This window comes from Pholcus phalangioides, unplaced genomic scaffold (assembly GCF_987345545.1).
Source record: "Pholcus phalangioides strain wild (caught in Gottingen) unplaced genomic scaffold, Ppha-v1.0 ptg000012l_1, whole genome shotgun sequence".
NCBI classification, from domain to species: Eukaryota; Metazoa; Arthropoda; class Arachnida; order Araneae; family Pholcidae; genus Pholcus; species Pholcus phalangioides.
In genome coordinates this window covers 20189557-20261645 of record NW_028301605.1, presented here as the reverse complement: position 1 = coordinate 20261645, position 72089 = coordinate 20189557, and the positions used below count along the sequence as shown (strand labels likewise).

Genomic DNA, 72089 nt, shown 5'->3' with positions numbered 1-72089 from the left:
ACTTTTTTCGAAAACCGCATTCGAATATAACAATTCCTTCAATTTTTATGAATTTTTAAACTATTTACGAATTTACGGGACACCCTGTATATAATATTATCATATATTTACCCCAGAGGTTTATTTACGTTTCATAACACCACTTTATCAAAGGAGCCAGATGACGTCCACACCAGTCTTCTATCATGGTGACGGGGAAAAACTTAATATAAAAATGTCATTATCTCACTTTTTTTTTTTTCTTACCCTTTATACCTCTCTTAATAGACGTGCGGTTCTAAAAGCTTATGAGATTTTAAGAAAAGCGTTATCACTGGTTGATCTGTGGACCACTAAGATTTTTTTTTTTTAGAGAAAGCTGTAGGATTCGGGGGGGGGGGGAATCGCTTTATAAAATATCTTATCATGGTTTTGATATTATAACGTTTTTTTTTCATTTTGTATACAAACATTATTTTCTACACGAAATTCGCATTGAATCTAAGGATGTAGCGGTAATCTTTGAAGCGCTTTCAATGCAGACTTCGAATTCGACTATAATGGGAAATTCATTATATTGATCTGAAATATATATGCTCAACCCATAGCCCGCATTCGAAATGCGGCCCTCGAAGTCATCAGAGTTGGCCCGCAACCCCACACCACATTTTTTCAAAACGGTGTTCAACAACCAGATCATTTAAGTGACTTGCGTTTCTGTTTTACATCACTTGAGTGGCTCGTGACGCATTCCCAGATCACTTGAATGGCCCGGGGTATATTTACTGGTCACCACGACACAGTTCCAGATCACACACAAGCAGCCGCGGTACATTAATAGATCACTCAATCAACCGGCGGCGCTGTTAATTAAGTGACCCAAGGCATGTTTTCAAATCACTGAAGTGGCCCAAGCTATTCTAACGCCGGGATTTATTCTATAAACGTTTAATAAAAGATTTTTTACAAAACTTGAAAAAAAAAACCCCCCAACCAATTGGTTATCATTCGCTTGAATGTGACCAACACGCTAATTGGTTGCATTTTTCAAGTTTTACAAAAGAACTTTCATAAAACTTTTACAGTACAATCCCGGTCTAAATGTTGAACACCCTTGATCTAAAACATTGTTCTTCAACCACTGGGTCTGCAGATCGGTGCCGCAGTAATAACGTTGTCTTGAAAATTGATGAACGAGTTCGAATTCGTTTTCCTGTTCCCGACATTTTTTGTGTAGAACAGAAATGTGCATAAATATTGCTTGAAATACAGAATACAAGTAATATTTATGAGCCATTTCTCTTCTACACAAAAATATGAGAGCCCCTGCTGCCACCTATCAAATAAAAACAAAACTATCTTATAGTTTTTTGAAGCAAAGTTGGTTTCGGTTTCAAACTAATATGCAGTATGAAAACGAATAAAATGTACTATGATGAAAATTGTTTGTTCGGGTTCGAAGACCATCGCCCGTTGAGTTCTCAGTTTTATCAATTCCCCTGATGATGCCAACCACTAGTGTTGGGGAAACGTTTTTTTTTATTTATTTATTTTTTTTTTTTCATTATTGAAAATTAACTCAAAATGGGCGACGGTCTTCGAACCCGAGCAAACAATTTTCATCAAATGATGACCACGAAAACCTTATCAAAATGCATTGATATCATTTTTATGCTGCACACCGGTGTAAATTTTATGCACCAAGAAAAACTTTCAACCCATTGTTTGGCTGTTGAAAACTTTTTTTGGTGCATAAAAGCCATTTCTCTGGAAGATTTACCCTGGCAACAAAACTTCCAATACACCAGTGTGTGCTCCGCCCTGTCTCTTCAAGGCTACAACCAATCATGTAAAACCTTAGTTACCCCGATCTTGCTGTAACTCATGCCTGTAAAACTTAACATCGCGCGCATTTCTACCTGATTCAAAGCACCAGAAGGATAGGGTCTTCCAATTTTCCACTTTCAGAAATCATATACAGTTAATTTCATTTTCCTACCCTACTGCAGGGTCCTTCAACCTTTCAGACGTTGTGGGCCAAATTAAACTGCCCGCGGGGCCACCAAATCATACCGTGGTATTTTCGGTTATTAAACAGGGTTCCCAAATTTTATATTGAACACACTTTTATATTTACTCTGAATTTATATTTCTTTCATTAAATTTAAATTCATTTTCAAATAACTGCCTTTAATTAATTGCAATTATTATTTTTTCATTAAACCTGAAACTTTTGTTCTCATTTATTTTAAATTTTCATTAGTTATAAAATTTCTTAAAAAATTCTCAATTCTTTTCATGAAAATTATCACTTTTAAGAATTCTGAAATTATTTCTACCAGTAGTTCTGCAATTATTTCTTGCAGTAATTCTGTAACTATTTTTTTCATTAATTATAAATTTTCATTAATTATGAAATTGTTTTTCAATAATTCTAAAATTGTTTTTCAATAATTCTAAAATTGTTTTTCAATAATTCTAAAATTGTTTTTCAATAATTCTAAAATTGTTTTTCAATAATTCTAAAATTGTTTTTCAATAATTCTAAAATTGTTTTTCAATAATTCTAAAATTGTTTTTCAATAATTCTAAAATTGTTTTTCAATAATTCTAAAATTGTTTTTCAATAATTCTAAAATTATTTCTTTCAGTAAAGTGTTTTTGTTAGCGTTTCTGCAAATTCTGTAGTTATGTATACCATTTGGATGACGGATTTAATCTCTCGAAATACGTGGCCTATATCAAATCATAGTCCTCAAAAACTGTTTAGGCTCAGGCAGTGCCGATTTAACGCATGGGCCCACTCGAGCACGGCCAGGTGGCCTCAAGAGAAGATGGGCCTCACAAAAATGAGATCTGGTTAAAATTTTAGGAAGTAATCATGCAAACTTTGCCTGGTAGAGCCCCAGGAAAATCACTTCGCCCGGGAGCCCCACGATGCTCTTAAGACGGCCCGGGGCTCAGGGTCCCCCCCGACGGCCCTTTTAATGTATCAAATGCATTACTATTGAATCTGAAAAGCATCTCACAGTTCCAAATACGGCAGTATAGATTTCAGAGAGAGGCCAGAGCTCTTCAACGAATTTTTTTTTTTTAATCATTTTTCTTTTTTCTTTAATGTAAAGTAGCTATTTCCAGAAAATGCTCGGCGGGGGCCACAGCAAAAAGCTCGAAGGGCCCCCATTTGGTCCGCAGGCTACAGATTGAAAATCTCTGCCCTACTGCGTACGTAATCATCATTTGAACCCACCGCCTTGTCATCAGAAGTTAGCAAATGCAAAACCTCAAAAATTGAAACGAAAAGCACAATGCTTTTATTTCTCTTTGAGGTGTTAAAGTTTTTAGTTTTTTACTTTTTTATGCTTTGGCAAGTGATTCATTTTATTCCTTCCAGAAAGGCGCGATGTTTATCAACAAATTTTCATCGAAATGGTGGCCATATGGTATATGTTGAGTTGGGGGAGGGAGAGTCTTCTCTCTCTCGGCTGTTGGACAAAAGATTTCTTCTATGGGGTAAAAAACGAAAAATAAAACATTACACATCGGGGGTGTGTGTGTGTGTGTGTGTGTATGTATATATATATATATATATAAAATATAGTAAAAAAAAGTTTTCTCCTTCACGAAGTGGGGGGATTGAAATGATAATTTTGAAGATACAGTTACTCGTCGACTTAACAAAGGTCTATAAATCGGATGTTTTTAATCAGCTATACATTTTATCGACACGAAAATCGGAATATATAATTGTCACACAAAAAGAAACTAGCACGGCAATAATTCTCATGGTGTGCGAAGGCTTTTTTTAGGGTACCACGAGATGTAACAGGTATATTTGCGAGGCATTTTGGGGATGAAAATATATGGGAAATAGCGATTTTGGTATCGACCACCCAATAACCATACATGCGATTCCTTGTGGAAAACTAATATGGAAAAGTGTTTTCAGTTTTTTTTGATTTGACCCATAATTAATGAGTTATAACGCTTTAAAAATTGATGACGTCTCTTAAAAATCTTGCCAAATTCACCGAACGTACATCAAACGTATAAATTGGCGTTGCTTTAAACTGAACAATGATAACCCTAAAAAGCAAGAAAGCATAACCTTACGAGAAAGCAAACCAGTTCCGCGGTAGTTAGTTATTACGATTTTCTAAAATTTCAGTTTTTGAGTTCATCCGTAAGATTTAAAAAAAAAAACTACTGCCACCTCCGAAATTCTGCAGAAATATTCACTCGCCATGTTAACCTCAGATGGACCTCAGATTTAGAAGTTAACCCAAGTATTTTTTAGAACAAATATTGAATTCAGATTTTTAAAATTCATAAAATTCTAATGGATGATCAGATATTGAAGTTCGAGGTCCATCTTACTAAAACACATGCCATATAAATATTTCTACAAAGTTTCAATATTTTTGGTGTGTAGTAGGTTCTATATCTTTTAAGGGGTTTTATATCTTTTTATATCATTTAAGGGGTCATGAAACCCCTTAAATGAATAAAGTATCGCCAACAATTTTGAGATGAGATTTTTTACCAGTTCCAGTTCAGAAGTTTTGGAAGATTTACATGTTGCATCACAGCTTTTGATTGTAATTGTGCAACACAATTAACTGAGCAACAACAAGCATAATGAATGAAATCGATCACAGTTACAAATTGTCACGATGAAGTCTAAAAATTTTTACGGCATCTCATTCATGTTATGAATGTGCGTATGAAACAGTAGGCTCTACTCAAACCATATTTAGAATAACGGACAGTAAAAACATGGCTTTCATTTTGAAAATTGAGTGCTTGGGGGGGGGGGGGATATTAAGCATGATTTTTCGGGAAAAAATTTATAAACGAAATACATACAGGATGGGCAAAATGTCTGTAGAAACTTCATAAAAACCGGAAAAATAACAGAAAGAAAACCCGGTTTGCAGGGTTAACATCGCTAGGTCGATGGTGGCGCTGGTACCAGTGCCGTCTTAACGCATGGGCCCACCCGGGGGCCCCAAGAGAAGAGGGGGCCTCACAAAAATGAGATTCGGTTGAAATTTTCTAGAATTCACCTGGTAGGGCCTCAGAAAAACCACTTGGCCAGGGGTTCATGATGCTCTTAAGACGGCCCTGGCTGGTACGAGCGACTTCGGTGGAAATATGCAAATAAGACGGTTATAAGAACTTGCGCTCCTAATCAACAATCAGTTCACCGTTGTAAACCGTGTATGTGAACAAGGATGCTGATTGCGAATGATAAAGCTTTGTTGGTGAAGTGGTTTTATGTGAACCAGAAATCAGCGACCATTGCTTTGCGTAAATTCCGAGTTCAGAAGAATGTGAGGACTGGAAAAGGAGTTTTAACAGCGACAGGCCTCATAAAGCTTGTTCAGCGGTTTGAGGAAACTGGAACACTGGAGGATCGTGTAAGAGTCGGACGACCATGTTTAAGGAAGGCACGTTCGCCGCGTGTTGCAGCCGAAATGGAAGTGTTAGCGTCCGAATCAGCTGCAGGGACCAGCAATGCTCGTGAAGCTGCCAGACGCTTGGGGTTACCACCATCCTCGATACGCAATATTCTTCATGGAATCCTTGATCTGTACCCATACAGATTGCAATCGTGCCAGGAACGTTTACCAGCGAATACCGTACAGAGGGAAGCATTTGCGTGGTGGGCTTTCTCCATGAAAGAGATGCGCTTTCTACCGTCATATTTATGCAAGATGGAGCAACTAGTCACACTGCTACTCCGGTCAAGGCATTCCTGATACAGACGTTCGGGGACGACAAAATTATTAGCAAGCGTTGCTGGTTCCCATGGCCTCCTCGGTCTCCAGATTTGACATCGGCAATATTTGAAATCCCGGGTGTATCGATCCGGTCCATCCAATCTGTTGGAACTGAAATATGCGATCCGCCGAGAGATGTCATGCGGACCTGCTGCACTCTGCCGTTGCTGGATTTGTGACTCGCCTGCAATGTGTTATTCCCTGTGGTGGTGGTCATGTGGGAACACATACTGCTGTAATAAACAATTTGGAGGCATTCTGTTCGTTTTTTTGCGTATCTTTTCTCCGACTTGTGTACGTCAGCGCCACCCATTGTCTGTTTTTTTTGTCTTAAAAAAATTCCCGTGAACTCACGATGCTAACCCTTCAAATCGTTTTTTATTTCGGTTATTTTTCCGGTTTTTATGAATTTTTAAAGTTTCTACGGACTTTTTGCCCACCCTGTATTTATATCTGTCCATACAATTTTCTTTTACCAAATTATTCCATTTTTTGTTGATTTTTCTGGGCGGCAAAATTAGTAGTGCCTACGGCGGCGACATCCTGAAGTCCGTGTCTGTCAACGGGGGGCCGGGGCAACTGCCGCCTTATAAATACGACGCCTTTCCTGACATGACAAGAACAATTATTTTAATTGGTCATTTGTTTTGGCACTGTTTGACCTAATTGGGAGGGGGCATTCTTCCAGCTCCAAAGGCGGAGTCAACTGATTTTTGAAGGAGGCGAGATATCTCGTCAATACAGCTTGAAGAAGTGGTTCTCAAAGATTGCGTCACAGCATGCTGGCGATAATAATGTGTTCCTGTTCTCAGTGCTTTTTTTTATGGATGCAAATATCTACTAGGCTATTCTGGGAAGCCGCCGATGGACTATGACAAGGGTAAGAGATCCATGGGTCACAAAAGTTTGAGAAGCACTGGCTTAAAGCAGGGGTCCTCAAACTTTAATCACCCGCGATTCCCTTGCCTAATCAATGGCTCATTTGTGGCTCCCCGGAATTAGTTTGGATATTTTTTCATATGAAAGAAACACTTCAAAGCAAGGGCGTAGCGAGGGGGGGGGGGGGGACTTGGGGGTCTGGTCCCGCCCCCCCCCGAAATGTAAGAAAATGACCGAAAAAAGGGAAAAAGATGGCCAAATCCATTGTTCTGTCACTTTGCCCCCCCCCCGAACGAAATTTCTGGCTACGCCCCTGCTTCAAAGCATACATAGGCACACAAATCAATGTCTTCGGCTCGCCGCGACGCACACTTTGAGAAACACTGGCTTATAGGATTAACATGAAGGCCCGACAGACACAAACGCATTATAAAAAATATCATCTTTAGTCTGTTCATCTGAAGCTCTCCTAGAATCGGTGAGGGACCGTGAGTTAAGCACGCTTCTCACACGTGATCTGTGAACAATTAGTTCACAAATTTGAAATACGCTTTAACATGATATGATCTAGCTATATGACTAACCATTTTTATAGCCTTCCCCCTCCCGATGGCTATCTTAATAAAACGCGAGTAAATTTTAAATTTAGTTCACATCACGACATCTTATGGTGTTAATTTTAATCATTTTTGTCAAATATCGCCAAGAAAAATATATTTCCTTTCATAAGGTCATAATTTAGAAATTTCACGAGTCTAAAGTAAGTTCGTAAGTCGAGGAAAGCTACCGTATCATATTGAATAATGCTGTAGAATTCACTTGAACAAATATCAAATCAAATTATTTCTTTAGGTGCCTGGAAGGAGCCATGCGGCGTTTTTTCCACCGCCAGAAAAGCCGGACGCAACAAGGTCCCGTGACGAACGGCGGTAGCGGATCGACGGCACCTATAGGTCCCACGTCAAGAGTCGTACCCGCGACCACAGCAGGAGTTTGTGGTGGTATCGGGCCACCGGTCCTTCCGGGAACTGGTTCACCTTCTCTCAGGCGAAGAGCTCCTACGCTTCGTTCGAGGTCGATGTCGGTCCTTTACGGAAGTCACCAGCAAGACTCGGATGACCGTCGACTGAAACGTACGAACTTCTCGAGGTCCTTATCGTTCTGTAGCGACTCGCCGCTGTCGGTTCAACGGCCGTCGGAACGCTCGATCCTCACCAGGATGGAGGAGGACGAAATTTTCCAGATGTACACCATAAAGATGTACGTGATGATCATCTCGTTGCTCGCCGTGATCGCCGGCGTGGCTGTGTATGCGTACATGTTCAATACGGGACGCAAACACATCCAACAGTGAGCTGAGTCTGCAAACAAACACAGACTTCACAAGAAGTTTTTGTACATTAACTGCAAACAGACGGGTGCTATATTGGTGTGCAGTTGTTGAAAATATCAATTAAATATCGTTTTAAGACCCGAACCTCTACATACCATGGTCCTCATATCATTGTATGGGGCTTCCAGACCATGATTTTTGGCAAGAGATTTTCAGCTAGCCCCTTCTATTTATTTTCTAGTAAATTTATAGCGTAAAAATTTTAAAACATACAAGGCAGATCCTGGACTCTCAGGCTAGGGTCCTGTCAGCTTCATTCTTGTACATGGCTTCATACATGGTATACAGTACTTATATTTTTTTTGCAATTATTCTTATTCATAATTCTTTATTTGTCAGAAGTGTATCCTGGCTTGAACAAGGAGCGTAACTATGCTTCAGTATTGAGAAAATTGAAAAACCATTGAAGCAGGCTCAAATAAAAATGTGTTCAAAAGATTTATAGGTTACTTATAAGAATGAGGGAAAAAACAAAAATTATCAGAGTTTTGCTTGTCAGATACATGGCTTGGATATCTATGATGATTCTTTTAATTTGGTGAGTAGTCTTTAAATGCATTTCTAGTCAATCATAGACATTTTGCTAACCGACTTGATAGATGTATATAAAAATGTAATTCTTTTCAAGTTTTAAATAGTAAAATACTGTATGTATATTGATGCACTTTTTTTACGAAGATTGATTCAAAATGACTCCTATTAATTAAACTGACTGAAAGTAAACATATTTTGTAATCCTATTCATTTTGGAATTCCCACTAAATAATTGTTCATCTTATGTGTATGGAAATGATGCTTTTCATGGTTTTTATTTGGTAATATTCATACATATCTTGATAACAAAAAAAAACATTTTTTGAGTGAATTCTTAAAAACAATTTATATGTTATAAAAACATTAGTATTTGGAGTTGTTTAACCAGTCAACTGTCCAATTAATTTCTTCGAGCGTTACCCGCAGTGCCCTTTTTTTGAAAATGTGCGCGCTTTTCCCTTTTTTTTTCCTTTTCTTGGAAGTTTGAAATATTAAAATATTTTTTTTATAGCTCGAATGTGTCGAGACATAATATGACACCCTAAAAGTGGGGAGGGGCGGTCATAATGTCCTGTGACTAAAAGAAATGCTGTTGATGGATTTATGGGGAACCATAGTAGTTGAACCTTTGCTAAAACATATATGAGTAATAAAACAGATGCATCTTCACAAGGCAGTTGGAAATTGAAACAAAAACGATGGGGATGCAGCTTTGCAAAGCATGACAAAGATAATAGTAATAATAATGTCAGACCTTGAAATATAATTGTCAACTCCATCTAGTGATGAGACAATAAAGTAGAAGGATGGCTGTACAGAGATGGCAGCACATGTACGACAAATTATTTCGTCATATCTATGTGGAAAAGACAAAAAAGTCTGTGTGTCTGCAAATGCCATCGTAGGCAACACCATTACGTATATCAGCAACGGCAAATGCCGTCGTAACCACTTGACTGGTTAAATATTTTTTATGTTCGACACATAATTATTGTGAAGCAAAATTTAAATATACAACACTTCATGTTTCATAGACTCAACTGGAGATGATACTTTTTTCAGTGTCTTTCGTTGATATACCTGATCAGTAAAATATCATAAAATGAGCCGAGTTAAGCCAAAATAAGTAAAGATAAGAAGAATCTGCCACAAACTTTCGCATGTAGCCTACTAAAATCACACTTTGGGCCTTGAAGTCTGTTATCACCATGTAGGCGTAATCAGTGTTTGTGAAATTGTGTTTTGTTAGTCATGTGTAGGTGCTACAAAGTGGACTCATTTTCTTCGGGTATTTTCCTGTATTTATAATTAGTTTTTGAAAATTGAGAATGTAAAATAGAAAATTCACTTGAAAATTTAAAGAAAAAAGTTTGAAAAGTCAAAATAGAACAATTTGCATTAAATAAACACTACACCATTGATATTTATTCACATCATTACATTGGTATCTAATAAAAAATAATATTTATGTTTAGTTTCACAATAATGCAATGATTATTAACTGTGACTATGCATATTTGGTACCTTCAATATAATGTATTTTTTAAAGATAAATGTTTGGACAGATTCGGCAGGGTTTTGGACAAGCACTGTTCTATATATAGTACCTGCTTCATAATCTTACATGAAAAATAAGATGTGAAGTAGAAATAACATTTACAACAAACTAAAAAATTGGAAACAGAGTTTATTTAAACAGTTATATGCGTGATATTAATTTACTATCAGATTTCCAGCTTAAAACCATAAATTTGGTGAAACAATTAACTTGAAAAAAACAAATGACACCTTTTTGAAATATTTTTGATTTAATTAGTTTTATTTTCTGCAAGTATTTTTTTTTAAATGTTAGTACGATGGAAAAAAAACCAAAGGTTTCCACATAAAATTTTGAAACGTGGAGGTTTTGGACAGTTTCAGACAGTTTTTCCCACGTGTCCTGTCCAAAATCCCACCCCTGTTTACAACATGATAATTTTGGGTATACACATAAATATTCATCTAATATTGTTAAGTTAAATTATTTTTCAACAATTTTTACTACAATTGGGGATTTTGCTGACTTATGACAAAGTTTTTAAAGGCAATTGGAGACGTCCCGTATTTTACAGTAATTAGGTCATTTGATCATCAAATTTTTGTTTACTTTGACCTGTAGCTACCTTTTATTTCTCCGCCATTCATCCCTTTTCGCAGTAATTAGCGAATTTGTCGTAAATAGCATTTTTGGGCTGCAAATTAGACATATAACATATTTAAGATTGCAATTTCCCGGATTTTCTCGATGAGGTATAATGAAGCTAAGTATGAAGGTACAATTTTTATTTGCGAATCCATATGGATATTACTATAATATCAATTACAACAATCGAATAATTTCCTATCAAGTTAAAATTGAAATGATTTCATATAGAAAATCCATCAAAGTGAAATTTGTCATGTATACGGTGTATACCACTCTAAATCATATTCATGACAAAGAAATAAAGATCATGAATCAAGATAGAGATTTCTCATGGAAAAAAAATTAAATGAATACCAGCACAGAGTTTGATAAGCCAGTAGTGCAAGCAGCTATATTTTTCCCAGAATATTACACAACAATGCAGATTGTCATGCCACAAAATTAGTAAAATGAATATTGAGCAGATAGAAGTTAAATATCTTGGGACATCATCTTATCTGAAGATGGTGTCACTCTCCGCTACTCATACAAAGGTTTTAACAGCTGGCTGATGTGAAGATGAATTCAGGAAAGAAAATTCAACAGGGGAATTGAACCACTGTCCCCCACAATATGGGCAAGTTCCCCTTTTTTAAGAGCTTAAGCTCTAAAGAAAGAGGGTTGTTGCTTCAGTAGCATAACTCACTTTGCCGGATTGCAGGGGAAACTGTGGTTTGATGCCATGTGGAGACAGTTGAATTTTCTTTCCTGAACTCATCTTTGAATCAGCCAACCTATGGCATCATCTTAATTCCCTTCACCTGAGTTCATGGCATTATGACTAATATTATGACACTGGAAGAAACTTTCAGTTGAGAGAGAGAATCAGTGTTTCCCCATATATATGCAATAAGTACACTGAGCTTTAGATGCTCCATCACTGCTCTCAACAGAAAACCTGCTGCTGAAAGAATACTGCAATTTTCATAAATCATGACTGCAGTATAGGACATTAATGAAATAAAAAAATAAAAAAGCTGACTAAAAAGTACAACCTTTCACTTACAATTTTGTTCCCAGTCACCTTGTTCAGCAAAAAATCTGTTGGTGGCAGCTTTAGATTTTGTGTGTGTGTGTATATATATATATCCCCCAAAGCAGAATGTTTAGAACTGTTCTGCAATGAGCCCTCCTGACTGGAAATGTTCTGCGGTAAAAATTCCCATACATGTAATAGTGTTTTTTTGCACTTTTTCTTAAATTCTTCCAAATTGTTCTGCGACGTACGTCGCAGATTTTCGCACATTCTGCTTTGGGGTACATATATACTTGTATGTATAACATCTGTTGCTATAATTTACATATTGCCATTATCTCTATCTACATAAAATAATTCTGTGGTCTCTTAACTTAGTTCCTAGTGAGTTTGGCTGCATTGCATTTAGAAACGTTAAAATGCAGTTGAGCATGTGCAGCATAAAACTGCTACTTACTTTCTTTGATGAATATACAAACAAAATTATTATTGAAAATATTAATAAATTCTATGACACATATTTTGAATAGAAAATTTACGTTTTATGGCAAACATTTCAAATCTGTAAAGATAAACTTTTTTAAAACGAGAGCCAACATCAAATGCAAGACCAAAAAATCCTGCTCTATGAAGGGCCCCTACTCAAGCGATTAGAAAAAGTAGGATTAAAAAAGTAGAATCGGGAGGGTAAACCCTTCCCCCATAGACAACATAAACATAGCATAATTAAAAAAACATCCCTCAAAAATTTATTTTTTAATTTAAATAAGAAATCATAGCACTATTTCAGTATCCTATAAGATTGACTCGAGCCAAAGCAAAACGCCAGAAATGATGGTTACAAAAACAATTTTTGGCCAAAATAGTGTACTAGCAACCACAGATAATTCTTTTCTCTCTTCCCTCACAATATATATTAACTTCTTTTTTTGAGTTTTCCACAGTCCAGTCTGTCAACTCTCTTCAACTTTGTACAGCAAATTATAAAGCCATGTAAGTTTTTTAAGAATATGATGCTCTTTTGAGATCACTTTCAAAAGCACAGTGCAAAATGTGTAAATTACAAGATCCAACATAAATAAATCAAGGTGAACAGGATGGTTTTAGCGCATTGCCCATCCTTTTTTTAAATGGATTTGTTTACATTTTACTGTTCAAAACCAGTGTAATTGCTTTTGAAAAATGAAGCACTTTCATTTCTAGTTCTTTACTTAGCATTGTAAATATTGTTTATGTCTCAGCATGCCCTAAAAATACAGAAGACAATGGATTCATGCTATTGGGTAGCATGAGAATAGGCCTATGTATCCAACTGCTTTGTCATGCAAACTGTTGTTTCACCGATACACAAAATGTGCATCGTAATTTTGAATGATAAATGCTAGTTACTGTCCAAGACCATGAAGTAGTAAATACAAAATTTTCTTTTCCATCCAGACAGAAGTTTTTAATGACTACTCATTGAACCCTCAAACTAAGCAAATAAAAAATTAATAAACCAACCGATTTGCAACAAAACCGATTTTGCATGTACACAATTTTCACAGTGTGTGGCTTAGAGAGAGAGAAATGCTTTCTGCTTTGAATAATTTCTATGCAGTAAACCTTTATACAGCGCCAATGGCATGGTATGTAATGACATGCTCAGACACACAATCCTTGCTTTAACCAATATTTATAATTTTATCATCCAAGATGGAGAAGAAACAGAGCATAACACAAGATCATGGAAAATTTTCAGGAAAATAGACTGTTTTTAATAGAAAAATTTGTCACCACCACAACATACAATGGAATAACAGAAGGCGGAAAATAAAATCCATACGTTTTTATCGCCTCTTCTTTTTCTCTGGGACTGCATTAACAACCGGCACTGCACCTCCATAGACCTTGTTCGATATTCTGTTCATATAATACAATGTGATCGCAGAGAATATAAAGCTGTAAGTAAATGGTAATTTGAATGTTAGAAATACATATTTAAGGAAATTCAAGTTTAATATTAACAAAACTGGAAAACTTTCAAGGGATTAATTTGGGGCGGAAATTTTTTTTAGTGCAGTGGTTCCCAACCTTTTTTTACTCACAGAGCACTTTTTTCAGAATTAACTCCCGTGTCAGAGCCATTCAGAGAATTTTTTAACTTATTTACTAATTTATTTACCGATTCATTTTATTTGCCTGGAGTAGCAGCAAAGCTCTTCGAGAGCATGGAGTACTAAGGGCTCTGCAGAGAACTAGTTGGGAACCAATGTTCTATAATGACTCCTAATTATCTCCTAAAACCTTCACAATAAAATCAAAAGTAAGGTGAATCAAAATTAAATTTTTAATAATATAGATGTTAATAGGGACTTGTCAAATCGACAGTTTTATTCTTGTAAATTTGTTCACAACTCTGAAAAAGAAACCTGAAATTTACATACATAAAAAAACAATGCAGTCTATGCTCATTATAACAGCCTTGATCACTCCACAGAAAAAGGATGTTATATTGGAAGGAAAACATATAGCACAGTTGTTATATGAAAACATTTGGGACTTTTATTACCGGTCATTGTAATGGAATAGTCGCAATAAATATAGTTTACATACATATTTGACATCCATATTTTCTATGGGGGGATCTTTTTTCAGCCACCTCGTTGGGTATTTTGTCTATTGTGGCATTTGTATTTGCATGATGTAGGGTCTTATATAATGAGCGTAAACTGTATTATACTTTAAGTACTGTAATTTCCTGCCTATTACATGTTGAAAAACATCTGAATTTCACAGTGTGAATTATAGACTGTTGCACATTAATAGAATTTCTTTATATATATAATGGTTTTTTTGAATAAATATTTTTAAATGTAACTGGTCGCAATAGAGAAAATAAAGAGATAGATATTTTCTCCACAAAAGGTAACCAAAACTCTTCCTATCAATTGAGACTTAGTGATTGTACCGATTGACTACCTGAAATTTAAGGTTTATATGGTGCTGCTATGGCATTTTTTTCGCAAAATGGAAGAATTTGCAGGCACAGATTATGGGCAGGGAATACTAATACATCTGACTGAAATTAACTAAATAGTTCATGAAATATATAATCAGTCTGAATATTACTATATCTGAAATATTATTTTATACAGAATCCAACCAACAAATAAATCATCATTGTCATGTTTCAAAAAACACATATCGTATATATCAGGGGTTGCCAACTTGATGACTACCATGCTTTTCCTTCACAACTGAGAACTAATAAGAATCTTAGTCACAAGGTAGCCATTTTTGATAGTAAATTTTGCCATTCATAATTTAAATTGGCATCCACAGGAAAAATTTCAAAATGCATTCTTCTACATTGGAATGTTGGCATCTACTTATACGGATTACACTATAAAATTCTAATGAAAGATGTTTTACGAAAGGTAATAAAAAATAACCAATAAACCTATTGATTACATTTTCTTGAATGTAACCGAAATGCTTATTGGTGGTTGTTTTTTTTTTTTTTCAAGTTTTTTAAAAGATTTTCTATCAAACTTTCACAGTGGCCTAATACACACTTCATAAACTTTTAAAAAAAAATGCACATAAAAAAATTATAGTCTTTTACCAAGTGGTTATGCAAACACGATGGACCAATCCAGATGCAAAGCATGCAACAATCAGACTCAGCACCACTGCAAAAAAACATAATAAAATTCATTATTACAAATAAAAAATGTAGACAAACATCATTATACAGTCAGTCTCTCTCTATTGCATGAATTTCACAAAGTCCCTCCAAAAGCAATGGCGGCTATTATAACTTAATCTAATTAAGTTCCCCAGGCAGGGGCGTAGCCAGAAATTTCATTCGGGGGGGGGGGGGACCATAGTGATAAAAGAATAGATTTGGCCATCTTTTTCCCTTTTTCGGTCATTTTCTCATATTTCGGGGAGACCAGACCCTCAAGTCCCCCCCCCCCTCGCTACGCCCTTGTCCCCAGGGTAATCTGATAATAAGGTTTGTCTCATCATAAACTTATCCCCATAAAACTCAATAATATGCAGCTTGTCTAACAAAAGTTAAGATTCATAGCTAACACATGGAATAACTTTTCTTTAAGTTCAAAATAAGACAATACAGCAGGGTTTCAGCTAGATAAAACATTCCTTTATCAAAAAATCAAAAATGGGGGAAAAACTTTAGCAAAATGCTACAATGCTAATGATTTATGGTTGGATGTCTTCTCATTTTGTACTTCCTGTATGCATTTTTTCAAAACTGGCTAATACTTCTTTTGCATTCTAAGATTTTCTTTCACATTTTACGAAAAATGCGACCGTAGCGTGAACCCTGCAATACAGTGGGAAACCTCTTTATAACATCAGATCACCTTTTGGGACCCCCCACTGAAAAAAATGTGACGGTATAAGCCAGTGGTTCTCAAACTTTTTTCAACCACAGTTTCCTTGGCATTTATCATCATTCATCCGTGGCTCCTCATATTAGTCAGGAAAAGAATCACTTCAAACGCACTGAATGGGCACAAATAACTTTAAACGCACTGAATGGGCACAAATCACTTCAAATGCACTGAATGGGCACAAATCACTTCACCAACTCCTCATGATGCCCCTGACAGAGGTTAACGATACAGACTTTGAGAACCACTTGTATAAGTACAGTAACTATTGACAGAAGCAAAAAAATGTGTGTGTATATATATATATATAGATAGAGAGAGAGATTTTGAGGGAAAAAAAAGAATTTAGCAATGATTTCTGAATGCCTTGTCTCTCAAAATAGTACCAGAAATTAGTATACATATCAAGTAGATCTTTATCCCTTAGATGCATAGACTGGATCATTTTTGTCCGAGGAGCTACCTTTTAACATAGGATGGAAAAAAGACCATGCATTTAAGGGTTAAAATAATTGAACAAACTGATAAACACAAACAATGAAATACAGTGAACCCTCAATATAATGATATTCTGCAGACCAGGAAAAAAATATCGTTGTAGACGGGTTATCATTACAGCAAGAGGTAGCATTTTCACCAGTCGCCACCAAATCTATGCGGTTGTTGGCATCTCTTCTAAATTGGTGTTGTTAATTCCACAACAAAATGCATTTACAAGAATTTATTCACAACAAAAATTTATTTTGTTTCAAGCTGTAACGTAGTTCACGGCGCAAAACTTTTGTGTACTACACAGAAAGTAGCTTCCCAGCAACTTCAACACTTTCAGAGAGTAGATATATAATACAAAATATTAATGTCATTAAACATCCTCAAAAGAACAGAAACCGGTGAGGATTTTGAAAGTGATTTTGAGCGAAATATAAAAAATACTATTGTAGCACACTTTCAAAAGCTCATACAAAATATTGCGAGGAATTTATCATAGTAATAAATATCGTTGTATCATGTAACTTCTCAGAAATAAAGTCAAGAAAAACATCAGTTAACGACCCTCACCTTCAGGAATTAGTTTCACTTGTGCTCCTTTGCCAAACATGGCTGTTTCCATATTTCCAATAGCCTGATACATGATTTAAGCATAAATAACTTCAAAAATTATATATACTTACGATTTACACTTTTATTGATTTATTTTCATGCATACATATGGATACATTAACATTCTCTTGTATATAAGTAGTGAATAATATTTCTCTAACAACCTTTATTATTCAGAAGTTAATGCATGCAAAAATATTTGTTTTCGATGCAGCTGCATTTCCAACGTTATAGATTAACACAAATCGGAATGAAAACAACATTTTTTTTTTAAATAATCTGCTAAAACAGTTTCTTTAAAAAAAATAACAGCTGACTTAAAATGAGCAAATAGAAGGATAGACTTTTTTCCTCTAAAAAAACATGGCCAACAACCTCTTCCATTTCTTTATAAATTGTTGCGAAATTTGCTGCTACAATGTTATCAACCTTTTAACGACCAATTTTCCCAATTGTAAACATCGGTTTTATTAATCAGAAAAAATATATTTTTTGTTCATGAAAGCACTTGATTTTTTTTTTTACTGAAGATTATTTATAAAAACTAGATTTATATTCCATATTCAAATAATTTTGTTTTTAGAGAACTATATTATGTACCAATGTGATTAAATTTCTAGACTATGTTGCTGTCGCTAGTTGGTGCAAAGTATCGAGCACTGAGCTCTCGACTTCTTCTTATCTTGGTTTCTCTACTTAGGTAGAGATACTGATCAGTTAATGGCAAAATGATTGTTTAACCCTAGAATACTAACTAAAATAAAAACTGATTGCGCATCATTAGATGCATCATCAGATATGGGGCATCATTTTCTCAGCTACCTAGTTGGGCATTTCGCCTGTTTCAGCTTTGAAATATAATGTTGTTTTTATGGACATGGGCAACATCCAGAAAACATACAGGGAATTTTTTTTCAAGATTTTTTTTGATCGATATGAAACTGAGGGATCAGAAGGGTGAATAAATGGAAAAGAAATTATAAACATCAATCTAAATCTGAATTTGGCCAGTAAAAGGTTAATTGCCATACAGATAGAGGAATGCTAACCCCAAGATTTAACAAAAATCTTAACCCTCTTTTTATGCACATACAAATTAAGGAGATGGCAGTATTTTTATTTCACAGATTTTGTTAACAAACAAGTAAGAGTATTCACATCACAATGCTACATCCCATGGATTAAGCGCCACTCCAGATTGTTGGAGGAATTTTATCCCTAAAATTAGCAAAATTTGCAGGTACGGATTATACACTGCTGCACTTTTTTTTTCATAGCGAATCCAAATATGCATGTGTGGATCAAGCAACTTGCGGGCCAATTATAAGAGATTAGAGCTATGTGAGATTGTGTAAATAGCAAAACAAATTAATTTCTATGTTTCGCCCTTTATTCACTTTGATGCCCCTTATTTAAGCCTGTGCAGAACCTCGATTATTCGGACTGAAGGGTGTTCGGAAAAAAATTGATTTTGAAACTAATTTACAAAGGAATAAATTAAAATACAGCAATAAATGTCCCCCCCCCCGGCAAAACCATGGTAAGGGCATTTTGTCAAGAAGAGCACTCCTCCCTCTCATTAACGCACACTTATATTCATCCGGCGAAAAAAAAAAACAGATGGCATCTCTAAATTTGCTCCTATTCATGCGTTTATTTGCTCAAGAGGAATTAAGTTCCAAGAAAATATCAACTGTTGAGCATCACTGATTACAGAAAACTGAAAATGAGTTAGGTTGAAAAGGTGTTCAGTTCAGGGGCATAGCCAGAAATTTTGTTTGGGGGGGGGGGGGCGGCAGCACCAAAGTGATAGAATAGATTTGGCTATCGTTTTCCCTTTTTTCGGTCATTTTCTCACATTTCAGGAGGGGGGGGGGAGACCCCCCTCGCTACACCCTTGGGTTCAGTTGACAGAGTAGTTTGGAAAAACGAGGTTCTACTGTATATGGCTCTAAAGAATATACATTCATACAGTAAATTCTTCTTTCTTTGATATGGGTTTGGCCACCTTGATTTGGAAAGAGAGAGGTTCTATTAATGCTGCGGACCAAATATGGAGGCAGACACTTATTCGGTGTATGGTGGAACAAGAAGTGACATTACTTTATGTGCATCCAGTCTGAGAGCGCATGTGTATTGGTGACAAGTGAATGCCCAAGAATTGATGAATTAAACTAGGATTATGCCTAGCAGACACTGTTACCCCAGTTGATAGAGGGTGCAACTGGCAGTACAAAGGTTGGTGGTTTGAATGCTGCTTGTAACACTAGTTCCTTTTTGCTTTGATTTTTTTTTTTTTTATGATTACAGATTCATTTTTCTTCGTTTTTCACTTGTACTAAAAGTTGATATTAGGCATCCAGTAATCCTTGTAGGCTCACATGGCCTTGCCCCTGCAAGCGTCAGGATAACAGGGCTCCAGCCAGGGTCTTCATAACAATTCATATAATTTTCATTTTTTAATGCTATAAATTCACTAAAGAGTCTCAGCCTAGGGCCCCCGCTGCAGGTTGTAGGGGAGCATAGTGTGAGACTTCATAATGAGCTTGATGTGTGGGGTGGCCGATCAGTGAGCAAAGCACAACCCCCCTACCCAATGCGAGCCGCCATGACAAAATAAATTGCATATGGCCATTATAATATGCATGCAATAATTTTTTGTTCTATTTATTTTCTATGACAAGTCTGCATACATAAATGAAGCTCAGGACTTTATCAAATCTGCCCTACATTGAACAAACATCCGTATCATTTGTCTCTAAAAGTTCCAGCAAAGAGAAATAATAAGCATATTAAAACTTTTTGTGCTTTAGATAGAGATGTAAAATTCTTGAGAATAATCTTTCGGAGAATATTCTCATCAAGGAGAATATTCTCTGCAATATGATATTAATTGCACAACAACAACAGCAGCAGCACTTTACAGCAAAGGATACAGTTAGAATAAGCATAAACAGAAGAGAGCCCAAGTATCCGCCAAAGATTGTCATGGGTTGTGACGAGCTGAGTTGAGACCTGAAAACTTGCATTGCGGCAAAGAGCAGCAGAAACAGGCACGAAGACATCACAAATGATGTTCCACTTGTTGAGGCTAGAGAAAATTATACATATTGTAAATATATTATAAATTACATAATTTCGTAGAAAAAACATTCATTTTCTCACAAACATGATTTAGAGGAGAGAAAGCATTTTCTCATGCCATAAAAAATATTTCATAAGAGATGTTACCAAGTGTTATGCTGGCATTCCATAAAACTCAAGGGATACCACTTCTTTTAATGTTGGGGTTTGGTCCCTTCCCTGCATACCCGGAAAAGCAAGGTTTAATAAATATCAGAGTATATGAATTTAGCTAATTCAATGAATTTTTTAGAATATATTTAGAAATTTTTCTGTGACTCAAATTTCCTGGCATGTCAGAAAATACGAGTATTCCCTGCATTCCAACTAATGCTGGGGAATATGGTAATAAGTTAAGCCAAATCCCATTATTGCGAGAAACTATGTCACTCTCCGCTGTACATACGAAGTACGAAAGCCTGGATAGCCAAGTGGAGATTGAGATGTAGCTGACCACTGTGGGGAATTGAACCACCAATCTCTCACAGTCCAGAGCACTCGCCCGGACAGTGAGAGATTGGTGGTTGAATTCCCCACAGAGGAATGTAAATTTTCTTTCCAAACTACACCTCAATCTCCACTTGGTTATCCAGGTTTTCGTACTTCCCATTATAGCGCCCCCGTTGTTATGGCAACACCTCTTAGCAGTCATAAATTTTTAGTGAACAAATCTTTCATTTCTAGGCTCTTACACATGCAAAACATGATTCGATATAATGCCAAACTTGTTATAGCACCAGAATTTTACAAAATAAATGATGCCATTAAATTGGGGCGAGACGTTAGAACGATTCATTTTATATTTTGCATACTCATGCTTTCGCCCCCCCCCCACCACCTCCTGGAATCTTTAGTGGGTCCCACATGCCAGACGTTACACACTGAGCCCCTTCTATAATGAATTTATAGCGTGAATGAAAAACAAGAAATGATAATTACCCCAGGAACAGGGCCTGCTCCTCGCATGGACAAACAGGGCACGTGACCTGGGCCCGCAAATTTTTGGGGCCAATTCAGATGTCCAAATTGGCATCTCCTCTTTCAATGTTTTAATTTTTTACCAAAAAAACAACAAATATTTTTAATTTTTGGTCGTCTTGGGGGACAGGCTTTATATTCCCCCTCTGCCACACAGAAGGCTATACATAAAATGCCCCAAAAAAGTTGTGTTTGCCCACGGCCCGGAACTTATGAGGAACAGGCCCTGCTCATGAACCAGAGCTAGAGCACTGTCAGCTCAACCTTGCCTGGGCCCATAAACAAGGGCAACTGCAAATTAAGAAATTTTAAGCCATGACTTTATGAAGGCAAATATGCAATTGATGCACTTCAAACCCATTTCTGTTGCTGCACCAGAGCAGTCTTAATTCATGGGCCTATCTGGGGCCTCACAAAAATAATATTTGGTTAAATTTTCTTGAGTAAGCAAGTAAATTTGCCTGGCAGGGCTCAGAAAAATCACTTGTCCTGGGGGGGGCCCCCACAATGCTCTTAAGATGGCCCAGCGCTGCACTCTTGGTAACTATTTGAGTCAGACCCTAGGACCGGATTTCTCAGCGGGACTTGCAAGGGTGCCCTTTGATACCGTGATCCAAAAAAATGCGAAAAATTTACATTTGTTTATAATGTTTGCCTCAGAAAACTGATCGATCCCCGAGCTTCTAATATAGAGAGGGCCCTGTCAGATTTTTGTGGGGGCGTCATGAATACAGATATTGCGGTGAAGGCCACAAACATGTTTTCCGCATCGGGCCGTAAAATATCAAACGAGCCCTACCCTGTTTGATGGCTCTCACAATCTGCATCAGGGGTCTTCAACCTTTTTCTGATCGCTAGCACTGCCTGTACCCATCATCAAAAGACAAGCACTCTTACCGCAAGTTTGACATAACCCATGCCTGAAATCAGAAATTTCAATCCTTCGATGCGGTTTGTACTAGATGTTTACTTGAGATTGTTTGGTGTTTACTTGATAAAGTGCTCGCGAACACGAAATCGGACACGAGCATCGAGCATTCTGGGTGCTTCAGAGAGCACCGTGGTGCTCGCGAGCAATAGGTTGAAGATGCCTGATCTACATGAACGACCATCTCTGATCAGAACACGGATAAAATATGTAAACATAACACGTAATATCAGAATCAAATACACAAATATTTTGTTCGACTGGCGCAAAGAAACAACAAATAATAATTAAGATGGTAATAATAATTATTATTATAACAACAATCTCTCACCCATCACGGAATAATAATAGTTTCTATATAAATTTAAATAAAAATATCTCTAAATGCCGACCCTTTCTGTTGTAGGAGGGGTGACGTCAAACAATAACAAAACTTGATTTATTATACTGTGTACTTGGTTTTTTGGACTCTGTGTCCGCGGAATGATTCATGAGTGATTCAAACAAAAATTGAAAAAACACATTTGGACAGAAATATCACTTTATTTTTACTGTTTGATATGATTAAAATGCAATATTAAATTCAAAAATTTGTTAAACCACTCGAAACCGAAAAGTTATTTATTCGATTATTCAAAGTTTGCTATCACGAAAACTAGTCAAGTCGAGTACTAGGTCAATAAAATGGCCGACAGTAATCATGATAAGTTGATTTAATTTGAAAAAAAAGCTGGAGATAAAATAAATGTTTGTATTGTGTGTTTGTTTAAATTATTCATGAAATATGAATATATATATTTATGCGTAAATCTCTTGGGGGTGTTTGTTGTTTCCCCACTTCCTCGCACTGAATAGCTTTTTTTTTTTTGAATACTGGAGTTGAGAATTGATCCCTTTAAAACATTCAAACAAACAAACAAAAAAAAAGAATGGAAACCGAAATAACGAAGAAAATACGGACGGCTATCGAAAACAAATTGATCGAGTACGATGCCTTTGTCGACAAGGAACTTCCCGAATACATAATGGTGATGGTTGCTAACAAAAAGACTAAAGATCAAATGGATGATGATCTCTCGCTTTTCCTTGGGAAGAAAGTTGGTAAATTCACCACTTGGTTGTTGAAGATGCTTCATGTTGAAAAGCAAAGTGGTGCTGGTGGTGGCACAGTGAAGTCTACGAAGACTGTCGAGGGTGCCATCAATCACCCGTCGGATGAAGATGACATCCTAGCTCTGGATGCCCAAGAGCAAGAAACGGATGAATTCTTGAAAAAAGAGCTTGGAGAGGATGGTGGAGGTGGCAGTGTCCCAAGTAAACGGGAAATCCTAGTCACTGAAGAAGAACCTGCAAGTGAGGTCAAGACGAGCACCCCAATCCATGGAGATGGTGATAAAGACACTGGTAGAATAACTGCGAAAGAGGTGTTTCAAAAACAAAACGAGTCGTTGGTGAAATCGCCATCTGTCTCAAAACGGGCTCCATCAAAGAGCCCAGTTATATCGTCGGTGAAGGTCCCAGCAGTGAACGAGTCAGAAGAACCCGAATATGATCCGCTGAACCCTTCCATAAGTGTCAAATCTGTAGCAAGCAAGATCCTGACTCCTGACAAGAAGTTCAACGTTTCCCAGTCGCCTCAAGCCAACGGGCTGATACTGCTGAAAGCGGTAAATGAAGCGAATAAGTCGGTTTTGGGCGAGAAGAAGTTGGAAGAAGTTTACAATCCCACTCCCATAAAAGTCCTGGTGTCACACGCTAATCACCGTGGGCAACAGTCAAAGTCTTGGGAGTATAAGCCTTCCCCTATCATGAAAACTGTTTACGGGCATGACTATGAGGAGGAGGAGGAGGAAGAAGAAAGAAAAGAGTACGTGCCTCAGCCATTTGTGTCGTGGCATCATCGACTCAATTTAAGTCAGATATCATTTGACAGTGCTAAAGAGCCGATGTGTGGTGATTATATTCCGGAGACAGTGGGTCGAAAAGTAATTTACAAGACAAGGGACATCCCGGATGCATTGTATGGCCCTAATAGAGTGTCCTGTAATGGTGTGGTAAAAATCAAACCTGACCCAAGACCGATATCTCCTCACTTTGTTGTTACATTGGACGGGTATGATACCAAGGGCCGAAAACGCAGCCTATCCAGTTTGTCTCAGAATGACGAATCTGACAAAGAAGATATCGAGAACATGGACATCCCCCTTAGTCCAGAATTCTTCAATGAACCGGCAGCTAAAAAGTCAAAGCCTCTGGAGAAGTGTCGTTTTTGGCCTGCTTGCAAAAATGGTGACTCTTGTGATTTCCATCATCCGACAACTCCTTGTAAAACATTTCCAAGCTGCAAGTTCGGAGACAAATGTTTTTATGTCCATCCAAAGTGCAAATTTGACGTGTTATGTACCCGCAAAGACTGTCCGTACACTCACACTTGTAAAAAAGAATTCCCAATCAGTAAAAAGGTGCCAATACCTATTCGAAACGCTTATCCAGTGAAGTTCATTCCCGCACCACAGCCTTACAGCTCTGGTTCACCTCAGTGCAAGTTTTTCCCAAATTGTACAGCATTCAAGTGTCCGTATTTTCATCCTAAGCCTTGTAGATATGGCACTGATTGTCAGTCGCCTACATGCACTTTTATCCACCCTATGTTTCCATCTCCAAACCAACTGAAATGGAAAGCTGAATCCATATAAATCGCTCTTTTTTCATCGAGGTACAAAATGATTTTCAATATCGAATAGTTATTGCATTTGACAATTTAATGCATGTTGTGTACCAGTTTCTCATCAAAGGTATCGGAAAATCTAAAATTGTACCTACTTATTCAATAATTTCACATTAATATGAAATGCAAAATTTTTGATGGCGTGCACACACGCACACAATCTTGTATACTGTGTACGTAAATTTTTCTGATGTGAGTTATTAAGTATTTGCTTATCAATAAATCTATACTTTATGTTAGAATAAGGTTATCTGTAATACTTTTAATAATTAGTCGATCTGTAGTTTTCACTGTGTTGCATAGCTGCCAAGTCACTTTCTCTCCCCAGATTTATAACTGCCGAGAAAGTTTTTTGGGATAGCTTTAGAACAAGAAACTTATCTTTTTGTGATGCCTACAGAGCATTAAAAAACAATAGTATTTCCTTAGCTAGTTCCGGGGGCCAAAGGAAAGTGCTGTTCTGCTGAATTTCTTTTTTTTAAAAAGTAAGCATTGGGGGGGGGGGAACTAGAGTTCTCATCTGTGAAGTACCGTTACACACAAATAAAGCAGTTTCACCAATTATCTGCTAAAAAGCAATTGCAGTTGTAATATATATATGTTGAAAGGTATTTATGTTTTGAATATGCTAATTCTATATATATATAAGGATTATTTTAGCAAAAGGTGCACAATTTTGAATGTGTTAATTTTGATTCATAATAAAGTGAGATCCTGTTACTATGATACTCTATGTAACGATAAATCCATCTACAACTATATTTTTTCAAGTCTTGTTTCGAAATGTCTATACTCTAATGTTAAACTGCTACCTCTCAATATAATGATCCCTCTTTTTTTCTTGGTCCGCAGACTACGGGGGGGGGGGGGGACGATCCTACAATGTATGATGGATTTAGAAATTGTCTTTGGGCCTCTGGGAAGCAACCATTTTTATTTATTTATTCAATATTGTTTGGCCGAGGCTTATACAAGAGGATGCGGAAATTATGTATGATGAAAATGACTGTTGATGATACATGAAAATTCAGAAATCGTAGTACAATATTTGATGGTAGGTTGTTCCAGTCGATAATTAGTTCTTTGGAAGAAACTAAATTTGTGACAATCTGAAGGGGCAAAGATGGGCTGTAATTTTTGGGAGTGATTGAGTCTCACAGAGAAATGTGAGGGTTTGATGAGAATATTGGAAGTGTCGATATTAAAAAAGCCCTGGAGGATTTCGAAAAGAAAATTTAAGCGAGAAATAAGTCTAAGGGTTGGATACTGAGTTGGCACTTGAGTTCCGATATGGGGACATCCAACAGTTGAAAATTAAGTGAGTGGACTTATTTTGGATAGATTCTAATTTGTCTATGTTGGTTTGAGTGTGGGGATCCCAGAGCTTGCAGGCATAAGAGAGAATATATGTCTGGTAGCACGAGAGACAGACATAACGGGTGGAGTTTTTCAGATTACAACGAAGGAAAAAGTTTTTGGAGACATTTACTAAACATTAAACGTGTAATCACCATGAAGATTCCAGCGGAGATCAGAAGAAATTATTATGCCCAGGTATTTATAATGGGAAACCTCAGAGATCAAAGAATTGTTTATCGAGTAAGGGAAATCATGGGAAATTCATTTACGTGTAACTTTCATGAAAACTGTTTTTGAGAAGTTGAGGGGCAGATTCCAAGTTGAGCGTCATTCGGAAATAATGTTAAGGTTGTGTTGGAGACATTCTTGGTCAGAAAGATTGGACACTGTTTTGTAGATGACACAATCATCAGCGAAGAGTCTGATATGGCAGTTTAAGAAGTCAGGTAGGTAATTTATTTCTTTCAATACAAAGGCCATGGAATGATGATGGGAACAGGAGGATACATCTAGCCAACACTGGAGAACGTTCAGGTATTTCGAAATGGGTAGCAAGGAAAGAATAAAAAAAAGATTCTCCTGGAGCTAAACATATTAATCTATTGGACAATACAATTTGTTTCTCCCCACACACCAAGCATGTTCCTTCAAAAAGTCTGAAGGAGTCCAGTATTTTTATTTTTCTCATGCCAGCTAAGTATAGTTGCCGAAGCATTTTGTGGTTCGCATGAAGACTGAGATTAAACTATAAAAGTGCTACAAACTTGTAATTCCGGTCGTAATCCAAGTCATTTTATAACCTTTCTCTACCCTGCATGATGATGATGCAGGTATCTTTAAAATCAGGGGCTCTCTCTCCCACAGATCCCACCATGAAATGTTTCAATGCTCAAATATATATAAAATCGGGCTCAGTGATTCCTCGTAAAATGTTTCGTCAGTCAAACTGCAATATGGCTCTGAATGTAGTATCGAATGGCTTTTTTTGTTACTCTTTGGTAAATTCAAAATTTGTGAAATAGTGTTCAAACTTTTTGGTTAACTACAATTATAAGTTTTTATTTCTGGTTTTTTTGCAGATTTCTCTCTTACATCCCTAATCATTCTCATCGCTACAAGAATGCAGCATGAAGAAAAAGGTTTTTTTTTTCAATCGTCTAATGGTATTTAGCGTGATCTGTTGGTTTTCAATTATATGTTTGTGTGTACATGTGTTGTTACTTTTTATAACTGCTTTTCTATGAATATTTTGGTTTTTTTTTCTTAACAGTGATGACAAGAGAAAGAACTTTTTCCCTTCCGGTAACAGGATATTTGAGAAGGGGAAAAAATATTTTCCCTTTTCCTGTGTGTGTTGGGAGGGTGTGAAGAAAGCTTTTACCCTTCCAGGGTTACTTTAGAGGTTTTTTTGGTGACATCTTTCTTTTTTTCAAACTGAACATAACTCGGGTCTATTGGCATGATCAACTTACTAGCTAGGGCAGGGGTTCTCAAACTTTTTCCACCCGCGGTGCCCCCCTTCCCTATTCAGTGCTCATCGTGAGCTCCGCCGGCTCCCCAGAGCTGTTTGATAAGGAATCTCTTTGAAAAACCTTTGTCAGGGCCACTGGTCCTCCCTGATAAAGGTTGGAGGTGCACCAAGGTGCACAGTTTGAGAGCCCCTGACCTAGGGAATGTTAGCCGGAAGTGTGTGTACCTAACAGTCTAGGTGCGTATGTAGTGTTGTGTCTGATTTTTCAAATGCTGCCATCTAGATTTCATAGGTGAAGTGTAATGATTGAATATTTGTACCATTTGTAGGCCTGTTACTCTCTGTGGCAAGGCTTTTTTAATAGGGAGATTGGCTCACATTCGCGCCTTGAAGTTAGGAACCACAGAAAACCAACTTCAGCCGACCACCACTGTGCATGGGTGGAGTCTTTGCTGACTTAAGTCTGGTTATTACTGTATAGAAATATAAAAAACATTGAGTTAAATATAAGAGGTTCTTGAGGCAAGGGAAGTGTCATTGGTACGAGTTCATTTTGTCAATGATTCCCTCACAACAGTGGGTGGCATCATCAGGAGGTGTCCAAGTTGATGATGCCGGATGGCTAGTGTCAAGGAAACATTTTTGAAATTAAGGTGGAACAACAAAACTTTGTCCCAAGAACCTGTCTTCTGATTGTCAACGACTGCGAAAAATTTATCAATAACTTAATTTTTTTCTCATCGTAAGTTCACTGAACCCCAAAATCTTCCCAAGGACCCTTGAAGGTCTGTAGACAACTGGTTAAGAATCCCCATTCATGCAAATGTCTATATGTGCACTATTGCCCATCTCATTTTAGCAGTGTACACTCGCCCTGTATATTGTACTTCTCGGCCTGAGTGTTGTACTTCTCGGCCTGAGTGTTGTCATATAACATTCAAAAGTCAACTATAGTCTTCCAGCCATGAGATGACACCAGGCTACAGCATGTCAGATGATTGTTTTTCTAGAAGGACAAGACAAACATGAAAGCTCAATTTCTGATGAGCTGTTCTCAATGTGCACCATTGTTTAACCTAAAAGAATTAAATAAAATCGCCTGGCGTGAGATAACATAGCCAAGTCTCATCTTGTACTTGTTGGACTATAATCAAATTGTGTTTCAGTTATTCTGAATTGATTTATTGGCATTTTTTTTCTTTCAAATATTTATTTATGGAATGTGAGGTAATAATAATCACATGGAAATTGAAACTTAGCGTGGAAAGTTTCTGTGAACACTCCATTAATTAGGCCATAGGTGCCGGAACCTAGGGGATGAGGCCCCCACCAATAAATTTTATAAGGGGGACTGCAGCACTCCAATAATTTCCTGTAGCTTGTATCCTGAATCCCGTATATACAGGACGAACAGAAACTTTCAGCCAGCCGCTGTGGTGGTTGAGTGGTTATAGTGGCGGACTCATATTGTGAGGATCCAGGTTCAAACCCCACCATCGTTGCAGTCATGGATGGCTGAGGTGGTTTTCTGCGGTTCCCAATTTTGAGGTGCGAATACGAGCCGATCTCATGGGCGGAGATACGGGGGGGGGGCAGCACTAAAGGTGAAGTTGACTGATCTAATGCATATATGTATAGATGAATTGACATCATCATCGTGCCCCCCCCCCCCTAATGACCATGCCCCCAGACCTCCCAAGTCTATCTCCGCCTATAGTGGATCTCCCTGTTAAAAAGTCTCGCCGCAGAGAGCAACAGGCCTACAACGTTACAATTATTCATTCATTACACTTCACTTACTGTGAGTTGAGAAAAAACTCATAGTTTAGAAAATTGATTGCAGATGGAAGAACAGGATGGGTGAAACAAACTTCACAGAAGGTTCACTATACATACACACACATTCCAACATGTACCAGTTCGTTAGAAGTTCCGCAGAGGAATATGGATGAGGTTCATGTCTACTTCAGTAGCAGCAACTTTCAGCCTCCCCCCCCCCCCCAATGTTTTTTCATGTCAGTGCCTCTGGGATAGGTATATTTACTCGCAATGCAATGCTTATTCCAATAAATATGGTCATTTCTCACTGAAATTGATTATGAACATTATCGTAAAACTAAGAAATATATCTACTGATTAAATTTAATTTTACTTATTTAGAAACAGTTTTGGGCATTTACAGGGTTCTTGGCAGTGTTTGCCAATATGCATCAGCACACATGATCCACACATCAAAATTCAATTTCACTCAAAATTTTGTTGAGAGGTGAAAACACTCCTTTAAATTTTAGGGTGTTTTGTAATGGAGTTATTTCTTTGTTTTGCAAAAAAGAACTCTTTTTACAAAGGTACCCCTTAAAATTTCGGAGAGGAGTGAAATCATTTTTCAAAACTATAGTTTTTGATAACACTGGTTCTTAGTGACCTGAAAACTCGGGCAAAAATGAAAAGTGGTCAGGAAAAAATTCTGTGAAGGGTGGAAAAACTAACTCAAAAAAACATCTGGAAGATTGAGATTTTGAATTATATTTCTTTCTTCTGGGGGCTTTGGTCAGGGAAAGCGAGTGAGGGCGATTTTGGAGTCTTCATCAAGGAAATAATCAAGCAGTATTTTATCAAGTTTTCTGTATATCTTGCATAAAGAAGTGAAGAGAGCAAGGACATGTCATATAAAGATGTTTGTGAAATACAGCAGAATGGCTAAGAAAAGCCTATTTTTAAAGTTGATTTGGACAATTAAATAAACTGTAAAAGGTTAAATTTTGCTCTGGAAGGTGCACATATACAATGAACAATATTTTTTATATTTTTTTATATATTTTTTCTACTTCACCTAATAGGTGAAGCAATGCACTACGGTAGTTTTAATTGCACTTTAGTTGGCCAAAAAATAACATTTCACGTTCTAGAACTATTTGTCTTGCAATATATTTTATTTGATTTCTCATCATTTATCTCAAAGCACTTGCCGTATAAATTTGGTATCCCTAAGAATTACTCTGTCCAATAAAGTTAGATGGGGTGGAGGGGGCGTGTCCACACAATAATGATTGTCAGCATATGTGTAGATATATTTTGTTGACTCTTGATTATTTGACACCTAACTATATGGTTTATGAAATCAAAAGATTGTGAACAAAAAAAAACAATTCAACCTACTAGATAGGGCAGTGGTTCTCAAGTGTGTCACATGCCCAATGCCGTCTTGCATGGGCCCATCCGGTCATGGCCCGGGACCCCAAAAGCAGAAAGGTATCAGAAAAACGGGAAGTAGTTGAATCTTTCGAGAATTTTCCAGGGCTTCAGAAAAATGACTTGGCCTGGGGCCCACAATGTTCTTAAGACGGCCCTGGTCATACCAAGCCAAGGATATTGATTTGTGTCTACAGAGTGATTACTCTCAGGAATCAGACCCTATCCGCTCTTTTTTGCACCACTTTCTGCAGTGGTAAGACTGGGGCAAGGAAAACGCTTGTAAATGATTACTATAGAGTCACATGAAAATGGTGACTAGTACAACGAAGAAAGCAAGAAAACTAATTTTAGGACAAATGTAAATAATTCTTAGAAGAGTCGCTGATAAATGCGATTGCTGTTAGACATGGGGCCCGGGGGTAAATGGTTGCCGTAGAGAGAGCCATGGGTAGGACCATAGGCGGACATAGACTTGGAAGTCTAGAGGGCAAGGTGATGATGTCAATTTATATACACACATATACAGTAGATCTGCCCACTCCACTTTTGACGCTGGGGGGCAATGCCCCCCCCCCCCCCGTATCACCGCCCATGGGTAGGACCAAGATTGGAAAAGTTTTTTTTTTCTCCAAAAAAAGGAAGCCTTATGCCTCGCAACGATGAAAAGTCTGAATAAATTAAGCTATTCAGCATCATGGGCGGAGATACGCACCCCCCCCCCCCCAGCGTCAAAGGTGGAGTCGACTGATCTAATGTATATATGAGCTGACATCATCATCGTGCCCCCCCCCAGCAATAATGATCTTGTACCCCCCAGACTTCCAAGTCAATCTCCGCCTATGTTCAGCATGAATATTGTTACTACAGGTTCGAAAACCGAGAAAGGACGGCGCCTGCGCTCACACCTTTAATAATGTCGCTTTTCTCAATTTATGCAACAGATGGCGCCACTAAAACTAATGAAACTGATCACAATCGCTAAAAAACAGCAAAAACAAAGAATTCACGGAATTATCGACTGCTATTCGTTAAGGAAAAAAACAAATCGCATCAAAATGAGAGAGATGTGGGGGAAAAAAAAATCCTGAAAATGAAAACGAGCGATTTTTCCGAGACGTAGGAGGACGTCTGGTAACCTTGAACTATATAGCCACTAGAATAAGTGGGTTTCAAGTCGCCTCAAAAGAACAAATTTTCACCTGGTGAAGAAAAAAAATTTAATCACTCTTGGGTCGATTGGCGGGCTTCATTGTGAAATGGTGTTATGTGCTTCCATCTAACTTTGAAAGGAATAGTGACAAAACAGTGAACGAATACAGATTTATATTAAGCTAGTTTTCTTTGTTGTGGGTCTGATTTGTGGCAAAGACGGTGTGGTCAGGGCCACAACTAGATACTTTGTCATGGGGGGCAAGCCGGCATTTTGGCTCCCCTTGCAATGTAGAAGGAGTATTTAAAGTGTTGATTCGGCGCCCTCTTCTGGTTCAGTGCCCGGGGCACCAGATCTGCCTGCTCCCTCCTAGTTACGACCCTGGCCTAGTTACGACCCTGGGTGTGGTAACTATTGAGGAGCCATACATTCGGAGTTCAACTGAGTTTGCTCACCGTCAAGTAATTGGGAAACCTATAAATATTTATGAAATTGTGTGGAAAACTGAAACACAACTACAGATTTTTTCTTTTTTCAATATCTAACAGAAGCAAATCTGAAAAAAAGAACTAAACAATGACTTCTCTTGGGTCTTTATACCATCGAGAAGAAATATAAATAACTTTATTTCTCCTCTAAGCTTTATACCAAAATAAAAAATAACTTTGAATCGTATTTTGAAATTCGAACTGAAACCACTTTTGGGCGTGCGTGCTCAGGCATTATTCAATCACAACGAAGATTTCATTCAAGCTATTTCACATTGCCCAATCAAATCTTTTATTACACAACGCTGACAAAAAATGTACGAGCGCTCTCTAGTGTCGCTTTACGTTTTTCCTCACGTGACGTATACAAGATGCCGCCAGGCGCCAATGCGTAATGGTGTTTTGGTTTTTTTTCTGGTTCAGCCAGTGTTTACCCTCTGCAGAATTGATGGGTAGGGGTTCAACATATTCAGTAGGATCACTATTATTATTTTATTTAGAAAAACTCATCGATATTGTCGTATTTTAATTCCGTTCCCATCAATACATAAATATGTATGGTCCGCGATTTTGTTGCGCTCACCCTGTTTTGGAAATGTGTCACGCAATGGTTGCTGTAATAATTGGTCTCTTCCGTATCAAATATGGCTGCCGAATCTGTTGAATCTCTTCCCCCTACTCGTACAAGCAAAACAAACATTTTATTCCCCCCTTTCTATACGTCATGATTTTATTGGAGGGATTCATATTTTTATTCATTAACATGTGGACATTGGCATGTTTACTTGTTCGGGATAAGCAAGGTATGTCGTTCTGAAACTTGTTTACACGAACTGATGAATAATATAAATATTGTCTGCGCTGTGTTTTCATGATCGATTCACATCAAATCATGTTTTTATTCAACAGTGTCGCACAAATTATATAAATATGAGTTTATAATATCAATATGGCAGCTGTTTTAACAATATTTGTACTAAAAGAGATCATATTTTCGATTATTGTTTTTCAACACATGAGCAGTTCCTTGTTAGCTGTTGTGTGCATTATGTTTTCAACTCGTGTATTAGTATTCAAATGTTTTGGAGAGATTATTGTAGGGTTTTGTTTATTTGAGTTTCGGTATTTGTGAGCTGTTCTGGGAGCTGATTGAGGGAATAACGTTTATATTGATGATCTATCATTTGACTGTTCGGAGCCAAATCGCTCATATTTGGCGATTTTGCGCCATTAGTATCCTAATTGAAGGCGGGAAATCTCGTTGCTTTTGAGAAATCGATTTTACTGTGCACTTTAGATCAAAGATATTGAATTTCTGTAGTTGTTATTGTGGAGATAAACCATAGATTATTGTTCTGTCAAGTCTTTCAAGTATTTGAATGCATGCACAATAATTTTTTTATGTAAATAAAACAAATATGAACATTAATGTTGTGAATGTATTCACATGGGTGGACAGGGTACCACCATCATGAGTCCCCAGGCAAAGTGATGTTCTGGGGCCCCCTCTATCTGGTCTGAAGTATCTGCATATCAATTTACACATGCTTAGTGCTAGATCTCATTGTTTGGAGGGCTGGCCATGCATGGATGGGGCTTCATGCGTTAACCTTTTCACTCCCTTCACACTCTGGGACATATATGTCCCATATAGACTTTGAAATTGATGGTGGGAGAGAGAGAGAGAGGTAAAGATGACCCTGTGTGTATTAGATATATGTGCAGCTGCATCTTTATGCATGGAGGAGCTTGGAAAATCACTGGCCTGGGAGCCTATGGCGCACTTCAGACTGCCTTGCACATGTGATGCAATAAGGCTTGTCAATGTTCGTAACTCATGCACCCCCCCCCTGCCACACACACCCACAAATGTACGCACATGGAGCAAAGTATGGCAGAGCTCCAGTTCATAGTGAATTTCATTATTTTTGTCTTTTTACATTACAAATTTATGCTGTGCGTACATACACAGAGCTTGATGTTTATGTGCAATAAGTTACGAGTCCATTGACACCCAGGTTTGTGTTAGGTGGCCGTGAAAAAAGGGGCTGAAAGAGAAAGCTGCAACAAAAAAATTAAAAGTAGATGTTCAAGAATTGATAAATTAAATTAGGACTTCCTTCTAGCATCCACAATTAGCCCAGTCGGTAGAGTATCCAGTGTTGCCCAACCCCTCGGGGTAATGTGCTTATAACCCCTACTGGACAGAGTCTGAGCCATGTCTGGTTTTATAGTTGGCAGTGTATAAAACTGGTGGTTCGAAGGTTGATGATTCGAATCCCGCTCTTACCTTTAGTTTTTTCTCCCTCTCTTACATCTTTGATGTCTTCAATGATTACTGATTTATTTTCCTTGGTTTTTCATTTGTATGCAAAGCTAATATTGAGTGTCCTGTCATCCCCGGAGGACCGCCACCACCAAACCTTCATGACAATAGGTTTTATTTTTAATTACTTATTTTCGGGGGTGAAGGGTCATGATGCGTTTATTGCTTGGGGTGGCAGAACAGCAAGCGAAGCGTGCCCACCAACTCTGCACGAGCCATCATGACAAAACATGTAAAAGCAAAATTCGATTGCGCTAATTATAATACAGATGAGATAATTATTTTTGTTTTATTATATTCAAAAGATACTGCAAGCCAGTGATGTGACAAACAACTCTTCCATACATCAAATTAAGATGTCTTTAAAGGCTTTATTCCTATTGGCTCTACATTGAATAAATGTCTGGTGTCATGTGTCTTTAAAAGACCCATCAAGGTGTGTGACATCACTGCAAGTCATCTGCCGTATACTGAATAAACATCTAGCTCCGTATATGTATCCTCTGTCATAAATTTTTAACAGGGGAGCTCATCGAAGTAAAAAGCTGGTCTGGGGTGGGACAGAAAATCCCATCCTAGGGGACCCAGCTTCCCTTTGGTATTGCCCTGTGTCTATCATGTAGATGGAATCTTTTTTTTCCCCCTGAATCAAGTTTCATTTGAATATGATGTGTAAAGAATCGTTTGATTTTCTGATATATGTTTGTATGTATTGAAGAAAAAAAAAGATTCTACAAGGTTTCTGTGTACCTTGTTATTCAATTCACATGCCTAAAAAACAAACTTTTTTAGGCATGCTATTTTATTCTTGCTTGAGAGCATCAAATTTCATTAGAACATTGAATGGATATGAATTTTTTCGAATCAAAGCCATTGATTAGTGGAACAAATATGTTGACTATCATGTTAATACAGTGACACTCCCCCTCTCCCAATTATCCAACTTAATTGGGAGAATTGTTTTTATAATTGAAGTTTCTGGATAATTGAATACACATGCATCATTTTAAGTGATCTGTGCCAGTCTTAAGAGTTGGGCGTGCAGGGTTAGTGTAAAACATGATATATAATCAAGGTTTTATGGTGTGCAGAGACTTTTGAAATGTAAATACGGTCGCCGCTCATTATATCAACCATTCCATTACAAAAGCCTATAAGAAAATTTATAAATACTGTCTTCATGCGTGATCCATCTAGGGAATCTGTCCTCAATGTTCGAAATTCCTTAATGTTTTCATGTAACGACTGTGCTAGATGTTTTCCGTGGAATGATAAGGGTCATTATAATGTGCATCTACTGTAATTGTTTTTTTTTTTTATATATGATGCAAAGTTTATGACCTACCTTTTTCGTGATTTTTCCACTACATATCATTTTCATTTAATTACTGTTGATTTTATAATTTACAGGAGACGGCTACCAGTGAAGAATAATGAAACGAGTGACCATAGTTGACGATGAGTCTTGTAAGTGAGCTCATTTTTTTATTATAAAATCTATATCTATAACATACATACACAACATAGACGATATCCCAAAGGACTGGCAGTTTAATTCTGCACTTATTGCATATGTTAAACCAGAGGCGCAGACCAGGGCTGCATCTGGAGGGGGGGGGGGGGCAATTGGGTCTGGTGTCCAGATCAGAAGAGGCACAAATTTAACCCTTTTACCTCTCCTACATTGCAAGGGACACCAAAATGTGTGATTGAAGCTGATCAAGCATCGAGTTGTTGCCCTGGTGCAGGCACAAAGAAAACATTGGTTGCGTTGTGTTGTATATTGATGAATAATTTGAGGGGGGGGGGGTCAAGTACCTTGATAGGTAACTATTGCCTATGATAATTGAAATAAATTTTGTGATTGTGTAAAAATGTTAAGAAACTATCTCTGTAACCAATAATTATTTATATTTATAAATGCTTTATTTTTTGTGTAGGTGGCTCGAAAAGTGCGAGCAGCTTCTCTGGATCAAAAAGGCGACGGAAACTGAGCTTCAGTGAAGATGAAGGTTGAAATTTTTCAGTTCTTTGTTTCTTTTATCAGTTTTTTTAATGTTTTAAATGACGTGAATGATCTTTTGAAATACTGTATTCGATTTATTATAAAGATGTTTATAAGAGAAAAAAAAAATTACTTTTTAAATCAAGAAAAATTATTTGCAAGAGTGGGCATAGAGAAAATATGAATGAAAGGAAAAGAAAAAATATTTCCAATTTTTTTTATTAAGTCCCTCGATTTTTCTTTCTTTTCTTCATGAACATAAAAATATCACCTTGATGTGAATGAGTCTAAAATTGTGTACCCAGCTGGACAAAAACCCTGAAAGTTTGGCGTCTTACACATAATTTAAATCAATCTTTTTCCGAATAGCCGACTTGCATATCAAAAAGAAGAAAAAGTTAATAGCTTCTCTTGATAAGTCTTGTTCAGACAAATCTAATGGCACTATATTAACATGAATATATCTTAGGCTAGAGATAGGCAAACTTCGGCCAGCTTAGAGATTCTGTCCAGCCAGCTGCAGATTCTAATATAACAGCATAGAAATGTTTGATTTCAGTATTTTAAAAGAGTTCATTTAATGGGGGGGATGATCCTGTCTTTTTGCTTATGAAAATATAGTTGTGAGCATTTAAATAGAAATTGATTTTTGTGCAAAAAAAATGGAACACATGCAATAAATATGCATAAAGTTATTAAAATATGCTTATGACGCTTATTTTTCATGGTTGTAAAAGATAACCCATTGTCTTATTTGCAATGAAACCATGGCAGTCTTGAAAGTACACAACACATTTTGCCATTTCATTTCTAAGCATATAGTTCTAATTACCGTATTCTCCCTCGTTAGCCTTCATGCTGGGAAATAATGCAAGAGACCAGCACACCATGAAATTAGAGTCACAGATTCTGGAAAATTCTTAAATACTAAAACTTTTTATTTTAAAAATTTATTTAATGGTCAAAATGTATATAGTCATCCTTACTGATGTGTTTCTTTAATACTTTATGAGCCGAATGGATAACACATGGGTATTTATTTTGATGAGTATTTATTATTACGTTAGACTTAGATAGATTATATATATATAGATAGGAAGAATTTATAAAGCGGAAAGAGCAGAACATATAGACATCTTATCTACTTGATGTCCGAGGTGGAACTCACTAGTTCCCCTTACACAACACTAGGTGGTGTTATATGTTCTTATCAGTTTAGTTCTTTTAGTCATTTCTTATAAGGGCACCATATTCCTCCCCGCTAATTTAAAGATCCAACCAGACCGGAGCTTTCCTGGTTTGTTGGGAACGTCACAAAGGAACAGGAGTGCTGGACATCGCTGGTGTTGGTAGATCACTACTGATCTCTGCCGGAATTGTCTGCTCTTCTGGAGCAATCTGTACCTCGGAGTTAGAAGCGACAGGAGTTGATGAAAGTTTGCCTGAAACTCTGGGTACCACCAAGGTTGGCTGAACTTGATTGCCAGCTGCTCTCATCTGGTCGATGTGACGTCGGAAGAGACCATTTACATCTACAGTGTAGTGTAGAACTCCGTCTTTGTTGAGAACAGTTCCGAACTTTCACTTGTTATTGGCGGATCTGTAATCTCGCACAGCCACGCGATCTCCTGGCTAGAAACTAGTTCGGATTATTCTTTTTAGGGATAGCATTCCTGAACTTTGCATGGTAGTCGCATTTGGCGCTTTTCTATAATTCAACAGAAACCTGCTCACTTTTTGGCAGATGTTTCCGGGAAATCTCTTTGCATCTCCCGAAGGGATTGTTTTAAGGTGTGAATGTATCACTCTGCCTTCTCGTTGCTTGATGGTTTGAAGGGAGCACACGTTTTGTGCTTTATTCCGTTATTCCTCATGAATATTTCAAACTCGTGTAATGTGAACTGAGGACCATTGTCACTCACTAACACTAAAGGCAGTCCAAATTGGGAGAAACAGTCCCGTAGACATTCAACTGTCTTGAACGTGTTTGTTGATTTCATCGGGTATACTTCCATCCATTTAGAATGAGCATCGACTACGATCAAAAACATATGCTTGAATATGGGACCTGCGAAATCTACGTGAATTCTATCCCATGGAGCACTCGGGTATTCCCAATGGTGTACCCTAGCTTTCACCGGATTGGACTTAAATCTGGAGCAATCCGGACAGTTTTTAGCAGCTTTTTCTATGGCGCTATCAATGTCCCTCCAGTAGACGTAGGATCGAGCAATTGCTTTCATTTTAACAATGCCCAGATGGCCTTGATGGAGTTCATCAAGAATTTGATTTCTAAATTTCTCTCTTTGGCCATGCATAATACATCCGTCCTGCAAGGTGTACTCGACTTCCTTCCCTCCTAAAGGTTCACCAAATTTCAATTTCCTCAGCAATGGACCCAACTCTTCATCATTTTGTGTCTCTTTTGCTAAATGTTGAGCTTTCACTGGTAGTGTTTCGATTTGATTCAACTGGAAGAGCTCTATGTCATCCTTGACAACTACGTCTTCCGACTTTAAAGGCAATTGGGAAAGACAATCTGCATTACCATGGTTCTGTGTGTTGCGATAAATGATATCAAACTGATATGCTTGTAAGATCAAGGCATAATGCAAAAGTCGAGTATCCGTCAACACTGGTAGACCTTTCTTCGGCCTGAATATCGCTACCAAAGGCTTGTGATCTGTTATGAAAGTAAATCTTCGGCCTTTCAAGTAAAGTATAAATTTTTTTACTGCCCAGATAATTGCCAAAGCTTCTTTGTCAATCTGGGAGTATCTCTGTTCCGTTTTCGTCAGCGTACGAGAAGCAAAGGCAATTGGTCTTTCTGTTCCATCTGGTAAGACGTGATAGAACTGTTCCTATTCCCACTGGAGAAGCATCCAAAGCAAGAGTAAGAGGTAGTGTAGGATCATAGTGCATCAAGATTTGCTTTGAGCAAATTTCCTTTTTGATCTTCTTGAATGTAGTCTCACACTTTTTAGACCGATGCCACGGAGCGTCCAAATTTTTTTCTTACTTTTTTTGGGCCTGCTTCTAAAAAAGTTTGCCTGTCAACTGAGGCAGTCCACCCCATATAATAACAATTTAGTAAAAAATGTACTGAAAACATCCTAATATATCTTCGTGTCGATGGCGTTGCCACCAAATGTATATTAATGCAAAACTAATCACTTTTTATCCTTTTTCAAATGATCCAAGTTCTCAAATCTGAAGAGACCTTAGTCCCATTCACCTCAGATTATTGGGACTATTGTTTTATCTGTTGCTTTACTCAATTGAAGAGATGTTTGCATATCAACATCATGAAAAGCAAAACATTTTTTGTGACCAATTATAAATTTGAAAAAACTGTACAAAGGTGCCAATGAGTAGTTGCTTCTTTGAAAATATTAGTTTGTTTTGTGTACATGTTTATTGAATATGTATAATATAACAACTTTTGAATATGAGTTGTGAATATTTTAGCTATAATTTGAGCTTCCCTTTAGATTCTCGGCTCAGAGGTCCAGACTCGCCACCAATGTCCAAGATATACAACAGTGTATACCGCAATAATAAACCTGCTGAGGTAAGTGAGGCTTTGAATGCATGTTGCAAACTGTATATATAGAATATTGCGATATAACACATTTTTCTTAACAGCTGCATACAAGATCTAAATTCACATTTTTCTCTGGGAATGCCATTCATTATTAATACCACTTACCATTATTTTTTTTGATGGAAAACTTAGTTGTTTCGAAAAGACTTGATCAGTGCAATGAAACTACCAGACAGCGAACAGCTCGATCCCAAAGACTTCTGGTTTATCAGTGACTCGTGGAAACAGGAATGGGAGCGAGGTGTGCAAGTACCTGTGAATTCAAAAAACATGCCTCTTCCAGAAGTGACGTAAGTTTTAATTGTATGATTTTATTAGCCTACAAATATGAACTTTTTCAGTCGGGGGGTTCACATGAGTTCAGTTGATTTAGATTTTTTGTGTGGTGGTGTCAAAAATAGTAACTATTTTCCCCTATCACATGAGTATTTTTGTATTGTTACTTTTATCGATTTAAAGAATGTATGTGAAAGCACTGCTGACATAGAATATTTATTTACCATTCAACAAAACATTTTAATTAAGATTCAAATGTGTGAGCATGGATTCTGACCCCTTTCATACACATTTAAAGATATATTAAGTCTAAATTCTTTAAAAAGAAGTAATCTACCATCATATTCAGATTCCAACCTTCTTGATATCGTGTTTGAGCGTACACATATCACCAAATCTTGATGAAGTTTTCTCCACCATGTTCTTTACAGAGTGCAAACATTTTCAATAAGATAATGGAGCTAGGAGTTCAGAAATTGAACTCTTACCTCATATATTGCAACCAGGAATTTAAAATTTCGCACAGTTTCTACTATTACTTTTATAGTTTTGCCAAGAAATTTTTGAAACTAATAGCATGCTTGATGAAAAGGTTTCAAGTTTTTTCATATCTCTACAAATAATATTCCTTTTTTGAAAACATTACTGTTGTGCTGTATGTGATAGAGAGAAAAAGAAAAATATAGATTCAAATCATTTTGTAATTAGAATATGCAGTTTATAACAAATCACCTGATATTTTGAAAACCCTGGAATCATGTTGACCCATGTTGTGTATATCCTGTGTAATACTATTTTAAACTGAAAATTCATTATACACTTTTTTCCCCATTGCTATCTAGTGACATCAAGAGAAGTGTTGAGCTGAGTCCTTGTAAAATGTAAGTAACTTTTTTCTCTGTGTCTGTTATGTAGTTATTCAAACTAACATTGTGATACATACACATCATTCACCACTTATAAACATGTTATTAAAGTATATTATATATAGTGCACATATCATTATAAACTAGCAAAATTTTATTATTACCTCTGTAATGAGTCACTTCAGGTTCATGGAACCCATTTTGTCTAAAAGAATCCTTAAGGAATAAAAGTGCACCCCCCTAGGGTTTGGGAGTTAAACTTTTTGAGGGACTTTTTTGGTTCTAAAAAATTTCAAGAATGTGACATGCTGTAGTTCGTCAGTAACACTATACTTTGATGTCAGAATGTCTTAATTTTTTTTTTAATTCCAAATATTTCTTTTTGGCTTACTGAATTTTATGTCTAGTGTCATAGGCAAAAAATGCAAATCTATGCATACTCATTTTTCTTCAAATCTGCAATAGATTATAACTATATGATGGCTCAAGGAAATGCCTTTTGCAAAGGGGAGGGAGGATCAAATCCAAGACAAGATGCTTAAATAGCATTTAACAGTCTGGTATCAATTTCATAGAGAGTAATTGTTTGTCCTATCCCCTACTTCAAATGTATCTTCCTCTTGGAGAAAGATAGTGTTGAATTGGTCAAGCTCTGTCTTATTTTCTATGAACGAGACTAAAAAAAAAAGACATGCTTGAGATCAAAACTTTTGAGAGCTCTTTTGTAATTAGATAGAGCATTATACATAATTGTGTAAGAACTCTCTTGCAGAAAGTTTACATCAGCTATAATTTTGTATTGTACATGCGTTAGGAATAGTAATTTAGGATGTCGAGAAATACAACATGCTTGTGTTCTATGAGTTCCACTGTATATCACAAATTCATATTATGCTCTAACGTTCAGAAATTCCCGTCATATATATGGTATTAGTAAAATTGTGATTTTTCTTTTGTGTTCTTGCAATACATGTGTTTATCATTTCTTCTGCAGGCCAAAGAAGTTCATACTCATTCATCCCGAAGATCGGTTTCCCAGTGACACTCACATTGCTTTAGATACAACAGAAAAGGCAGAGAAAGTCTGTCGTTATGATATGGATGATTTGGACAGCCAGTGGCTAGAAGTTTTCAATGATATGAGAGATGATTATGGTAGTTAATGATTTTGTATCAATAGTTTTAGTTTTCATAAGTTTAGCTTTTCTGATGTTTTTGTAATTTACAGTAGTGTCAATGTAATGCTCAGGTGATTCTTATTCTGACAAAGAATACAGTAAAGTTCAGATAATTTGAGCCAGATTGGGACAGAGACAATCACTGATTACAGAAAGCTTCGATTATCCTGAAAACAATGTAGAATGATTAAAATTTATCTAAAAGACACATTTAAAAAATACTTTAATCTTTATAAAACCATGTGCCCTTTTCATAAATTTTACAATTGAAAGGAAATTTTCTTGAAAGGGTTTTTACAGTAAAGCATTAATTAATGAAGATTCTTTCAACCTATGCCTCTAGTAAGCATACCAGGTCAACCAGTCTTTCTTTTTAAAATTCTCAGCGGTTTTGTCTATTAATCAAGAATCTCATTGTTTCAAGTGATTTCAAACTCACTACCAAAAGTTAAGCAAAGCTCTGCTATATTTTTCAAAGCAAGAAAAACAATTTCTCTATGTATTGAAAATCATAAATTTGACTTATCAACCTGCTAAACTCTTTTACTTTTTTTGCGCATGGGAGCAGTTCAAGGGTTAAATTGAAATTCAAGGGAAGAAAATTCACAAGCTAAACCGTGCAAATTGAGGAAACGGTGCAGCAGTTTTTTCAGAATTCATGTATTATGACTAGCAAACAAGATAATAATAATATGCATTTGAACATCTTTGTTTCATTCCAGTCCAAGTAATTTTCTAATTTGATGGGTTGAATACGCTGCGAGTATAAAAAAAAAGCTGCCTTTTGGGATCACCAATAAATTATAGATCCCAGTTTAATTAGCCCTCGTGTGCAGAAAATGACTGTGGTGTGACAAAAATGATCACATGAATACATTTATTATAAAATATTGCATGGTTAGTATAGAAATCTAAATTATGAAATGAATTTATTTCCTGTAAACTTGTATATTAAATAATTCTATAATTCCTATTTTCTTACGCCACAGGTTTGCTTCCTGTGAGTGAGGAGACATTTGAAGTTCTAATGGAGGATTTTGAATCACAAGTATGTGTGTGAATAGAAAATCCAAAATCTTATTTAGATTACTTATGCAATGAAACCACTGTATAACAATTCTCAAGCAACTGAAAAAGGTTATCGTTATGAGAGATTTATCACTATAGTTTGAATCTGAATTATGATATACTTGTTTATTATTACTGTGGGGAATTTCTGGACCAATGATATTCTTGCGTACAAGATTATTTTTTATGGAAGTTTTACTGTATTACACACTCAGGATAGATTGAGTTAAAGATATGCGAGATTAGATCTCATGGTATTATGGCTCCTGTACCCCTTAGCGAGAAAATGGTTCTGGATAGTGCGGCTGCTTATACACATTTAAATGCACCAGTGTTAAATCACTGAGTGTTTTGTTGCACTGTTTTGCCCATCTATCCATGTTGTTATCATACAAGCTAGCTGACGTTGACCCCACTCACCCACACACTGTTGTCCACAGCAGTTGGCCCTGGCTGCAGGGATTCTTATTCCAGAATTTATGCACCTACTATGGACCTTTGATACCGTGGCATGTGAATATCCTACAGTGCCTGGATGACTTTGAGATGGAGTTGTCTATATGCTGGGCACTGACAGTTTGCCCATGATCCAATGCAATGAGATCCTTTGTCTTGCTCATAATGTGAGTTCATTTATGACTGCTCCCATGGGTAGTACTCCTAATGCTGGAGTGCTGCTTTCATCTCATGTCAGTATCTGTCACGGGTTGCCCGCAGTGCCTCTTTTTGCATGGTAGAATATGAATATAATAGACATATCTCCAGCTGTCTTAAATTTGATTAATCTTCAGTGTAGATGTGTCTCTAGTAGTGGCCAGACTTCTTTTGGCACAATAATATTTTTATTCGGAGTGAAACATAAATGATGACAGGTTTTTAACAGTGATAAATATTAGTGTCTTTGAGGATATTAATTTTTTTATTTATTGTTTTTATAGTGTTTTAATAAATTTCAAGAAGCACTGCAGACTGAGGAGGGTCTTGGTATTGAATATGATGAAGATGTCATTTGTGATGTTTGCAGAGTAGTAAGTTTCTGGAAGGGGAAAAGAGCAATATTCAGTTTAGTATTTAAAATGTTTGTGAAATTTTTTAAATGTCAGAAGCGAATAAAACAAGAATTTATTATTTTTCAGCCTGAATGTGAAGAAGGGAACGAAATGGTTTTCTGTGATTCATGCAACATCTGTGTTCATCAAGCTTGCTATGGGATAACAGCGATACCAGAGGGCAGTTGGGTTTGCCGTACCTGTGCACAAAACGTTGTCCCTTCTTGTGTCCTATGCCCAAATAAAGGGGGCGCAATGAAAAGTACAAAGTAAGATTTGAAAATAATTTTAGAAGGAAAACTAACTGATCAAACTAAACAACTTTTTATTTTTTAATAATAATGATGTTTGAAGATTGATTGCATTCAAAATTATTTTTGGTTTTTTTCATAGGTCCGGAGATATGTGGGCCCATGTTAGTTGTGCTTTGTGGGTTCCAGAAGTTACGATATTAGACCCTGAAAAAATGGAGCCGATCGGGAATATCTCTCAGATTCCGGTAAAGTGGATTTATATGAATAATAGAAATTTCATCAATATTATGTATATTATTTGTGCACACGCACTTAAATGTATATTGTATTCAATACATTTAAGTTTCTCACTAATTTGCTCTTTTTTTGTATTTTTTCAACAGTCTAGTAGATGGGCTTTGATTTGTACATTTTGTAGAGAGAGAAATGGTGCCTGTATACAATGTTGCGTAAGTTTAATAGCTGTTTCATTCAAACTATTTTAAGTCATTAAGTAAAATTTTGGAAAGGATGTGTTAATTTAATTTTCAGAATCTCTGCTAAGCTTGAAATTTCTTTCGTGTGAAGTTCATTATGTTTCAATCAAAGCAGTTAATGACAGTGAACTGTTTATATTTGCTATCAGTGACATTACTTAATATTTTACTTTATGTTACTGGAACAGATTTTGCATGATCATTGCACACTTTCATAAAAAATAAAATAGAAAAATTAGTTTTTTTTTTTTTTCATTTTAAATATTACAAGAGTTTAATGCTGACTCTTTTTTTACTTGTATTGTGAGGAGTTAAAGGTGAATTTATTGTGAACATTAAAGGTTTTTGTTTTTCTGATAATCATTATACATTGATTTTCTATGAATTTCAGGTCAAGCAGTGCAAAGTAGCATATCATGTCACTTGTGCATTTGAGCATGGGTTGGAGATGAACGCAGTTTACAGTGAATTTCGGGCAGAAGATGGTGTTAAATTAAGAGTAAGATATTAGAAATGTCACTTCGATAAGCTTTTGGGGACTGATATTTTCTTCAAAATACTGGATATAATATATTGATAATTTTCCATTGTTAATGCTTATCACAATGATTATGTGAATTAAATATATTTGTTAGAAACTAAAAAACGATTACGAAGTACAGATGACTAGATACCAAGCAAAGATAATTGGAAAGAAAAGTCACATTCCTCTGAGGGGAATCCTGTATTCAGCAGTAGCTCGTAACGAAACTCGTTTTTTATTATGAGCTGCTGCTGAATTAGGAGGCTGTCTATTGTGCAGTCCCGTTCAGCCCAAAGGAACACTGTGTTCGTAGGAAAGGAAATGTCTGTCCTCCATAGTTTAATGGTAGAACACGTGCCCACAGTATCCACAACTTTTGGAAATTATGAAGAATGTGCGTTATATCTAAATTTCCTAATCATTTTTCAGATCACTTTTTCTTTGTCATCAGTTTATGATAGGGTTAATGATTGTCATGTTTTATGTATAAAAATTTCTCCCTATCTCATTGATTGATTATGTGTAAAATAAATGTAAGAGCCCATTTCTGTGTGATTCATGTTCTTTGTTATTGATCGTACAATTATAAAATACCCTGCCTAGTTTGAGCCAATTTAAAAAAGCCATCTAGTTTTTAACAGTAAATTCCGAAGAGCAACAAAACAAATTTCATGATGCATTTGATATTTTTTCAGTCATACTGCTTGAAGCATGGTGACCAGAGCAAAGAGTCTCAGCCGGATAATAATGAGGGCACTGCGGTTTTGCAAATGAAAAGTATTGTCAAAAAAGAAGGGAAGTCAAACAAAATATCAGACTTTGACAAGCACAACGCCAGATTACAAAAGTTTGTAAATTTAGAAATTTCATATCCATGTATGTTTGTTAATCCATTTATACAGATCATATCTTTTATTTTAAGACAAGTTTAATATGTTTATTAGCAATACTCAAAACTGAAATTATGGCCAAAAATTTAAAATAATGAATTTGAAATTTTCAATTGTTCAAGATTAATTCTGAAATCATTATTGTTTTTCGGGGAATACATATACATTTATTGTTTATAAATAACCATATTCAAATTTATTATTTTGTGCATGATAAATGAGACTATATGATGTGTCATGTTTATAGGATAAGGGAGATGGAAGCAGAGTTTCATCAATATGTGGAAATCAATCATTCAATGCAATTGACTCCAGGAGCAGATCATGACACGGTTGATCAAATATATCATTATTGGAAATTAAAACGAACCGTGAGTATTGTTTTGTGTCACGTTTCAAAGAATTCTATTTGGTCATTTTATAGACTTTTTTTCTATTAGCTTTTAGAAATTGCCAGCTTGAAGTTTGAAATTCTGATCATATTTATAGATTTATCCTAACTAATAGTAGACAGATTTAGTTTGAAATTTTTTAGCAGACTTTTTTTTTTGTTTTTGAGCCTATAACAGTTCAAAATGAAAGATTTCTACCCAAGTTTTGATCTTATACAAGGGTTGGCTTTTCAATAGTAGCAACTGTATGTGCAGTATTTAATAGAGATGGTTTTTACAGATGGTTTCAAGTCTCACAGGCTTTTGAGGTAGTCGCCTGTATCACATAAAACTGGAAGCCATGCTGTTGGCAATGCTTAATCCATTTGTTTGTGTGAGAATATTTTTTTTAATACCCAGAGATGTCTAAAACTGTTCTGAAGCAAATGTCGTGAAGATGTTCCTCCATCTTCAGTCAAAGCTTGAAGTATATATATTGTAAAGGCTTCCAATACTGACTCATTAAGTCAAAGAGATTTATATTCTAGACAGAGTGCGACACTTTTCAAACACAGTGATTAAAAACAAAAAGTCTGCCACACCTTACGCTGCATGTATTCGAGTGTTCTTGAAAATGTTTTTTATCCATTCAAAGGTAAAGAAAAAGGTTCATCTTGAGGTAGTTACCTAAATTTAAGGAAAACCCACTGAAATGTTAGTCCAAATTCACACCATTGTTTGGTATGTCATATGTCATTAAATTTTTACTTGGCTCGACTACTTCTGTTTTCGGGATCAAACTGTATTTATGTCCAGGTTGTGATGACTTACCTCCAGTATTCTCCAATTTTATCATTATTGTATATGAAGAGGGAAGAGAAAGTTTATTTTTTCCAAGAGACAAAATAAGTACCTAACTAATCTATAGCAAAAATAGCACTGCTGGGCTTGGTTGCACAGCATCTTCGCAGTGGTGTTGCCACTATTAAAAAATCTATCCTATTATATTATTCTTGTTATAAATTTTATTTTTTTTCAGTCCAATTTCAACAAGCCTCTTCTGCCAACTAAATTTGATGAAGCAGCTCTACTTGGCAAGCAGCCAGAAGACAGTGATTATGCGAGAATGAAGATGTTTGTTCATTTGAGACAAGACTTAGAAAGGGTATGTGTCTTCACATTCTTCTACATCATCCTAAATAATATAATATAGTGAGACCCCCCCCCCCCCCACTCCCATATGTGACCATTTCCATGAGCAGAAGAAATTGAAATTTTTAGGTATTTATCGTTATAGACAGAATGTAGTTCAATGTACACTGTTATGGGAAATCTCCCACACCAATGAGTAATATTGTTATATAGACAATTATCTTTATTGATAGTGTCATTATATGGCAGTCGCACTATATGTAAAGCTGAATCTTGATTGAATGAATTGTTGGAGGCACACTTTCATCCATTAAATCGGGTTCAAGATGATCATAAATATGTACGTAGGCCCTTCAAAATGGTTTGAATCAGATTGTTGTTGTCCAAATGTGTATGTTCCAAAACAATTGAAACACACACATTTAGACAACAATCCAATTGGAACACATTGTTTTGACAATCAGAGGTTGCAAAATAATTTCGAGAATATAAATTATATTACAAGCTTAGCCTTCAATGATGTACTGCTCGTTATTTATGCTTATAATTTGCTCATAATTAGTATTTATTTTATATTCGTGAAGCTAGCAAAGTTTCATTCATTTGTTTCATGTGATTTTCTGTGTATCGCGATGCTTCCTAATGTAATGAGTGAGAAATTAAAATCAACTTCCTCTATCACCTGAGGAGGTATCTTGTACAGCAGAAATGGATTGATTTATTTCACTTTATTTAGCGACAGTGTGATTAAAATGATCATTTATCTCAAAATAAAGAATTTCAGCATTATCCAACCTTACATCGGCATGTGCGTGAAAATCACAAAATTAATTGTCATAATTCAATGAATAATCTTAAAGTATTACCAGTTGTGTTCTGTATGTATCTAAATTATTTAGGGGGAAATGAAATTACAATATTAATTGTGAGTATTCTATCAAAATTACATGTATAAATTGTACATATTTTTTTCCTACCAGGTGCGAAACTTATGCTACATGGTTGGCCGACGGGATAAGATGCGCCGCTCTTATATTGCTGCTAGGAAGGATGTGTTCTTGAAACAAGTTGAATTAGTCAATGCAGAGATCTTTAAGTTTGGCTCTAAGGAATATAAATCTGTGATGGAGTCCTGCAAAGGAAATACTGTCATAGATAAAATGTATTCTGATCATTGCAAACTGAAGAACGAGAAACAAGAGAATGAAAGTCCTATAGAGAAGGAGAAAGATGCAGATAATGGGAAAAAGAAATTGGTGTCAGCTGCTAGATTGCCCAATCCTTATGCGAAGCTATATTTCAGTGATATACATACTCGTTCTAGAAACGGCACAAGTAAAGTTGGTACATCAGGAACCTACTGTATGCGTAGGAAAAATTTAAAGAAATCTCAGTCCCTTGAAAATGTTGGTAGCGAGTCGACTGCCAAGACAGATGTTGACATGGGAAGAAAACGTGCTAGCATATCCTCCCCTGTTGTGATCAAAGTAGAAGTCTCGAACAATGATCCAGCTGTTGATTTTAAAGCAGAGAAACAGTTGGATGCAAATTTTACAGTTTCTGAAGTATTGATGAAAACTGAAAATACCGAAGAAAAAATGAATGAAAATAATGATTTTTCATCAGCTGAACAGGAGAATAATTCAGGCAAAGCTCAATCAGAAGAACCAAAAGACTCGAACGCTGTATTTGAGGAGGTTGATGCCGAAACACCCCAGAGTACTGAAAATGTGAATCCAGTTCCAAATCCCGAGGATGTATCTGAAAGAAATAATCTTGCTCAAGATGAAATAGTGAATGTATCACTTGGTAATATTGACCATACGGAGGAGAAATCATGCAATGAAGTTGTGTCACCACCTGTAGAACTTGACACGAAAAAGTTGCCTTCTACATGTATTGAAACAAATGAACAAGACAGCCAAGACGCAAATAAAGAGAATTTATCTGTTGTTCTTGAGGTAAACGGGAAGAATATCGTGACGGATCAATCCCTCACAGACATAAAAAATTCTCCTTCTCAGAGTGATAAAGAAAATGTAATTACTCATCCAAAATCCAGGGGAAGAAAGCCAAAGTCACAGCACGATACAAAAAGCGGGGAATTGGTTAAAGCCATTGAAGAACTAAGTATTGACAGTAAAGTGGAGAAGCATGATAAAAATCGTGATTGTGGTAACTTCAAGAATGTACCTAGTGCTGATGGCTTAAAAACAACTATCACACGGACTTCTAGGTACGAGATGAGAGCAAGGAAACAAGTGCTGAGTTTACCGCAGGATGCGGCAAATGAAGATTTACCCGAAAAACTGCCTTTAGCGCAGGAGCAACCCATCACTGCATTAAAAATGTGTGATGAAGACCCACCCACCATTGATAAGATGGATGAAGACAACTTCGGTCACAATGAGGACAGTCGTGAAAATGACAAAGAGGTGATTGAACTTATCGCTAGGGATAACTCCACAGAGCGTAGGATACGTCTTTCTGTAAAGCGAATTACGCGTAATAAACACCCACCCGATCGGGCTAAGACCATTATCGACAGTGATGACTCTGTTGGAGAAAAGGATTGCGATGAGCCAAATTTTAGGGAGTATAAAATGTCTCTCAGACAGAACGGGAAAGTGCTTTTATCTCCAGTGAAGAAACAAGTCTCAGACTCCCAGGGTAGGGATTCTTTGCCCTTAAAAGACGCGCATAACGAGGGCTTGAAGAAAGAAAAATGTAAGAGAGATGATTTTTCACCGGTTCAATCCAACCAGCCACATTCGAGTTCCAGTGGGCAAAAATTTCCGGTGTCTCCAAACAGGGACGTGACGTCATCCCCACGACTTGTTATAAGGTTGGTGAAGGATCCTGATTGTAAGCAGTGGCAGAAAGACACAACGATCTCTCCTAAGGCACCAACCTCATTCAAAGTCGTTAGGAACGATTGGGAAGACATCGAAAGCAGCAACGAGGCTCACGCGTTGAAAGACAGCAACCTGGAAGTTAGAGAGAGAAAACCTATTAGGACTACCTTAAAAAATACTGTAAAGTTACATAGGTACAGCATGAGGGAGCGTCCAAAACGAACAAACAGCTAGTACATGACTGTACCTTAAAAAAATGTTAAAACGTATATGTACATCATGTAAAATCATCCCATAATTTTATAGTTTTTCTAGTCATACAAAAAAAAAATTGCAATTGTTAGAGGATTGTTTGTTTTTAAATTCGTAGTCTCTGCATTTTTTAACGATGTTTCTGAATTCATTTTTTGTTTTGATCAAGGATATACCCTTCGCACAAACCAGCTGCAAGTTGAATACTTCACCAAATCAAACCGATTTTAAGTGATTGATGTATGCATTTAAAGCTTGGGTTGATGTAAGATATCTGAAAGAATATAATTACTGTTATATGGTTTACCGTACTTTCAATTTTTATCACAGAATCACTTTGAAATAGAAATGATTATGATCTACTTGCATTTATGTGATCTTGTGTTATGTATACATGTGTCGTAACATTGATATACACATACATGTTCATGAGAGATTCATACCATCGCTAAGTTAGTTTATTTCATGCAGTAAATTAGGTACTACTTTTTTTTAAGTCTGGGTTCGAAGACAACTCAACCTCTTACATTCAGTTGTCAAAAACTTTGGGTGTATTATCCCAAATGTGTATTATAAATTTATGTATTCACCATTATTCATATATGCTAGTACGTTTAAAAAGTTCAGAGACTTATTTTATTACAGAAATGAATACAGATAGAACCTGTTTATTTTGTGTTTCCTTTGAAGTAACTACCCTGTGCAAAATTATACATTTTTGCCATTGTTCATACAAAGATGTAAATGCAAATTGCAAGCCTTTTTTCATTACATCTTCCAATTTATTCTCATCCACCAGCGTTGGTGCTCGCTGCACTGCTTTGGCACCTGCGTATCGTTGCCCACCTCCTTTGAACAAATTCTTTATCTAAAGAAAAAGGAAAAAATCACATGGGAGAGGATCAGGGGAATAAGCTGATTGTAGAAGTATTGAAATGTGATGTTTTGACAGGTAATCTGACATCAGGAGGGACCTGAGAGTCTGCACTTTGTTGTGATGGAGCACCAATGACTTGGCCTTCCAGGTGTTGAATTACCTGTCAAAACATCATATTCAGATACTTCCACAACTAGCTTATTCCCCTGATCTTCCCCCATGTGACTTTTTCTTTTTTCCTTGAATAAAGAATTTACTCAAGGGATTTATGCCCCAATTTATGCCCTTTTCCCCCAAATAGCTGTTTCTATTGCCAATACAGAAGAAAAGAAGAGAATATGTTGCCTTTCTCCACAATAATGTTTGTCTTCAACCCCAACTGCAGTATGGGCACAGGAACTTCTTCACAAGCTCAAATAAGAGCACCTGAAATATATGCCATGTGAAACAGTAATACCCAGACTTATGTCACCCTGCATTTACATTGTCTCATCCTAAATAAAAATGTTTTTCGTCAATTACATGCAGTTTGAACAAATCTAAAAAGTGTTTGAGATTGTATTCTCGAAATGGAAATGCTTACATGCAAGAATCGCATCTGACAGACGAATAGATAAGTACAGCAAATCTGCACATTTACCTCTCTTCCCCTTGAGATGAAAGAGTATTATAAGTGGAAAAATTTACCCTGATTTACATCTTTCTCAACTTGCATTTTTTGTCTTGGGTATGAGGTAAATATTTCAAGTGCTCTCATTTGAAGTTGTGCAAGAATTCCCATGTCAGTGCTGCAGTTAGTGAATGAGTGTTGCCATGGAGATGGATGCAATTTTTCTTTTGTTACATATTGGCATTTGTGGTAGCTTTTGCAAAGAGGGCACAAAAACTCTCACTAAGGTATATATGACGATTACTTCATGCTGAAGGGTGGCTATGTGAAAAAATTGTTGAGAATTGTGCCCATATTTTATGTAAAATTTACCGGGTGTTGGAGAAAAACATGTTTCAAGGCTTGAGAAATTTTAAAAAATTATGTAGACTTTTTAGGAAATAAGAATTTGTAACGTGAGAAAAATAGTGCCAAAATTATTTTTCCCCGAGACTTTTCAAGGACTTGCTGACCCTTTTCCCAGTTAGTTGATACACTGATGTAAATTCTGAAAATTTTTTATCATCCTCAGGTTTCAATTTAATCAAGAATAAAAAAAATTTGAGGTGCAAATTCAATTTTTTTTGTCACCATGATAACTTGGACTTGTTAAGCCTTGCTTTATTGTTAACAACATGGGTGTCAATGGTAATTATAGTGAGTAATAAATATGGAAATATAGACCCCATAATTCATGCAATGGGCATTCATTATTGCCCATAGGTGTTGGAACCTGGGGAAGCTAAAGCTTTTTGAGTCCCAAAAAAAAAACAAATTGCATTCAAGGATTGAAATCATCCTAATTTTATGCACGGATGAATGGTAATTTTCAACCCCTCAATGTTTTTTTCGTGTGTGTGCCTATGTTATTGCCTGGACAAAGATGTTGGACTGCTTCAAAGCAAAATACATCAAAGTAGTTGATATCGCTTGGGACACTGTGATAAATTTTGAAAAATTAAAACCCAGCTTTTTCAGAAAAATACACACTTTTATCTCGTCACATTAAAAAATGTTGAAATTTCTTACCGCATTTACGTTTATTTGTCTCCGTGTTCATCGATTTTTATCAACTGACTTTTATTGATTTTAATTTTGAAAAGTAAGTTTTTTGTCACTATTTTATTTCATCGTGTTAAAAATGTAAAACATTGCGAATGTACATATGGGTGAATGTATATAAATATGAAAGTTATATATGTATAGTTAAAATATATATATATATTTTATTTAAACTTTTTAACTGGTACGGCCATTTTGAGTTGCTCACAGTAATTTCATGCCTTGAAAAGGTGGATGTATATTTTCGAGAAGTTCCAGGATGATGTAATTATTTTTTCCGCTCATTTCGGTTGTACATAAAAAGTTTGTCTTCGAATGTATAAATGTTTTATTATCGACGTTTTTCAAATTTTAAAGGTTTTTTTTTTCCATCACTTATCTGTTTGCATGTTGGGATGTTAGCGTTTGTTGTCTCGCTGGTGATTTATATCACATACTTTTTTCTCGTTTATAGGTAATTTCTTAATGTGTTATTTGATGGGCATTAGAAGGTGCCACTTTCTTAACCTTCTCCCCTTTAATATTGTTGTAATATGACGATTCTGTTTCGATGATAATTTTATTATTAGACGGCATAAGACTTTTGAAATGAAAAATGTTTGCAGTGAGTGAAAAAGCAAAATAAAAATCTCCCGTTTTTTTTTTTGACACTCTCACATGTTAGAGAAGACAGTGTTTGAAGACATTGCAGAAAATACAAGGTTGTGAATACAACGGCATCCCTGTGACTAGGTAAATTGAATGTCAAGAATCAGACTCGTTTGTCTTGCGGAATCCAGTGTTTTAAGGTTCTGTAACTTGGCTGAGTTTCAATGATCACAAACTTATGAAATGTCAGGAATTTTCAAATTCAGATTCGTTTCATGCTCGTGTTAGATGTTATAATATTTTTGGTTCAGCATACTTTGTTAAAAAAAATTATGTTGCCATCTTTTATATGAAACTGTTACGATTTTTTTTTCTACTGTAAAGTAATTTATTTCCTTCATGATGCAGGGTGATTGTCTCGTTAATGGGCTCTATTGTGTATAAAAAATTAAAGGATATTGTGCATAGAAAATTATTTTAATAGATAATGATGAGAATTTTGGTCACCTTTAAAAATACAATATAAGATCCTTCATTGCGATGCTGAAAACGGTCTCCTCTTACATCGGAGCACATAGAAATATGTTTTGTCGAATTCTGGATGTTTTCTCAATTTGCATTAACGGCTTAAATTTTTAGAGTAACACTGAGTATATATATATCCAGTCACCTTCCTTATAATTACATTTTACTAATAATTTGAAATTTTCATGGCAGCACTAAAATTCTCACACAACACTGGATGCACACTTAGGCTGTTAGGTATCTACACGCAACACACACTTCTGACACAACTCAATCAGTAAATTGCCCATCACGATAGACGACCGAAGTTGTGCTGTGTTTAAAAGAAAGTAAGTCATCTTCCTGAATTATTCTTTGGTACCTATTTAAGGACAAAATGTACAAAAATGAAACCAGCACACATAATTTTGCACAACTCACAGGTGGTATAATGCACAAGAGTTTGAACTTTCAACCCATTGTGAAAGCAAGAATTGATCCTTTGTTCCCTCATATTTTTTTGGTATTCAGTTGAGTCTCTATACCTCAGAATCAGCTGTAACTTATTGTATTGCTTATTATTTTATTGAGTTAATCAAGACCATTTTTATACACCTCCCATTATATTGCGGTTGGGTTATAATGTGAGGGTAAACCATGCCTAAAAAATGTATTTCTTCATTTTTCAATAAACGTTGACATTTTGGAGAAAAAAAAAACAACTTGAATAAACACATTCAAATGTGAAGAAATGTATACTCAGTGTTTAAATATGTTTACCAGTAGTATGGTTAATTTGCAATGTTTGGTACCAGTGTTATGTAAAGCTCTTTTCTGACATCGTTGAGGGTAAGTTTATGTGATTTTATTTTTTTCAGTACTACATTTGTTGAGACATTTTTCAAACCTTTTGCGAAACAATCGCCCTGTACTGTGTTGGCAAAGACTTCTGACCATTTGTCTTGATCAGAAATTTCTAGCTTTTATTTTTATTTTTTCGGCACACTTGTTAGAATTTCACTTTCCAATTAATTTTTTTTTCAACATTAAATTAAGTTGTACCCCAGGGGCATACACAGGTATTATGTCTTTGCTTATGCAAATGGTAATTTGTCAGAGTGTAACATATATGTATGGTATTAAATTTAATATCAAATGAATACTCGCTCATATTCAATAAAATGATAATTTTGATACTGAAGTACTATCTAAATTGTAATGTACGATAAGTTCACCCACTCTGAGCTGTCTGTGGTCATAACTATTCATCCCGAAGCTTTGAAACTTTGGGAATGTCTATAGTGAATGAGGGAATTTTCAAAAGTCCAAAGTCTGGTGTGGAATCACTGTTTTTGTGAAAAAGTTTCATCAGCAAGCATGTTTTCACAAACTGAACATCATGTTCACTAGGGAAAAAACGAGAATGAAAATGGTTGCACTGAAGATCTTTAGATAATTTGCTTGAACACACAGATGGATTACATGATTCGAAAAATTAGCATGTGCGCTATACCATTTGCATTAGCAGTATGTATGTGAATGTGGGAATTAGGGTTATTTTCCCTTAAACCCTCAACTTGTTCATTCTGGCTTTCTAAAGTTATAGCTTTCTGATAAGTTACAGCTGCAGACTGCCTTTAATTATAGACACCCTGTATCTCGTGTTACACCTAGCTGATCTCAGCGCACCCTAAAATACCATTGCTCATAATTTTGTCAAGGATCTGGTTTTGATATGAGACATTGTCAAAAATGTCTAGAAAGAGCTGAAATTTAGAGGCTGTCACCCAGAAAATTACATTATTACAAATTCACCTTTTGAAGTTCTCTTTGTTGTACCGATTTTAATTTGTGGTATTGAAAGTTGTACGTCTGCATTGGGCTTGTTTGAATTTTCTTACTTGCTTAGGTGGTAGCGTTGTTTTTATAGCTTTTGAATTTTCGCATTCTCTGTCGACTGTCAGTTTCGGAAGATTTTGCTTCTCTCCTGTTCACCTTTTTTTGAAATGTTGATATCTACAATACTTTGTTAATGGAGTTATTCTTGTATTACTTGCACATAAATTTCTTTAAGCACATTCTGAGCGGAAGTATTTATTGACATACTTTTATCGCTTGTATGTTGTATGGCTGTTGTTGATTGTGATTTTCATTACGTTTTGCAGATATATTATTGTATTCATACTATATTGTTTATCTTTGTACAGAGATTTGGTTTGAATTCATCAACTTGTTTTGTGCACACATTCGCGTGTATTGCTTTTAATTACTTTGTTTTGTGTAAATACTCCACAAATAAATAATTTTAAAAACTAATGAGTTCAGTTATATTCTACAAAGGTTTCACGTATTACATTTTATCTGATTTCGAGATTCAAACACACTGACTTCTTTAAAAGTTGAGCATGAGACGGCTTATATAGCATAATAACTGCCGCTGTGGTGGTCGAGTGGTTATAGTGACGGACTCGCGATGCGAGGATCCGGGTTCGAACCCCACAGTGGCGGTCGGCTGAAGTTGGTTTTCTGTGGTTCCCAACTTCAAGGCGCAAATGCGAGCCGATCTCCCTGTTAAGTCTCGCCACAGAGAGCAACAGTCCTACAACGATAAATCATTCAATCATAACACTTCACTCATAGTTAGGAAAACTGATGGCAGATGGCAGCACTACACATCGCAAGCATTACACAGAAGCAAAACTTTACGTCAGGTCGCACTACACGTACACGCACAATCCAGCATGTACCGATTCATTGGGGGTTCCGGGGGGGGGGATCTATGAGGTTCTTAAGTCAGCCACCTCGTTGGGCGTTGGGCAATTTGCCTGTTGTGGCGTTGTATTTGTATAACACCACGTTGATCTTGCTCCTCTTGATTAGATGGTTAGTGGGACCCCAATACATAGTATTCTGGCTTAGTCCCTTCATGCGGAGCCTCTTGCACACAGTATTGGCAGGCATTGTCTCACGCCGCTGTGTTAGTTGAGTGGTCATACTGACAGACCAGGGTTTAAGCTAGATAAAAAAAATTCCTTTAGCAAAAAAAGCGGAAACGGGAAAAAAAGCTTTAGCAAAATGCAGACATGCCAACATTGGCTAAAAGCTTGTCAGTAGTGATGAATGTTCAGCGCACAGACACAGATCGATTCCGAGTTTGTCTTCTCTCGTGCGCATACGAATTTATCGTTGTGCTAAAGATCGATGCAATTTGAAAAAAAAAAATAAGTGAAACACCGCAAGAGAAACTCAGACGTGATTTTTCTAAATCAGAATTTTGTAGTATTGAGCGTGTCTCCCTTGGCTTCGTAATTTATTGCGGCCGTCCGTAAAAACTACGGACAATCCGTAGCAGTTGGCAACTCTGAAAATGCTAAAATGATTGATGGATGAATGTCTACCCGCTTCGTACTTCCTGTACGCATTTTTCGCGAAAGTGGCTACTACTTCCTTCGCATTTTAAGATTTTCTTTCGCATTTTGCGAAAAATGCGACCGGAGCTTAAACCCTGTGACAGACTCGCATAGCAAGGACCCAGGTTTGAACCACAGTAAAGTCGACTGATCATGAATCATTACACTTCACTTATAGTTCAAAAGATAGATGGCAGCAGTATAACAAGCATTGCATAGAAATAAACTTTACGTTAGGTTCACAACACGCACACGCACATTCCAACATTGGAAGTTCCGCAGAGGAATATGGACAAGGTACATGTATGGTTTAGTAGTAGATATTGTCTTACCAAGTGACGCTGCAGCCATGGATGTAACAGTTGTGGGGATATTTTGCAATTCCACTTGACTACTTTAGCAACACAGGTTATGGAAGCAAAAACAGTTGATCAGACGCCTGACCCAGTCGACCAAGTGTTACCATCTCCTCTGATGATCGGCATATTGCTATAGTAGCTAAGTGGATAGATTCTACTACATTGCGAAGGTATACCTTCACAGCTGTTACATCCATGGTTGCAGCATCGCTTGGTAAGACATCTTCCTGTACTGTGCTCAGAATGCTCCAAATGAAGGCACAGCTCACCCTAATACCACATATTTATGTTCCACTAACCATTCAATCGGTGGGAGGAGGGGGATTAAAGTGGTGGTGTTATTTTATACAAGCCATAGCGAGAGTGTTTAACTTTTGGAAGCCAGTGTAGATGACAGACTGTTATCGAGTGATTTAGAAATCTTTGCACTCTTCAATGCTAAATCTGTTTCTTCAAGTAGGTATCCAGAATTAAACTCAACCAGCTTGATGTCTGCAATAAATTTCAGCTGCCAATGTCTAAATTAGTTTATTGTTTAAAATCTTCTCCAGTCTGTGAATCGTCAATTTCATTTTAAATGTCTCAAAGAATTAGAAACAGAGCAATGGGAAAAGTATGTGTTGTGTACTTTCGTTTCTATCGCAAAATTGCAGTAGTGCTTTTAGGTCATATTGGTGAAGATACTGAGTTGTAATAATGCATTCGGTTTTTGCTCTGGCCGCAAAAGTAACTGCGCAACATTTCTATAAAGTAAGATATTAGATTGATTTTTTTTGTCTGAAATTATTGTTTTTGGGTTTGAATGAGTGGTTATTATGACTATAAAAGTTGAGTATTTTATTTATCAAAACCAGTTTACTTTTTGGATATGACAATTTGACATAAGTTTTGTCAAAGCCTCGTTGATCAATATTAATTCAGAAATTTTATTAGGTTTATTAACCCAAGATGTAGGCACACCTCTTGCAGGACCCGCCTCTTGGTAATATCATGGCCATTCTAAGATTTAGTGGTTTCTCCTTGGAGTGTTGTTACAGCAGCGTTTATCTCATCAACCGCTTGTCGTAGTGGTAAGGTTCTAATTTTAAAAATTTTCAAAATGGGACCAGAAATCACCCTGTACGAGGTTTGGAAAACATAGTGTACACAAAATAAAAAATGTAAATTTTTATACAATCGCCTTCTAACTTCTTCTTCTTCTAACTTCCAATTAGACAGTTGTTGCTCTTTCTATCCTGAGCCCAACAAACAAATTGCATGTTTATAACTGCATTATTCCCTGAGATATTTAAATTAAAAAATCGGAGACAGGATCGGGCTTAGGAGAATTTCGCGGCCCAATGCAAAAAAATTTTTGCGGCCCCCTCTAAAAATTTCTGATGTAGTTGCTCCCCGACATACAAATTTTTCGAGTTATGAACATAAATCTTGAAGGGAAATTTTTTTTCAGAAAAAACGCATTCTATTACACTCATTTTTTTTTCATTATTTCAGGAACGCGTTGATAGTCTGGATCGTAATCAAACACGATCCATTGAGAGTGAATAGCATTTAAATTAATTTTACAAAATTCATAAATTATTAATAATAATTAGCGTGGTGCACCTGCTGACACTCATCGTGGGGGGCAGGGAAGCATGCGTTGAGACGGCACTACCTAAAGTTCGCACAAGGCGTCCTCCTTTTTCAGTTTTGAATCTGGTAACCCTATCTGAAGACTACATAACCCGTATTTTCACTTATTTGTTCGATCATCCATATTGTCCGAATTTTTTTGTGCAAAGAAAAATAATAATTTTTTTTTCTACATAAAAAAAATCAATTTTTGCAAATGTATGAATTTTGTTTCCGAAATTTTAGTCTAAAAAAATTTTATGCTAAAAAATAACAAAGAACTCTGTCTTTTTTCATCATTACATGAGCTGTTTCAAATTTTGAGATTAGATGGCAGCACCAACAGTATATAAATCAAATCTTAGAATCCTTGTCGTCTGCTTCTCGCAAGGTTACTTGTTTTGGAAGTCTCCTTGTGTCCTGAAGGAATTACTGAACTGGCAGTGTGAACTTCCAGTTCTGTTTGTAAGCTTAGCTTGGAGGGAACCGAACAAACCATCTGTCGTCTGCTCATTAAGAGGGTCTTTGTTTTGGACGTCTCCTTATACTCAAATAAAATAACCGAACTTTTAGTTTGAATTTCCAGTTCAATTTATGAGCTTCGTTTAGAAGGAGCTAATCAGAATAAACAATATAGTTTTTTTTACTTTAAACTTCATTATCACCACATGAGTCACTTTTAAATTTGACGTTAGATGGCAGCACATTACTATAAAGTGGAGTGTGGAAAATTCACAATTTTTATGATCTAACCTGTGAGTGTGACCTTAAAAGTGAGAAGCGCTTTGTCGACAAAAAGAAAAAAACAGAAAAAACAAAAAAAAAGGTGGGCAGGGGACACCAAAAAATAGGTTCTGTACAAGTACAGATATCTTCTCGAGTCATCCCTGATCATAACGCGCATTGGTGCATCAGGTCCCCTTCACCCTCCAGAAGCAGGGCCGCTGTGTCAAATTTTTTTTACCGGATATTCATTACTCTGTAATGAATTTATAAAAAAACCATGGATCACATATCCTACAGCATGGCTCCTAGGCTGGGATCTCTGGTACGCCTCCTGGCCAAACTTTTCATGCCCCCCCCCCTCCCCCGTAGTAAGTTTATAATGTGGGAAAATACACGCACAAAAAAAAAGATAATTGTCGTCTCGTGTCTGCTCCCCTGTAGTTGCGGCCCTCGGGAGCAGCGTGTCTTGTGACCCGGGCGTCGTATCAAAGGGGGGTGGGCATCAAAATGCGTCCTTGCCCCGGCTGACTAAGCATCTAGTTGCAGTCCTGTCTGCTCTTGTGAGAAGGGCTGCAACTAGTGGGGGTGGGCAAGCGGGTCCGGTGCCAGGGGCACTGGACCAGAGAGGACACCAAACAATACAAAGGGTGCCCAAATGTGATCTTGCTCGGGGAAAGAGCTGCTGCTTGTTGGAAAGAGCCAATGGGTGTCCACCCAGGGACGTAGCGTGCCTTCTCGGGGTCCCGGGGAAGACTTTCTTGGGGCCTCTTAAAAAGATTTATTAGCATGTAAAATAAGTGTGTATATTTTTTATAAGAGCCCCCCCCCCCCCCCATTTGCATTTGCTCGAGGCAGGACTCTGGTTGTCCCAGCCCTTTTGCGGGCCAGGATCCACCCGTGGGGGGGGGGGGCTCAGAATAATAGGATTTGGTGAACTTTTTTTCGGAGCCTTTCTCATATAAATTATTAGGTGAGTATTTCCAGCCAGAGGGAGGGGTTGGGGGCTTAGATATATCACTTTATTCAGGTGCCGGGGCCATCTTAAGAGCACCATGGGCCCCCGGCCCAAGTGAGTTCTCTGAGGCAATACCAAGCAAATTTACATGTATGCTCCTCGAAAATTTCAACTATAACTCATTTTTGTAAGGCCTCTTTTCTCTTGAGTCCCCACGGGTCCTGCCCGAGTGGGTCCATGCGTTAAGACGGCACTGCTGACAGGGCTCCAGCCCTGGGATCCGGGACAATAACCATTTTTTTTCACGCAATAAATTAATTACAGAAGGGCCCATGAAAAGTCTGGCTTGGGACCCGCTAAAGATCTCAGGCTAGGGACACTGCTCCAGGATGTGGGGAGGGGGATGTGGAATTCACAAAATAAAGGAAAAACATTCTGAAACACGTTAGAACTACATTTGAAAATGTAGATCAATTTAAAAATACTACAGCATATTCCGCTTAACACGGTCCCATTTAAAAAGTTTTCTCGCTTAGTACGGCTTATTTTCGTGATCTAGCTTTTATTAACACTTATTGAAATTTCTCGTTTAAAACGTTTTCCCACCAACAACGTTTTTCATGAGTATTTGGAAAACGCTATAAGTGGGATTCACTGTATATTAGTTAGCTCTTTAATGTTATTACTTGTTTAAAACCATTTCTTGCCACAAACAAAATCCAAGATTGCAATCTCAATATTTGAACATTCAAATTCGAAATTCAAAGAGACGCTCTGGAATAGGTTGCGTTGAATATTAACAATACTAGCTACAATCAGCCTAAACCTCAGATATAATTTATTTAATAGTAGGCAATGAACTACCGGGACTGTAAGCAACGTGGCCTACATCCTAAATGTTCGGACATTTGTGCTCTTAAATGTTTTTATGCATGAACTCTCTATTCATGAACAGGGTCGGTTCTGGACATTTTTCAAGTGTAAGCGAATGATGTTCTGGTGATGAAAAAAAAATCGCCCCTTTTAGTTGTCGCCTTTTGCGGTCGCGTAGTTCGTAGGATTCAAGATCCGGCTCCGTTCATAAAACAAAATATCTCTAATGTTGATACTGTACTAAGGTGAATAATTAGATTGAGAAAAAAACAAAAACAGAGAGAAACGGGGTCTTACTTTTTTTTCGGAAGTTCAGTAGTAAAAATTGTCAAAAATTTTGAATTTACACATTGTATATCCATCTTCCGGAATATATGAGAGAATGATTCAGATGGTAATGTTTACGACTGAAAAATTCTCAAAAGCCTCCTTAGGGAAACATGACAGTTCAGAGGAACGTCAATAGTGGAAGCGTCGCCGAATGAAACTACAAGCATTCACATTGTGCGCACTATTGGTACATGCAGACCAATGGTACATGCAACGAGGGCAGTTCTAGTCTCCCTTTTCGTTTGATGCTCTAAGCATGTTTTTTTGGTTTTTTTTTCGGTTAATATAGCCGCCCTGTTATTGTTTAACGACAGAAAGAAAGGCCAGACTTTTTTCAGGGATAAAGAATGTGACCACCTGCATAACATACTCTTTTTTTCTTTTAGAAATAAGCTACTGCCATGCCTAATAACGCTGAAAATAATATTGTTGGGGCTTTGAACTGAAAGCCTCCTTTCACAATCAATAATAGGTTAATAGGAAAAAAAATTTCAATGAAAAATTTCCAAAGTATCTGCCGAGAAAGGAAAAGGTTTCTTTTGAAAAAATTGCGACCCCTGAAATTTTGCGGCCCGATGCGACCGCACCTCTCGCACCCCTTCCCCAAAGTCCGGTCCTGATCGGAGACAAGTTGGGAAAGAACAGCATAAATGAGGGAAAGAGGCATGTCCCTTAGTTTGCATGTTCTTTCCCAACTTTCCGCAGATTTTTGCATTTGCAACAACTTTCTGATTGTGTTTTTTAGGACAGAGTGTCCATGTAAAGTCAATTTTTTTGTGACAAACTGTATTTTCATTCTCAAAACTGAAACAGAGTAGTTTCTGGATACGTTTTTAGCATTTTTCAAACTGGAACCATACCTCTACGACAAATAGTTGATGAGATGAAGGACGAATTAACAGAGGCCGGCCTATATAGTAAATCCATGGTTTATCTAAAAAATGAAAAAAAGTTCGAAAACGTGCATTTTGGCAATTCCAAAAAACAAAAGGTAAAATTGACATGCATGTCTCTATCTTGCATAATTTTAAAAATTAAATTTTTAACACATTTTTCTTAAGAATTTTTAATCAAGGAAAGTATAGAGATCAAGCTGAATTTGGGGATGGAAAAACCAGTAAAATTTAACATTGTAATTTCAAAGTTATAACCAAAACACTGAAAGGAAAATTTAGGATGCGTTGAGTTAAGAAGCAAATAGTGTGGAAAAACCCCTTTTTGATTGAGGGTCCTCGATTAAAGTATGTAAAAATATATGATGGCTCATCTCTCTACTAAGTATAGACACAAACGTGGTAAGTAGCATTAGTTTTAAAGATGTATCAAAGACTTTGAGCTAGAAAAAGTAGGAGAAAGCTTAAATAAAGTGAGCGCTCAGAAATATCCAGATCGTATATTCAACCTTACACACAGTCACGGATCCACAGCGATGCGTAAGGAGGGGTGGCTAATTGTGTAAGATTGTCATGTATTTTACGGGACACACCATATTATCCGGATTTTGGGAGGGGTGATTACTCCCCACCTTATTTCTGGATCCATTGCTGATCTTAGATTAGTTACTTCTGAAATACAAAGTTTCATTCAATGTTTTTTTTTTCCCATTGATAGATTGAACATTGTGTAAAATATACGTATAAAGGTAATATACGTATAACTGCATTATTCCCTGAGATATTTAAATTAAAAAATCGGAGACAGGATCGGGCTTAGGAGAATTTCGCGGCCCAATGCAAAAAAATTTTTGCGGCCCCCTCTAAAAATTTCTGATGTAGTTGCTCCCCGACATACAAATTTTTCGAGTTATGAACATAAATCTTGAAGGGAAATTTTTTTTCAGAAAAAACGCATTCTATTACACTCATTTTTTTTTCATTATTTCAGGAACGCGTTGATAGTCTGGATCGTAGTCAAACACGATCCATTGAGAGTGAATAGCATTTAAATTAATTTTACAAAATTCATAAATTATTAATAATAATTAGCGTGGTGCACCTGCTGACACTCATCGTGGGGGGCAGGGAAGCATGCGTTGAGACGGCACTACCTAAAGTTCGCACAAGGCGTCCTCCTTTTTCAGTTTTGAATCTGGTAACCCTATCTGAAGACTACATAACCCGTATTTTCACTTATTTGTTCGATCATCCATATTGTCCGAATTTTTTTGTGCAAAGAAAAATAATAATTTTTTTTTCTACATAAAAAAAATCAATTTTTGCAAATGTATGAATTTTGTTTCCGAAATTTTAGTCTAAAAAAATTTTATGCTAAAAAATAACAAAGAACTCTGTCTTTTTTCATCATTACATGAGCTGTTTCAAATTTTGAGATTAGATGGCAGCACCAACAGTATATAAATCAAATCTTAGAATCCTTGTCGTCTGCTTCTCGCAAGGTTACTTGTTTTGGAAGTCTCCTTGTGTCCTGAAGGAATTACTGAACTGGCAGTGTGAACTTCCAGTTCTGTTTGTAAGCTTAGCTTGGAGGGAACCGAACAAACCATCTGTCGTCTGCTCATTAAGAGGGTCTTTGTTTTGGACGTCTCCTTATACTCAAATAAAATAACCGAACTTTTAGTTTGAATTTCCAGTTCAATTTATGAGCTTCGTTTAGAAGGAGCTAATCAGAATAAACAATATAGTTTTTTTTACTTTAAACTTCATTATCACCACATGAGTCACTTTTAAATTTGACGTTAGATGGCAGCACATTACTATAAAGTGGAGTGTGGAAAATTCACAATTTTTATGATCTAACCTGTGAGTGTGACCTTAAAAGTGAGAAGCGCTTTGTCGACAAAAAGAAAAAAACAGAAAAAACAAAAAAAAAGGTGGGCAGGGGACACCAAAAAATAGGTTCTGTACAAGTACAGATATCTTCTCGAGTCATCCCTGATCATAACGCGCATTGGTGCATCAGGTCCCCTTCACCCTCCAGAAGCAGGGCCGCTGTGTCAAATTTTTTTTACCGGATATTCATTACTCTGTAATGAATTTATAAAAAAACCATGGATCACATATCCTACAGCATGGCTCCTAGGCTGGGATCTCTGGTACGCCTCCTGGCCAAACTTTTCATGCCCCCCCCCCTCCCCCGTAGTAAGTTTATAATGTGGGAAAATACACGCACAAAAAAAAAGATAATTGTCGTCTCGTGTCTGCTCCCCTGTAGTTGCGGCCCTCGGGAGCAGCGTGTCTTGTGACCCGGGCGTCGTATCAAAGGGGGGTGGGCATCAAAATGCGTCCTTGCCCCGGCTGACTAAGCATCTAGTTGCAGTCCTGTCTGCTCTTGTGAGAAGGGCTGCAACTAGTGGGGGTGGGCAAGCGGGTCCGGTGCCAGGGGCACTGGACCAGAGAGGACACCAAACAATACAAAGGGTGCCCAAATGTGATCTTGCTCGGGGAAAGAGCTGCTGCTTGTTGGAAAGAGCCAATGGGTGTCCACCCAGGGACGTAGCGTGCCTTCTCGGGGTCCCGGGGAAGACTTTCTTGGGGCCTCTTAAAAAGATTTATTAGCATGTAAAATAAGTGTGTATATTTTTTATAAGAGCCCCCCCCCCCCCCCATTTGCATTTGCTCGAGGCAGGACTCTGGTTGTCCCAGCCCTTTTGCGGGCCAGGATCCACCCGTGGGGGGGGGGCTCAGAATAATAGGATTTGGTGAACTTTTTTTCGGAGCCTTTCTCATATAAATTATTAGGTGAGTATTTCCAGCCAGAGGGAGGGGTTGGGGGCTTAGATATATCACTTTATTCAGGTGCCGGGGCCATCTTAAGAGCACCATGGGCCCCCGGCCCAAGTGAGTTCTCTGAGGCAATACCAAGCAAATTTACATGTATGCTCCTCGAAAATTTCAACTATAACTCATTTTTGTAAGGCCTCTTTTCTCTTGAGTCCCCACGGGTCCTGCCCGAGTGGGTCCATGCGTTAAGACGGCACTGCTGACAGGGCTCCAGCCCTGGGATCCGGGACAATAACCATTTTTTTTCACGCAATAAATTAATTACAGAAGGGCCCATGAAAAGTCTGGCTTGGGACCCGCTAAAGATCTCAGGCTAGGGACACTGCTCCAGGATGTGGGGAGGGGGATGTGGAATTCACAAAATAAAGGAAAAACATTCTGAAACACGTTAGAACTACATTTGAAAATGTAGATCAATTTAAAAATACTACAGCATATTCCGCTTAACACGGTCCCATTTAAAAAGTTTTCTCGCTTAGTACGGCTTATTTTCGTGATCTAGCTTTTATTAACACTTATTGAAATTTCTCGTTTAAAACGTTTTCCCACCAACAACGTTTTTCATGAGTATTTGGAAAACGCTATAAGTGGGATTCACTGTATATTAGTTAGCTCTTTAATGTTATTACTTGTTTAAAACCATTTCTTGCCACAAACAAAATCCAAGATTGCAATCTCAATATTTGAACATTCAAATTCGAAATTCAAAGAGACGCTCTGGAATAGGTTGCGTTGAATATTAACAATACTAGCTACAATCAGCCTAAACCTCAGATATAATTTATTTAATAGTAGGCAATGAACTACCGGGACTGTAAGCAACGTGGCCTACATCCTAAATGTTCGGACATTTGTGCTCTTAAATGTTTTTATGCATGAACTCTCTATTCATGAACAGGGTCGGTTCTGGACATTTTTCAAGTGTAAGCGAATGATGTTCTGGTGATGAAAAAAAAATCGCCCCTTTTAGTTGTCGCCTTTTGCGGTCGCGTAGTTCGTAGGATTCAAGATCCGGCTCCGTTCATAAAACAAAATATCTCTAATGTTGATACTGTACTAAGGTGAATAATTAGATTGAGAAAAAAACAAAAACAGAGAGAAACGGGGTCTTACTTTTTTTTCGGAAGTTCAGTAGTAAAAATTGTCAAAAATTTTGAATTTACACATTGTATATCCATCTTCCGGAATATATGAGAGAATGATTCAGATGGTAATGTTTACGACTGAAAAATTCTCAAAAGCCTCCTTAGGGAAACATGACAGTTCAGAGGAACGTCAATAGTGGAAGCGTCGCCGAATGAAACTACAAGCATTCACATTGTGCGCACTATTGGTACATGCAGACCAATGGTACATGCAACGAGGGCAGTTCTAGTCTCCCTTTTCGTTTGATGCTCTAAGCATGTTTTTTTGGTTTTTTTTTCGGTTAATATAGCCGCCCTGTTATTGTTTAACGACAGAAAGAAAGGCCAGACTTTTTTCAGGGATAAAGAATGTGACCACCTGCATAACATACTCTTTTTTTCTTTTAGAAATAAGCTACTGCCATGCCTAATAACGCTGAAAATAATATTGTTGGGGCTTTGAACTGAAAGCCTCCTTTCACAATCAATAATAGGTTAATAGGAAAAAAAATTTCAATGAAAAATTTCCAAAGTATCTGCCGAGAAAGGAAAAGGTTTCTTTTGAAAAAATTGCGACCCCTGAAATTTTGCGGCCCGATGCGACCGCACCTCTCGCACCCCTTCCCCAAAGTCCGGTCCTGATCGGAGACAAGTTGGGAAAGAACAGCATAAATGAGGGAAAGAGGCATGTCCCTTAGTTTGCATGTTCTTTCCCAACTTTCCGCAGATTTTTGCATTTGCAACAACTTTCTGATTGTGTTTTTTAGGACAGAGTGTCCATGTAAAGTCAATTTTTTTGTGACAAACTGTATTTTCATTCTCAAAACTGAAACAGAGTAGTTTCTGGATACGTTTTTAGCATTTTTCAAACTGGAACCATACCTCTACGACAAATAGTTGATGAGATGAAGGACGAATTAACAGAGGCCGGCCTATATAGAAAATCCATGGTCTATCTAAAAAATGAAAAAAAGTTCGAAAACGTGCATTTTGGCAATTCAAAAAAACAAAAGGTAAAATTGACATGCATGTCTCTATCTTGCATAATTTTAAAAATTAATTTTTTAACACATTTTTCTTAAGAATTTTTAATCAAGGAAAGTATAGAGATCAAGCTGAATTTGGGGATGGAAAAACCAATAAAATTTAACATTGTAATTTCAAAGTTATAACCAAAACACTGAAAGGAAAATTTAGGATGCGTTGAGTTAAGAAGCAAATAGTGTGGAAAAACCCCTTTTTGATTGAGGGTCCTCGATTAAAGTATGTAAAAATATATGATGGCTCATCTCTCTACTAAGTATAGACACAAACGTGGTAAGTAGCATTAGTTTTAAAGATGTATCAAAGACTTTGAGCTAGAAAAAGTAGGAGAAAGCTTAAATAAAGTGAGCGCTCAGAAATATCCAGATCGTATATTCAACCTTACACACAGTCACGGATCCACAGCGATGCGTAAGGAGGGGTGGCTAATTGTGTAAGATTGTCATGTATTTTACGGGACACACCATATTATCCGGATTTTGGGAGGGGTGATTACTCCCCACCTTATTTCTGGATCCATTGCTGATCTTAGATTAGTTACTTCTGAAATACAAAGTTTCATTCAATGTTTTTTTTTTCCCATTGATAGATTGAACATTGTGTAAAATATACGTATAAAGGAGGGAGGGGCACCAAAATCATTTAAGTGCTTAGGGTCTTGAAACATCTCAATCCGGCCCTGGATGAATGAGACAAAGGGCCACGACAAAAATCGAAAAAGTTTCGATTTGAGGTAAAAATTTTAAGGATAGTGCCAGAATTTATTCAGTTTTTCGGGGTAGTCCGTAGCTCAAGCCACTTTACTACTTTCTCAAGCTCTATTGTTTGTAAGAGCTTCGAAGAATTAATCCAATAATGAATAACAACAGTATAATTCCATTACATTTTAACGTGAATAAATATCAAAGTTTATTTCAAAATGCTTCTGAACACAAATGTGATAGTGAAATAATTATTTTCTTGAATTAATATGTAATGAAATATAAAATGCACGTATGTATGCTGTATAATTACAAAACCTGAGTATTTACTGTTATCACATACATTACTTTTCTTTCTTCCGCGATAGATGGCAGCAGCAACAATTTCTCAATTATCTATTGATCCGACTAGGAATGAAAATTGGGGGGGGGGGGGGACAAACTTTAGTTTCGATTTTCTGGTCTTTATATACATAACACAGATCGCGTCATAAGTTCGTTAAAATCTGAAAAAAATTAATTCAGAAAGAACAAGTAATGCCAAAAACTGTGGTTTGCAAAAATGAAATGAAAATTAGATTGCTTATTGTCATGTGAAAAAAATTAGTTTCAGAAAAGCAACAATAGATTTCACTCACAGGCAACAAAAAAAAAAAGGTTGATATGCAAATATCTGATTCTTATGTAGTATCACAGCTTCATCTATCGGTGACTTGAAAGTCATTTTTCTTTTTGAGTTAGAAAAAATGCAACCACCCTCGCATTCCGTTTTGTGTTAATACAATTGATTTTTTGTTCACCATTTGCTATTTTTTGATTGAAGTTTTAAATTTTAACAAACTTTTTGAAGCATTTTTGTAATGATAATTTTGGTTTTTTCCAATCAATCACAAATGCAGAGTGACAGCGTCACTTATTAGCCCAATGTATGGCCACTTTAAATAGCTTATCCTTATCAAGGCACCTTAGCACAATGATGGCCCTCTACAACAGCGGTTCTCAACCGGTGCTCCGCGTGCACTTCCCAGGAGCTCCACGGCCACTCGAGAATAATAAAATAAATCAATAAATTTGATAAACAAACAAAAAAAAGAGGCCTAAAGGGTACCGCCATATAAATAATATACTAAAAAGGGCTCCTCGAGTTAAACGGCTCCGCCAGAGAAATTATTCTCTGAAAAATGCTCCGCGAGTCAGAAAAGGTTGAGAACCGCTGCTCTACAACATTGTTTCGCAACCTTTTTGAAAACAAGGACCAGTGAAATGTCAGAAACAATTTGACGGACCACTTGTGTCCCGTACTACGGGACGTACGTGTAATTTTCGTTGTTCCGATTTTTTTTATATATTTGTCCCGTTTTTTGAACGATACTCATTTGAATTAGTAATACAGTAATTACAAAAGTCATAATATACAGCGTTTTCATAATGCATATTACTATAACTATGGCAAAAATGATAAATATTCATCTTACATATTTGTGAGGTTTACCTTTTTTCCCGCAATTTTACAGCAATTTAAATTGCGATTGGTGATTGTGCATACTTTTGGCAATATTTATTTGATGGCAATTGGCGATGTCCCGTATTTAACGGATTATTATTTATGATCTCAGTCTACTGCATTTTTCTCAAAGAAATACGGTCATAAGATCATTTGAATATTTTTTCGTGAGACAATGTTTTTGAAAAGTGT

At 36.7% G+C, this 72089-nt stretch overlaps 4 protein-coding genes across 7 annotated transcripts in view; 3 read left to right on the top strand and 1 right to left on the bottom strand.

Moving 5' to 3' along the window:
* The window catches only part of LOC149079844 (uncharacterized), a 13790-nt gene extending 5005 nt beyond the window's left edge, over window positions 1–8785 (top strand). Inside the window, exon 2 of the mRNA XM_089240343.1 lies at window positions 7494–8785. Coding sequence (XP_089096469.1) covers window positions 7510–7995 — 486 coding nt within the window. The 5' untranslated portion in view covers window positions 7494–7509 and the 3' untranslated portion in view covers window positions 7996–8785. The remainder of the gene's footprint in view (window positions 1–7493) is intronic.
* A 1200-nt stretch (window positions 8786–9985) lies between these two features.
* LOC149079843 (protein KRTCAP2 homolog) lies at window positions 9986–22752 on the bottom strand. 4 transcript variants are annotated; one of them, XM_089240346.1, is made up of 6 exons: window positions 22633–22738; window positions 20209–20363; window positions 17231–17294; window positions 15376–15442; window positions 13594–13709; window positions 9986–12228 (listed from the first exon to the last, which is right to left on the bottom strand). In XM_089240346.1, exons 1-5 carry the CDS (start codon window positions 22634–22636, stop codon window positions 13598–13600), a joined length of 402 nt encoding a protein of 133 aa, XP_089096472.1. In that variant the 5' UTR covers window positions 22637–22738; the 3' UTR covers window positions 9986–12228; window positions 13594–13597. The 4 variants fall into 4 exon arrangements, with proteins under 4 accessions (XP_089096472.1, XP_089096471.1, XP_089096473.1 ...); XM_089240345.1 differs by having other exon boundaries at window positions 9986–12224; XM_089240347.1 differs by lacking the exon at window positions 9986–12228 and having other exon boundaries at window positions 13503–13709; window positions 22694–22752.
* Window positions 22753–22968: 216 nt separating this feature from the next.
* Window positions 22969–27596, top strand: Nab2 (Nuclear polyadenosine RNA-binding 2). The gene is made up of 2 exons (XM_089240341.1): window positions 22969–25017; window positions 27468–27596. The coding sequence occupies exon 1, from the start codon at window positions 23231–23233 to the stop codon at window positions 24995–24997; it is 1767 nt and encodes a 588-aa protein (XP_089096467.1). The 5' UTR covers window positions 22969–23230; the 3' UTR covers window positions 24998–25017; window positions 27468–27596.
* A 5458-nt stretch (window positions 27597–33054) lies between these two features.
* LOC149079841 (uncharacterized) lies at window positions 33055–51951 on the top strand. Its single transcript, XM_089240340.1, has 17 exons — window positions 33055–33495; window positions 36429–36485; window positions 36959–37030; window positions 40515–40594; window positions 40760–40917; window positions 41746–41784; window positions 42764–42924; window positions 43937–43995; window positions 44954–45043; window positions 45152–45333; window positions 45458–45563; window positions 45702–45767; window positions 46186–46293; window positions 47013–47164; window positions 47455–47578; window positions 48618–48743; window positions 49711–51951. The coding sequence occupies exons 2-17, from the start codon at window positions 36452–36454 to the stop codon at window positions 51817–51819; spliced, it is 3666 nt and encodes a 1221-aa protein (XP_089096466.1). The 5' UTR covers window positions 33055–33495; window positions 36429–36451; the 3' UTR covers window positions 51820–51951.
* Window positions 51952–72089: the final 20138 nt, after the last annotated feature.

Coding starts and splice junctions, on each gene's coding strand:
- LOC149079843 (XM_089240346.1), bottom strand. Junction 17,295..20,208: donor TGTTTATGCTTATTCTAACT/GTATCCTTTGCT, acceptor ATCATGTATCAG/GCTATTGGAAATATGGAAAC. Junction 13,710..15,375: donor CGTGTTTGCATAACCACTTG/GTAAAAGACTAT, acceptor ATTTACTTACAG/CTTTATATTCTCTGCGATCA.
- Nab2 (XM_089240341.1), top strand. CDS start 23,231: ATGGAAACCGAAATAACGAAGAAAATACGGACGGCTATCGAAAACAAA.
- LOC149079841 (XM_089240340.1), top strand. CDS start 36,452: ATGAAACGAGTGACCATAGTTGACGATGAGTCTT. Junction 40,918..41,745: donor ATGCCTCTTCCAGAAGTGAC/GTAAGTTTTAAT, acceptor ATTGCTATCTAG/TGACATCAAGAGAAGTGTTG. Junction 45,564..45,701: donor GGAATATCTCTCAGATTCCG/GTAAAGTGGATT, acceptor TTTTTTCAACAG/TCTAGTAGATGGGCTTTGAT.